The 72,089-nt window shown below is 34.5% G+C and overlaps 1 protein-coding gene and 1 pseudogene across 1 annotated transcript; one reads left to right on the top strand and one right to left on the bottom strand.

Annotated features, from left to right (window-relative positions):
- Positions 1–29,680: 29,680 nt before the first annotated feature.
- On the bottom strand, positions 29,681–46,477 carry LOC149783641 (uncharacterized). Its single transcript, XM_089932880.1, has 4 exons — positions 46,391–46,477; positions 45,774–46,039; positions 45,400–45,548; positions 29,681–29,763 (listed from the first exon to the last, which is right to left on the bottom strand). The coding sequence occupies exons 1-4, from the start codon at positions 46,475–46,477 to the stop codon at positions 29,681–29,683; spliced, it is 585 nt and encodes a 194-aa protein (XP_089789006.1).
- Positions 46,478–49,313: 2,836 nt separating this feature from the next.
- LOC149783640 (uncharacterized) lies at positions 49,314–51,062 on the top strand (annotated as a pseudogene).
- Positions 51,063–72,089: the final 21,027 nt, after the last annotated feature.

Raw genomic sequence — 72,089 nt, 5'->3', positions numbered from 1 at the left:
GTGGCCGAGTGGTCTAAAGCGCTCTTCGTTACGGATCACTGCCATCTCACCTCTGTCTGCGGCGGTTCGAGTCTAAGATTCAGCCAATGTGGGCATGTGAGAAAGCTTGCCAGTAGCTTCTCGTGGGTCGGTGGTTCTTTCCGGGGTTTTCCTGGTTCTTCCTCCACCATTAATACTGGCCGCCATGTATAGCCTATCGTGCTGAAAAATGGCGTTAAACCCCACAACAACAACAACAACAAAGGTCATATGTTACATGGCTGTGCAGTAAGTAACATATTGCTAGGTTATATGTTACATTGCCACTCAGTAAGTAACCTGTTACTAGGTTACATGTTACATGGCCACACAGTAAAAAACATGCTACCAGGTTATATGTTACATGTCCATTCATTAAGTAACATGTGACCTGGTTATGTTTTCAGCATCTACATGCATATGTAAGTCATGTTTTATAGACTGATTTGAAATGATTATTGGTATGTTAAAAGTTTTATAACAATTTTTGTACATCGTATGATTTGATTTGATTTCACATGCTTTGAATATTGCTATATGAATGGTCATTGTAAATAAAATATCAATATCTGTATATTTTAGATTGTGAGAAAACTATTGTTGAATTTGGAAAAGCAAGATTGCCACTGAAATTTTAAATTTTTCATATTTATTTCTGTCAGTTTTTTTTGTTGCTTTTGTCTGTGGATTCTCTAGAGGTACTACCAGTAAATAAATTCTGGTCAAATTCTTAATGTTAGTTAACATGGTTTTGAGAAAATCTATGAATTCTGTCTTAATGTGAGTTGACATTAACAAGAGTATGAGGCAACCAATCAGTTCTATCTTACTGTTAGTTAACATCAAGATGGTTTTGAGACAGCCAGTAAATTCCATCTTAATGTGATTTAAAATCAACAAAGTTTTGAGGCATTACTTAATGTTGTGTACTGCAGCCTGAGTATAATAAAGATTTTGTCATTTCCATTGTCCCAATAGACCATGCAAAGTGTTTTAGCCAGACAGCAAGGGGTTGTCATTGAAAGACTTCCTATGATGCCTAGTTGGTCCTAACTGAAACTTATGCTGATCAATATGATGTCCAGTATAACAGCCATCTCGATACCGCTCCGGTGGCCTAGTGGTTAGAGCATCCACCTCGGATGCGGGAGGTCGTGGGTTCGATGCCCGGTCGAGTCATACCAAAGACTTAAAAATGGTACTAACAGCTGCCTCGCATGGTGCTCAGCATTAAGAGGTTAGTGTTAGGACTGGTCGGCCTGGTGTCAGGATAATGTGACTGGGTGGTACATCATGCTACATGTCTGCGGCATGATGCCCCAGTGCTAGACATCACTATAAACTTTCACACTGCAGATATTGAAGCGATATGACTGAAAAAATGTTAAAGCTATGTTAAAAATCCAAATCACACACACACAAACAGCCATCTTGAAAATATTGTTATCCCTGCTCCACATCAGTGGGTGGTCATATCAAAATGATTTTTACCATAAATCTTATTGAGATGTCTAGTTGGTCCTAATAAAAATGGTGTTGATGCAAAAGCTAACACGAAAACAGCAGCAGCCATCTTGAAATCTTGTTATTGCTACTCATCCTGAATAGACTCCTAAGATATGTCAGCATAGGGTGTTCACTAGGAGACTTCTGATGATGCCTCATTGGTCCTTGTATGACCATGATGATATTGGGCATCCAATATGGCACCTATTTTGACAATCCTGATATCACTGATTTTCTTGAATGGAGGGTCAGGTTTTAACTGCAAGAATTCTTATTGTGTCTAGTTGATATTAGTTGAAAATTGTTCACATCACACACCTAGTATATCCACCAGAGCAGCCATCTTGAAAATTGTATCACTACTCCCAGAATGAATGTCATCAATATTGTGTTTTAAGCAGAATTTTTTAATGATGTCATCTTTGGTCCCAAGTGAAGATGGTGCTAATTGGACATCCAGTATGGCTTGGAAATCTTGTTATCACTGCTCCTCCTTAAATGAATGTTTTTACTGAACCTAAGTACAAAATGGTGCCAGTCCTTTATCAAATATCTGTGATGATGGCCATCCTGCAAATTGTTTTATTTCAGCTTCCGAATGCATGGTCATACAGGCATGGGGTTTAAACTAAAATGCTTCTTCTAGTTTGTCCTAAATAAAAACTGTACTGACATGGCCACCACAGCAGTTCATATGAAAATCTTGGCTCAGGAAGATCAGAGATGGTTTTAATGTTCACCATTTCCAAAAGAAGAAATGGTCTTGCATTTCTGGAAATTCTTATCAGACAGAGTGTCAGTTCCTTTTGAGAGACTCTTGTTGTTTGGTTAGATTGCTATATTAAACTGATGGTGTGTTTTCCATTTAGTGGTTTAAGTATGCATACATTCAGACTCTTCAGTTGTTTCTGCATTGGCATGGATCACTTGCTTACATTAGTTATGAGAATTAAACTTAAAATGCATGCATGGTATTTAACATGTAAATGGCAAGGGTTGCTTGGAATTATTAATTTTATATTTTACAAAGCCAAAAGCTCCTATGTTCACTTCAAAATTGCAGTCATATACAGAAAACAGCTACAGCTCTCTCTTTCCTGAATATTTAAACATAATGTTAGCTCATCTGATAATTTGTGAAGTTATGTTGCATCCATGTTGTCTGTCAAATATCATCCTTCAATAGTTGCTTGTTAACTTTATAAAGGCTTTATTTCAGAAATCATTTTCAAAATTTAATGTCAATTTGATGTTAACAAAATCCCAGATGCAAAAACGAACATGTTATTGAGCCATCTGGCATTTATTTAGCCCTTTAATGTGTGATGTATGCACATGTTAATGAACCATTCTGACATCTTTTAGCATTTTATAAACTACATGCAGTATTTTTATCATGTCTTCAGACATGTTATATACACTTAAGATATCTAGATCTTGAATAAGCTTGTATTTGAGTGACATCAGTGTATATTAATGAAGCCTTCTAGCACCTGATTAATCAAGATTATTGCCACTAAGAGTTTGATGAAAAGTTTGTTGAGATTATTCTTTAAAGATGATTCATTACATAATAATGTGGTATTCGTCTCACTAATTAACCTTTTCCCACTTTAAATGTTTCATTTTTTCCTTTTAATATTTGGTGTATGCTTAAATATGTTTTTATTTTACTTTGTCATCTGTATCATCATCTGCATAACTCTGACTATGCATGACCAGACCCTGTATTCTTCAACTATTTTTGATATAATAATAGAGCTCATTCACAAAGTCCATATATCTGAGAAAAAAATTTCAAATCTTAAAACTTTCTGTACAAACATGCTGAACTTTTTGACGCTGTGGAGGTACTACAACTAGCAGATCTGTTCTGGTATGATTTGAGCTTGATCTTGAATTTCATGGTACAGATATTGCAAGAAAACTGTGTCAGTATGTTTGTTACAGAATACATTGTCACATTATGGTTCATAACATAATGCAGTGTCCCAGTATTTTTGATACAGTATACAGTGTAATAGCATGTTGATACAACATGAAGGTCACATCATGGTTGTTACAGAATACAGTGTAACATCATGGTTGATACAGAATACAGTGTAACATCATGGTTGATACAGAATACATTATATTACAGAATGGTTGATACCAAATACATTCATAATATTTCTGATACAGAATAGTGTCACAGTAAGGTTGATACAGAATAATGTGTAACATTATTGTTGATACAGAATAAAGTGTAACAGCATGGTTAATACAGAATAAAGATGCACCATATGGTTGATAAAAAATATTGGCTCAGTATAATTGATACAGAATACACTGTCACAATATTGTTGATACAGAATGCTGTGTCTCAGTATGGTTGATACGAATACAGTGTCACAGTATGGTTGATACTAAATACAGTGTCACAGTAATTTTGATACAAAATGCAGTGTCACAGTATACCAACTGTATACGCGTCACTCTTATTTTAAATCAGCTTATTTTCAAGATAACTGAGAAGTATAAGAAATTAGGTTGATACAGAATGCAGTATAACAGTATGGATGATACAGAATATAGTGTCACAGTATGGTTGATAGACCCTTTAGCTATGATGGAGACTGTTCATAGAATTTTAATATGATTATATAATATGATTATATATGACACACGTTCTTACTCAGGATATGAAGAGTTTCTGATTGAATGATTTTTTAACCATATTGGAATATCTTTGGCATAGTTTTTTCTATTTGCTGCATCAAATAAATAATCATGCACTCAATGCTGATGTGTTCTTTATGTGTGCATTTTGCATTATATTCACCCCCAAGACATTGTTTTTAAAACGAAATGCTATTATTGGATCATCTTTCTCTCTTCTCTCTCTCTCTCTCTCTCTCTCTGTCTCTGTCTCACTATTTATATATAATATCATTACAGGATAGAGAATTTTTATTCGTACTCTACCAGGTGTATCTGTTACGGATGAATGTATATACCAGGAAGTTTGTAGCATCATTTTTGGGTGATGAGTGCATGGTCAGGATGATATAGAGATTGGTATATGCAGGCGAGGAGATGGGTGCAATAAACCAAAGACCCAGGTTTGAACCTCTATAGAGTATAAATTAAAATTCTCTAACCTTTATGATAATGTTTTTTATTCATATTTCAAATTATGCAAATATTATCAAGCATTCTCCTGTAGGACCCAGGGATGGGCCTTTCCTTTCTGTTTGATATATATATATATATATATATATATATATATATATATATATATATATATATATATATATATATAATTTATGTTAACTGTGTGAGTAATTAGGTAACCATTTATATTTTGACAAATACCCAACCATGATCATTTCAAACTTGTAATTCCAATTTCAATTTTCCTCCATTTCAAAAGAGCATTTTTCATCAACAGAGCATTTAATTATTAGCCTCTTTATACTGCGCTATTATATATAACCATATCTTAGCTTGTCCAATGGTCATCGCCACTTTGAGTTCAACATTATGTGTGTAATGTTTCTTATACATTTTTCAATAACAACATATCTCCCTACCAATTATATAAACATGCAAGACGCATTTCGTCCTGAGGGGTCAAAATTGGTATGTGAATGACCAATGGCAGGCAGACATTGTTGATATTCCAACATTAAAATACAATACTCCATAGAAAAAGATTTCAAGAGCTATTTAATACATAAATAAATATTGAACAAGACAAATTCCGTAAAGATAATGTTTGATGAAGGAACCGTTTTTGGTAAAGATGAGTTACTTTTTATCTTTGAATGTTTCAAAGATGTTGTATCATGGGATCATATAAATTGATTTAAATTGCAGTCAAAGGAAAGTTGATTTTTCTTTACTGGTATAATGGAACATAGCTTTGGACCAGTAAGTGACCATTTCTTCATACACCATACTTACTGAATACGCAAACTCTACTTCCAAGCAAATTTCAGGGCAATTTTCACAGAAGAACTACTTAAATACATTCAATTTTATATGTAAAGTTCACCATTTTACAGTACCTTCAAACTCAATATTTACAAGTATTTTTCTCTCATTCTCTGTCATGTGTGGTGTTAACTGTAAATACGAGCTTCATATGAGAACTCACTGTCAAACAAATTGTCCAAAATATTCATGTCAATCTCAGCTAACTCCAATTAATTTGCGGTAGATACCGTGGCATACTCAAAAACTCTGTCGCTACAAATGGTGCTCCTCATTTTACCCTCCAGCAATATCGCCATTTTCACCCAACATTAAAATTACAAACGTGCGTTGACATTTTTTAACAGGTTGATATGCATATGAATAAATTAGTCCCGATGGTGTATAGGTGGACTATTTTTGAATAATTCACGTTGTAAACAGCGGAAAGAACGAGCTGAATCAAGCGTCAGAACGTCGAGATCATCAGGAAAGAAACATGGGGTTAAGATTTCTTCAAACGTGGGCATTTTTAACCATGCCCTGAATCTTGATATCACCCCTGAGACTTTCTTTCTCTGAATCTGTAAAAGTTAAATAAAATATTTCAGCAGCAAATTACTCTCTCTCACTCTCTCTCTCTCTCTCTCTCTCTCTCTCTCTCTCTCTCTCATCTGTAAAAGTTAAATAAAATATTTCAGCAGCAAATTACTCTCTCTCTCTCTCTCTCTCTCTCTCTCTCTCTCTCTCTCTCAAATGAAACTCCAAACTCCAGACAAAATCCGTAAAAATGGATTGATCAACGCTGCAGTCGTTTCTAGGGCAGTTGTTCTGATGATTGCTGGTAGATAATCTGTTACATGCAGTATTCTGCCATAAGAAGCATAAGATTTCTTTGCACAATATACTTTTTTATCATTGTGAGTGCAATACGCTATTAAGATTTTTATCTTTGATTGGTATATTTTCGGATATATAATTGAAATCCAAAACTTTTTTCAGTATTTATCTGTCCTGGATAACATTATTGTTCTCTAGGCCAAAGAACAAATCCTTGGGCAGTTTCTCTCACATTTAAATCAACATTTTCAGGTTGGTTGAGAAATCAGTTGTACTTGTTGAAAAATGCTGAGGTTTATCTTTAATCCTCTCTTTTTCATCAGCTGTCAGAACTCGGCAGGTAATTTTATCCAAAATGGGCTCTATCAATTCCTTTACGATGTTGATTAATTCTGATGCTTCTACACTGTCTATGAAACTGATGGACTCTTTTACATAATACACTGCTACTCCTACTGTGAAGTATTTCTCTTGAATAACATAAGCTGTTGCGTATTTACTAGTAAAGTGTGTATCATTCAGATCATTAGCGATTGCTTCAACTTCTTTCTTTATTGCGTTAACAAAATCAGCGTTTGCTTAATCATTGAGAAAACTTTTATATTTGTTATATTTGTTAAATGATGGATCATCTGTATTAACTAGTTTTACATGATCTTGTCTAGTTAGTGTTGGTATTTGAATAGTGGTCCACAAATCAACAAAATTATCTGAATTTCTCGCATTTGTGATTTTATGATAATCTTCATAAAGATCTACATAATTGATTACTAATTGTCACGTTATAAGTACGGAACAATAGCCAGATTGCAACATGTATATGCTAGACCCTGAGGTTAATTATTCGCTTCATAAATGTTTCGAGTGTGCGCCGACATCAAAAGGTCGGGAGGAAGCCAGTTGTGTATAGCATGGCCATAGGAACTTGTTACTGGCGCCCTATTCTGCTGAAGGTGAGTCACATGTAAGTGGCATAAATTGCCGGTTTGGGCTCAAAAGAGCATCAAGTGAGGGTCGTAAATCCACCCTTGACAGACTGCCGAGGAGGAGGCAATGTCTGCTAATTATGTAGACCACGGGTGATTCGACATCCACTCGGAATTGAGCAAGGCGTGGCCACCATTGGAATCGCAAGTTTTAATCTAGTATTTTGAAACAAAACGTCAGTAGTCGCTAAACCATCTTGCGGGAATTACATAAGGAAGTTCTAAGCTACTCCGAAGTCATTCGAAATTGGCGGGAAACATTGTTATTCTGGGAATTACAAAGGAGCTTCGGAAAGGTCAGTGACTTATTTGCTCGATTGTCTCAATCTATTACGGCAAGGTAGTTGTACTTTAATTATGTGCAGTATGTATACTTCATTACTAGAATCGTTAGTACGTAGAATTACCATTTGTAGGGTTTGATTCATTTGTAGTGTTTGATCTACACACATATTTTGAGATATGAGCAATATTTATGTAAAGAATTAATATTGTTATTCGCTATTTGGTTAATTCCTGGTAACCTCGTGCATTTATTCATGTGATATTCTAGATTTGCAAATGTTGAGTTGAATTATAACTTTGTATAATGGTTGCAGTGTGCAACATTAGTTACTATGAGTATTTGACTATTTGTGTATACTTTGTAGGAGTATAATGTGTAAGGATATATCAGCGCATGAATATGTGGATATCTGTGTGCACTTTGTAGAAGTGTAATGTTCAGAAATGCGTCTGATTATGTGATATTGTTCTGTATAATAAGATTGATAATCTATATATACCGATGTGATGAAATATATTGATATATGCATGATAAGCAGTTGATAACGTGTATACCATACCAGAAAGTATGGGTATTTCGATGTGCACGAATGCGTGACCAAAGAAGGTGATGGCTTATCTAATGATAGAATGTTGCTTAGTGTGAGGCTAGATAGCTAGAGGTAAATACTAATGTCTTTGTGTGTGTTCGGACAGGAAGCTTTTAGGGACCGGAGGAACTGAGGAGACAGAGAAGGGAAATACCCTGGTACAGTTGGTCTCGAGCCTCTGGGAGACAAGAAAAGGAGAGAACGGAAGTGGAGGAAGTGAAGGGTGAAGGACGTGGTTGTTGGACTGAAGGTGTACTGGATACCGGTCAAGAAATACTACAGATTAAGAGATGAGTAGAAACACAGGACAGAAGGAAAATCTGTCACACTAAGTCAGATGATGAAATAGGCCGTCACTTGGTCGAGTGAAAGACGAGTGATAGGGTTTTGAATATTGAATTTCATTTGAAGAAGGATTATCTGTAATTGAATGGCATTAAATTGTTGTTTATTTTAATTTCACCTTTTGTGTATTCAGTAATTTAACTGTCGGCATCGCTGACTGGGGGGGGGGGGGGGGGCTCGGAGCTTTGCATCTCTATCACTACTTCAACTTCTAACAAAAACGAGCCAGGGTGGGTCTTCTGTAATAATTAAAGATAATACTGGGAGTACCCAACCCCAACCTAAGGTATTCAACGAGAGCCCCTTTATAGTGGGAGTTCTTGACACTAATTTGACTTGAATTGGTGAGTAAATACTGTTATTGTTAAACAAATAGTTGTACAACAGTTATATGCGTAAAAATGTGTTGTAATAAACTCGATTAACAACTATTGAGTTATGTAATTCAGGTACGTACTGTTCATAAACTATATTTGTTCCTCGATGTTTTATTGCTCATTGAAGCCTGGATTTTCACTCAGAAAGAACTTGAATATATTAAAATACAATGAATTTTCATCATTTATTTTTCCTTTTCTTCTTCAGAAACATCTCCATGAATATCAAAAATACTTGTCTGCTCAACGTTTCTGACATTAGCTATACCAGGTTTGTCAATGTGTTTATCAATTTTAACTCTGTAATTAACAGTAAATTATGTGCTAACTGAATCGATGAAATCCTAAAACCTTTCTTTTTTCATCCAAAAACAACAAATCATTTGGTTCGATTCCATCAACAACGTTTTTGTCTTCTTCAGTTAAATCTTCACACTATAAATCATGATGGAAATTTGTAGAGTTTGGAAGATATTCATCTAGCACAGCAAACCCTTGTTATGGAATTCCAAGATAAGTTGGATTAGTTTGTTGATAAATCATTGGGAACTATATCTTATCATTTTATCCCTCAAGTCTGCCGCTGACTCTACCCCGCAATGTAAATTTGTAGATTGCAACAGCTACTGGACACTCTACCTAGAACCAAAAATTATAGGCTTGTGTATTAGTTTCATTTACTATTGTTACTGGTGAGTACCACGCACAAGCAAAGTATGGGTTATAGCCGTTATAAAATGATAAAGTGCTGGTAATAAACTCAGTTCTATTTGTTGAGTCGCTCATTAACGATGGACTATGACCAACACTATTCGTTGTTCTCTTCACAAGACCAGCATATGCTAAATCCACATAAGCGTTCGTCAGGTCTTCAGAAACTGTTGATACAGCATTAGATTTTATTTTTTTTTTTTATTTTTTTTTTTTTTTGCTCACATAACAAGATCACCGGTCATAGTACCACCTGTTTTACCTAGTGCTTATATTGTCACATAACCAACACTTGCTGCATAAGTATTATCACCAGATAGTGATTGTGATAAACCTATTTTCACTTTACTGTACATGTTTATTGATCCTGCCATTCTGAATCCACCCAGTGGAGCGTACTTTACTAATTCTGATTTTACGTGAACATAGTTAACTGCATCAGTATCACTTGGAGGAAAATGACTTATAAATTAGTTACCTTGCCACTAGTAACAATTACCATAATGCATCATTTGATGCAGCAGCTGATCGTGAAACAGTACAAAAAATAAAAGAAAAACAAGGCGCAGTGAATCGCTAAACTTGAAAAGAAAGCTGCTGTTACATCAGCTGAATTAGCACAAATACAAGAGCATCTGAAACCAGCTGAACCATATGAAATAGAATTTGAATATAAAGATATATCAACGATTTATGAACTGAACAATTTAGGTTTTGATAATATCATTACAGAGGAAAGAGTCCTTAAATTTGTTGAGTGATCAACTTACTAAACACAAACACTAAATCCTCGAATCATCTGGGAATGAAATTAAGGAGACGAATATTAATGGATTTGTTAAAGAAAATGACAAATTAGCCAATTTTTATTTGAGTTTAATATTTGACAGCTTTGTCGATGATATTAAATTATCTCCTAGTAAAATGGTTGATTACACAGTTTATACAATGTCTATTATGGGATCAGAGGCTACAAAAGTGAGCTCGGAAAAAAGAATTATCAGAAAAAACAAGATACACTAGAAATGTAGTTGATGTTATCACAACAAACTTTGATTATCTCATGAAAAGAGTTAAGAATGATCTAAATAAAATAGTGGTGAGAAATACTGTTATGATATTCTTTATCAATCAGTAGGTGATGTCGTTGATCGTTTGAAGTTATTGATTTGCTAAGAAAGCCTGGAACACAGCATCTGAAATTTATAGTGAGATATCAGATACGCTTAATTATCTAAAATCAAATGATAACCTGACACAAGCTGAATACAACATTTTATACAACGATCAATTATAATGAATAATCCCAGAAATCTTGTGTAAACTTAGTGAACAACAGAAACTGCTGGAAAAAGCTTTGTCATCAGCGAAATTGGGTCAGAGTGAAATAGAACAGGATCTTGAAAAGCTGTTAAAACCAGCCACATCAGATCTTCTCGGATAAAAATCATCTGAGTCAACGTTAGAACCAGCACAACAAATAGCAATCAGACAAAAAGGAGTAGATGGACTTCCTGGTGATGGAACAAATCAGATTAAAACTGAAGTTGACAAACTCAAGGCCGATGTTAGTGATATCAACAATTTCATCAATAGGTTACTAACATCAGATTCACAACGTGAAATGTATGCTGAAGAACCTGGACAAAGGACTATCACTAAAATCGCTATCAAAAATCTCAGTCCTATTAAGATAGTCGACGTCATAGATTTCAGTGCTGATGAATTAAAGATCATAGGAATCGAACATTTTCATAAAGAGGACTTGGAGGAATTAGAACAACTATTGGCCAAACTAGTCAATCAAATAGAACAATCTTTTTTGACACCGTTCAAAAAGGAGACGACGACTCAATAAAAAGATAACTTTTGTCTGACACTATTTAAAGCGTATTTATGAAGTACACAAGTGAACTCGATGACCTAATCAGATAAGATGTAATTGTCTTTGAGTATGATGGTATTCAAATGTAACAGTATTACCAAAATAACTTAGACAAACTTTAGCAAGATACGTTTAGGCGATTTACTAGTAAGTATGCAACATAAGGTCGTGGTATAAACATTTAACAGTCACTTGATGAGCTAGTCAGTAGATTAACTTCGTTGATATCATCCTGTGGTGATACCAATGAGATATTTGAGATACCAGATCATTCAAGAAAGAACGGTATCATAACAACAAGTGAATATAAGATACTACACAAAGATTTAGCTTGATTTTGTCAAGCTGTAATTATAATGAATTGAACAACATTACTCTTTGGTTCAAAACACACTAGAACAGTTAAAAATATTCTGTTACGTCCACACCACCGTTACAACTTGAACCATCAGAGAGATATGAAATTGGATTAATTACAACTACAATGTGGTCCTCTATATTCATTGTTAAAACAGGAGTCAACGACAACTTTCGTTATTCAGCTGATGAATGCACATCATTTTTAATACCACAAGGCAAGGAGCTTACAACGTTACTGATCTTAATACAACAATAAAACAGTTGATATCAATAACTGGTTGTGATGGCAAACATTTTCTGCCTGAGCCAAGCTATTCCACATTTCGAGCTAAAATAACATTGGAAAACATTGATTTTTCTAGTATTAACAGAATAGGTACACTGCTAGATTTTAATCGAGCACAATATGGTTCGACTACAATCACAAAAGTCACTCATACGAGGGCGAAAAGGCTGTTGATATCACTAAGATTAGTGCTATCTTGATAAACTGCTCGACAACTGAGGGCTCTTTAACATCAGTAGGTAATCGAGGTCAACCAATCTACTCATTTTCATCAAATATTAAACCTGGATCACTTCTACAGATTCAACCAAGACAAATGCTATATTACTCAATTAACTTTGAAAAGTCATCAAAATGATACTAACTGATCAATCTGGTAGAATAACTAATCTTAACAACAAACAAGTAACATATTATCTACACCTAAGGAAAGTAAGTTCACTTTGTGACTGACAAAAAATAATGAGAATTCTTAGAATCTATAGAAAAAAGATAATTGGTGGATTTGGAGGTAGCATGTTCACATGCTGTATTGCGGCAATACCAGGAATAGCTTGTAAAGTTTCGCCAACTGCAGTCGATGCCACAGAAGCGTTTGCCACTGGTTCAGCATCAGCAGCAAGAACAGCTGTTGGTCAGAAGATTGCTGATAAGATCAAAGGTCAACCAGCTCCCGTAGTTGTACAAAAAGCACCAACAGTTGCTGAGATTAGGGAAGTTGTGAATGAAGTTGCCCCAACAAAAGAAACAGCAGCTGCAATGATAAAAACAACAAACAATTATTGTCTTCTCAAGGCGAAGAAATTCTGCGAAAACTCAAGCAAACAACAACATCAGCTGAGAGACCAGCTCCAAAGTTTAAATTTCATGTAAACAACAAAATTAATGTCAACAAATTATTACTTAGATCTCAGCAAAATCGATGACTTTGACGATTTAACAACATCATTTGAGTATATCGATTACCTTAATGATAACACAAACGATCCTAATCAACTCGGACAAAGAACAATCAATACGAGAGACGAAAAAATTCATCTGCTGCCTCACAAGTCATTTCTCAAGGTAAGAGGATATATTAGATAAATACCTGCACCACCATTAGCAGCTGCTCTATATCCAGCTGGATCTGTTGTAATACTACAAAATAATGGATGGTGTATTTTCAAAAGCGCTCGTTATCAGATTGCCAATCAGACAATATAGGATATTTATGAGTGTTTATCAACAGCAAGTACGATATTAAATTTGATTTCGTTCAGTGATGATTACTCAAGAAGTGCAGCAAATAACATGTTCTTGGTGATGGTGGATGGTGTGTGAATGAGTTTTTTCCTCTCAGAAACCCAATTGCTCACGGAGCTGATGTTGAAACTGACCTAGTACTAGTAAGAAAGTATCTTAGTGGCATCAACCCTCAGTTGGGTATAGCAGCACCTGGAGCTGCTGCAGATGCTAATACGGTTAGAGCATCACTAACAACAGTTTGTAATGCTTTCAGTATCACACCACCTGGGACAGGAGATGATGGATTGGCACTGCTTGATAAAGGAAATAAAAAAATACCGATCTGGAGAGTCAGAACAAACTTACACAACTCAGGATTTGTGAAAAGGAGAGCATTTACTGATGGTGTACAAACATTGCAATGTTCTTGCCGCTGTCTTCCGTATTTGGGTTTTGTCGTGATGTTAGCACAGTGTTCAGAGGTGTGAAACACACAGGGATTCTAAATCGAGCTGAACCAGCAGATTACATGCACAGAGCAGCTGCTATTGATAATGGAGAATTTATAACAACTCACATATCACTCTGGATGCCTAAAGTAGTTCCATCAATCACAAAAGAACTTGAGTTAATATCAACGGTCGAGACATTCAGCAAAAAAATCTGCTTTTCTCAGAACAAAGTTTGCTACAAGCAAATGCCAATTGCCACAACACATAGGTGGAGAATAACAAGTGCACCAAATGAACAATTACCACGACATATTTTTATAGTGTTTAAGACAGGAGTAAATACACAAGAAGAAAACAAAACGATATTTCAAAATCTTGATCTTAGGAGGATTTAAGCAACGATTAATTCACGAAGATACCCAGATAGAGAACTCGAATGTGATTTTAGACCAGCAACGTTGAATGTTTTTAGAGCTTACACAATGTTACTTACGTCAATACAAAGTACCAAGATATTGGTGATGGAGCGTAAATATCACTTAATGAGTTTGCAACAAATTATCTGATTTGTCATTTTGATGTTAGTAAATATAGCTAGAGAACATCAAATATACCCGCTGAGATAGAAATAAATTTTGTTCCTGGTACTAATCCAGCTGTTGCTTTTCATGCTTATAAACTTATTACGTCAGATAGATGCATAACACTAGACGCAGTAAAAGAAAAGATGACAGTATAAAACTAACTTAGTTTGGTAAGATTAAATTTTGAGTAGCTTAATAATAAAATTGTCTATTTTTGTGGCGGTGTAAATTTAAGTGATCGTCAGATAAGAAAGTTAGCTAATGCAATATCAAATAGAAAAGGAATCTCATTGAGGATTAACCCTAAATGAACAAAAGGAAAAGCTGCTACTTTAATGTTAACAAAGAGTCAGCGAGGTAAATTAGCAAAAGGATCGTCATTTATTTTAAATATATCTGCATCTCAGATGATTGAAATGAACAAAACAGGAGGATTCTTTGGACCAGCAATATCAACTTTTCTGAGCAGTGTCGTATCAAAATTATTACCAGTATTTGGTACATTAGTTATAGCAGCTGCATCAGAAGCAACACAAAAAGCGGTGTCAGACGGTGGGTCTCTCACAGGGACACTTGGGTCAGTGATACGTACATACACTAGAGCCAAGGCACGAAAATCTCTTGGTGGTATTGAAATAAAGAACAGTTTGTATAAACCAGTTAAATAAAATGACAAAGAAGGCGAAGACAACAAATCAAAAGAAAGCGAAGAGATCTAAGAGGAAAACAAGTAACAACATCAGTGGAGACTTCATTGGACTACTGTTGGCGGGAATAGCGGGAAGGCTACTTCTAAATCTACTGGGAATAGGACGAGGTCTGACACTACCTGGAACAGTACTACGAATGTAAAAGATGCTCCATCACTGACAGATTTTGATATTGAGAAAAAGCTGAGTAAGGTTTCATCGGTGTGTTTAGTAAATACCAATTAGCAAAACGAAGACAACATGGTTCAAGTTGTGTCATTAACACACAAGATTATAATAATGGATCTGGAACACACTGAGTTGCACTATATAAAAACAACTACATATATTATTTCGGGTTACCGCCATGTGATAAAATAAAAGTTTATTTTCGCGACACAACAAACTACTCACCAAATCAACTACAACCACTTGAAACAGCAGCTTTTGGTTATTACTGTGTTAGCTTTATCAAATACATGAGGAAAACCAAACAAATATTGATTCCACAACACATACAGATCCTTTACCGTCAATCAGCAATAATCGCATTACAATTTTATCTAAAACATTAACATAACACTGCTAACATATTGTTTGAAGTGTAAGAAGTTTACTGAAAATGCTATTCCTAAGGAAATAACAACAAAAACAATCTAAAATGATGAAGAGCATCTGTGAAGATTGTGGTAGAAGGAAAAGCGTTTATAAAAAATGAATTAACAACACAACCAAATTAATTTGCGAAGATACCAACGTATCTGCATGCTGCTGTCATTGACTTAAAGTTGATTTGCTCATTTGCCATGCTAAAACAGATCTAGCTCTATTGTCATGTTTCCTGTGTTCCCTCCTTTCATGATGATGCGAATAAGAAAGTTACTGGCAAGCTTAATGATGAGACAGATCTAGCAGCAGTTGAGAATTATATTGGTTTGAGGTCTAAAATGTATTGTTTGTTGCTTACTAATCAAAATCTTCTTAAAAAGATAGGGGGATTCGACTCTGCCTAAAAAACTTCAGTCAACAAGAAATCACCAGTAGTAATATAAAAGGGAGATTCCACTTCATCTCCTTGGCCTAGTTTATAATCAAGTCAATTTTCATAGATATATTTAGAATAGTGATTACATTTTTAGTTTGGTTTAGTTGATGATATTATAAAAAATAATTAATTTGTAGTTCTTTAAAATTAATACAGCAATATAAAAATGATTTTGTACGTGTTTTGAGAGTGGACTGGTACAAAATCTAAAATGAGTACAAAAAGACGAAAAATTAGTAAATATTTAGACTGGGCCGAGGGGATGGAGCCGAATCTCCCATTTACATTAATACTACATCAAGTCTTCAGTGCATAAACTGACATCTCTACATTTTTTAAACCATCCCCAAAGAACTAAATTCCTAGAAAAGACTGCTGATAGTTACGACAAATATGTTGTGGACTGTTAATGCCACAGTGTTTTGATGGATGATGATGATGATGATGATGAGTATGATAATAATTATGATGAAATTAGACTTTTGAGAGCATCGTAATATGTACGAGTATGTCAACCATCCATAATAAATAAATAAATATACGTATAGAAGGAGTGAGATGATGAATAGATATATATTGTAATATGACAATGTGAATAATCCTGGTATGTTAGAATGAATGAATGAAATGATAAATAAATAAATATTGTATTTTTTGTTTAAAGTTGTGAAAGTCAATGCATCCAAAATTTAAGTGATACAACAATTGAATACAACCATTGAATGTTGTGGAAAATCTTTAGATATTTAGAGTGATTATTTGCTTATGGTTTGTCACTTGTACAAATTATTATCTTCAGCAAATGTTCCGTGTTCACTGTAGATTTTGGGTGTGAACTCCGCATCATTGTACTTTGTATGCTAATTAGTATTATCTATGGTGCTGACATTATGTTAATTTGAGTTATATACAACATGTAAACTAAGCTAGTGAATGTGAAATTTGGGTCATGTAACCTTTTATTGTAAGGGTGTCATGTTAATAGCTGTGAATGCAATCATCAAACTGGGTGATTTTACAATGTACATAGATTTGGAATTAGGCTTAAGGTTGATATCGTGCCAGTGACATGTTTAAAGTGTTTGTTTACTTATTGTTTATCACTTGTACTAATTTGAATTACTGCCAGCTTATGTTACATGTTTACTTCAGATTTTGCTGTTGCACTCAACATCATTTTATTCTGTATGCTAATTATGCACTGCTCACATGTAAAAATGCCAGTTATATGATATTCATGCCAGAAATTTTGTTTGTATTGCCTACATTTTAGTTCACAAGGCCATTGACCAAGCATTATTATGGCATCTGTCTTATGTAATATGGCCTGCAACAATTCCTTATATACCCCTAGATTTCACTTGTGAACAAATTTTTTATTAAATTTGAAAAGTAACTCTGTATCAATAAGATCTTCAAGGAATTAGATACGATCAAAGTTAAATAATCAGAACAAATAATGAAACTTTGATTTACATCTTTATATCACAAGACCTCAGACAAGTTTAATAACCAGAAAAATCTACAAATATGACTCAGGTGATCATGGCCTGATTGACTGATATTGTAAATACAATGAGTCTTTACTTTTGTACAGGTAATAATTGAACTTTGAATGAGGTAATCAAGGTTTTATCAGCTGATATTGCAAATACTTTAGTAACTTTACTTATAAAGATGTAATGATTAAACTTTGGATAGTGATCTAGGTTTGATGGACTGACATTATGAATACACTAGAAACCTTACTTATGAATATGTATAATGATGAAACTTTCGATAAGGTGATCAGTGTTTGATTGGCAGACATTGTGAATACAGTAAAGACTTCACTTATGAAATAGTAATGATGCATGGCTTCATTTGTGAACAGATAATGACAAAAATGTGACTTGTGGCTTTATATCTACAAGACTTCAGATCAGTTCAATCTCCAGTACAATATGTACTTATTAATTAGATGAGCTCATTTTCTATTGGCTGAATAAAGGAATTCACGTTTGGCTTTATTTATCAAGTCTTTGTTCAGATCTGACATGGTGTTGTTTTATATGAACAAGCTATTGGACAAATTTGATGAGTAAAATTTTGCAAATAAATGGTGTGGTATTGACACTTGAGGTTTTATTCATAAACAGATTTTGATGACTCATGCCATATATTGACAAGAACAATTAAGATTTTGATTGGCCAAATCCACATTGATATTTTTTAAATCTATGCAAATTGCAGGGGTGAACATGTGTCTGATTGAGTCATACTGTGAACACACTTAAAATTCTGGTTATAAACCGATTTTGATTAAGCTTGCAATATATTGAAGAACTTGTCTTTCAGGAGCACTCCTTCTGCTGGATATCCATTCAGTCATTATCTTCCTTAAGATCACAGACAGGGTGTGGAACCAGGAACATCCAAACTTACAAATGAGGTGATCTGGGATCTACCCATGCAGAGCAGACTTCTAACCATTATGATTTTACAGTAAGGATTACGATAACGATTCTTAAATTATTTATGTAAGTTACGATAGCACAACATATGAAAATATGAGTGTTGCATTTATATCTGGATATTGGCTTGTGCAGGTTTTTCCAGATCCAGGTTTTAAACACTGGAGTTGTCCAGAGAGCCAAATTCAGCATAAAAGGTGCTATCTCAGGTTCTTTAATTCTACACATGTTCATGCAAGGTGTTCATGTGATAAAGCTTTTGGTTTTGGTTATAGCATATGGATATCCTATCCACTGAACGAAATGACATTGACGGTGGAAGGAAAAAATGGCTTCTTCCAAAATCCAGATGATACATTGTAAAATATAGATAGTCATCCACATAACAAACACAAAATGAAGGTGATGAGAAAAATCTACCTCACAAGTCTCAATGGCAGGAAACTATAAAACTAAATAATACTGAGATTCTCTTGGTCATGTCTTGAAACGCAGCAATTACATTATTGAACATCATATCACGACAATTTTGAGTATTGCCCATGACAAAAAGAGATGACTGCCACCACCATGTCACATATTATCATTTATCCATTCAAAGAACTAATATGAATTGAAAGTGTGCAGTTATATAAAAGAAAAATTCATACATGACAGAGAGAAAGTGTACACCCACCAGTGTCAGCATGCACGCAGACAAAAGCATGTACGTATGTATAGCCTCACTGTATCTCAGCCATTCTTCCTTCCTAGAACATAGGCAGCTTTGAAGATCTAGTTGGTTTGATAGTACATACACCTTGGGAGGCCAATGGAGCTAACTTTGCACATGTACATTTGTCATATATTTTAGTGAACGTTTTGCATTTAGTTAGTTAAATTATTGGGTATTTGGAATGTAGAATTAAATATGATTATTCATGATAAGTTTCATGACAATTAATTGCGTATTTGGATTGGCTATTCTCTAGAGACTATTTTATGTGCGAATAAGGATAGGTATTAGATGAGTTGACTAATGTTGCATCATCTGTCAATTTACATGTCACCAATCAGTTATGACTGTTCATGTCATCGTACATAGGCATTTTTAAATCGCTAACATTCATTATTTGTACTGTGATGCTGAGTATGACTATTATTTCATCTGCTGAAAACAATATTGACTTGAAAAAGTACAAGTTTATAACAGTCCAACATAGACTTACAAGGAAACATGGCATTGCTCAATTTGCAGAAATTTTCATGTTTTTAAACTAAATATACCATTAACATTAGTATGATGTATTTCTGGACTTAAGGCATATTTGTTAAAAAGGTTAATGGTTTCATCTTTCTTTTCCTAGTATTGGTCTAGTTTTTCTTTTTTTTTTTATATTAGATGTTATTTTTCATTTTTCATCGGTCATTTACAGCACAATTAATATAGCCAGTTTTCAGCGTCCAGCATTTCATTGGTATTTCTCTAATTATTGTCTGCATCATTTTTTAGAATTCTCACTTTCTTACAAACCTAAGTATATTCTTCCTATTAGAGGTTATAGGCAATTTAAAGTTTTCTTTCATTATACAGTATGGAATGATAAATACGAACAGTTGACCATTTCTACCCTTTATATTACGTGCTAAATGATGCACAAAACAATCATGTCTCTTTGTGACGTAGTAAGTATAGTGATATAGACCAGATCCAACAGACTGCATTTGCATCATTGGTTCTTTCCTGCTGTTTTGCCTTATGTCAGTAGTACTGCCCTTCACTGACTTGTACAAAGTATATATATATATATATATATATATATATATATATATATATATATATATATATATATATATATGTTAATATATTTTCATAATTTATTATATGCAATTGAACTTTTTCTGTTATTTGGCTATACTTTGTCAATGTCATCGCTCATAAGGGACTTGTATATAGCACCATATACCGGTATATTTTTGTAATATGCATATGGCTTATAATTCTGCTGTTTTAGTTTAATACCCTTCATTGACTTGTACATATTTTTCCACATTTTTATTTTTAAGAATGTTATGTTTGATCTAATTATGTTTAGTAGATTTATTTATAATAATAACCTACTTATATTTGTTTAAACAGCCGTGAACTGTGAAGTAGTGATGCATTTTATATATCACTTACATACTGTCTGATTTTTGTCAATCCTCCCTTGACAAAACTCAACATAGTGATTACTTTGGGTGGCCATGTGTGTATCCTTCTGTACATCTGCATATCCATAAATTCATCCATACCCTAGACTACCCCAGTGTCTAAAGGTATTTAATATTACCAGTGTTTGAAGCCCAGTTCATCACAGTCATTTTGCTTGGAATGTGGATGTTTCTTGTTATGTACAACACCATTTTGCCAAACAACACTAGGTTGTTTGGATATACAGTCATTGGTCTCATTATTGCAGGTCGTTCGTTCGATCCCAGGCCGAGTCATACCAGAGACTTACAAAAATGGTACTAACAGCTGCCTCGCTTGGCGTTCAGCATTAAGAGGTTTAGTGTTAGTACTGGTCGGCCTGGTGTGAGGATAATGTGACTGGGTGGGACATCATGCTACATGTCTGCGGCAACATGACCCAGTGCTAGACATCACAATAAACTGGCACATTGCAGACATCGTAGCGATATGACTGAAAAATTGTTAAAGCTACGTTAACAATCAAAATTACATCACATCACACGTCTCATTATTGTTCTTTTTGCCCCCCCCCCCCACTTCAGCTGTTCAAGTATGTAAACTTATGTTGATACTCATTGGCTTAGTTTTATTTTCCACTGTTTGTTCTGCTAAATCACTTTGCAGTGTTATGGCCCCTAATTGTTCAATGTACCCACATTTGTGTCCACATAATAATCTGCTTATTATAATTATTATTGGATTTAAATAACATTTTATTTTCAGCTCTATATTTATTTTTAAAAAAATGATTAAGTAGGATTTGATATAAACTTCATATATCATTGTTCAATATGTTTCTTGCTGCTCAATGTTGGATATGCATTCTAAATAAAGTTTTGTACTGATAAGTTCTTGGGTTCCGTTGTCATCAGTAGTGTCTTCCTTTGCAGATTTACCTTAACTCACTGTCATCATTGTCAGTGTCCACTGTCATCTGTAATGTCTTCCTTTACCAATTTACCTTAACTCATTTACTACATCTCTATAGTCAGTGTCCCGTGTCATCAGTAGTGTGTACATTTACATGTACCTTAACTCATTTAATATATCACCATTGGCAGTATTGTGTCTCATAAGTAGCACATTCTCTTGCAGGTGTACTTTAACTCATTTATAACTCATTGCTTACTTCTTTATTGAACTGCATTAACATTTTATTTGCATTTCTATATTTATAAAAACATTATGTAGGATTCAGTATTAGCTTCCCATATAATTGGATGCAGTTTTGCACTGATACGTCCTTGGGTTCCATTGTCAATGTCCAGAGTCTACAATAGTGTGTACCTTAACTCATTTATATTTCTTTATGCCAGAATGCTGTTCTTCTCAATTTCCAATAAAAAAGGGAGGACATCAAATCTTGGAATTCGCTCTTTTATTTGTACAATCAGACATTTGTACAATCAGACTTATTTGTACAATCAGACTCTTTAATTTGTACAATCAGACATTTGTACAATCAGACTCTTATTTGTACAATCAGATATTTGTACAATCAGACTCTTTTATTTGTACAATCAGACATTATACTAGGTTATAAAAATATTTTCTCTGATTGTATGTAAATAAAAAACATGTTGCGTTCTGAAGCAGGTGAAAAACATTAATTTCACTCTGGTCTGTTGTTTTATCACATAATTTTTGTTTATTTAATGGTATTTTGGTCTCATTGATAAGTAAATTCCAACCAGTTTTATGTATCAGTAAGTAAAATGATCCTAGGTTCATATAGTGTATCCTTGCATGTTTTATAGACTGTCCTTAAACGTTGTTTATGTTCATGTAGAAGATTGCAGTTATGTGGTGGTCTTTTCAATGACAGATTTTTGTCTGAGTCACATATATAGGTCTAACCCTTGTTAGCATTATGTGAATACTTGCTTGTTGGTGGGCTGTCTGATATTATATGTATATAACTTGGATAGCTTTCCTTAAAAATTTTCTTTAGAAAGGAAAGTGTTATGTGGATTTGCAAAGCCAATGCAGTGACAAAAGCCAAATTATTATTATTAGTTTATTTAGATAAACAATATTGGAGGGACCGACAACATTAACAAGTGTTTGAGTCAGCTGAAACATTCTTTACACAATATTGAGTTAACCTACTGTATTTGAGTGACCTATAGTCTCTTTTAATTTTATATATCAATAAATGTTTATGAAATCTGCGTTGTCATTTTGTATCACAAAAATCATCAGACATGTTTCATGACAAGTGAAATTTGGGCATAATTATGAATTAATATGCACTCTGATAGATTCTTTATATTATTAGAGTTTATGAATATCCATATTTACAATTGCAAAATAGAATTTTTATTTGCGTGTAAATATAAATAGTGAAACATTATAAACTTTGTAGACCTATTTGTCATTCACTTACCATGTAAATACATGTAAACTGCTATATACATGTGTAAATAATGAAGTATTATAAACGTTATATACATAGATTACCATGGTCTTTGTCATGTGCTTACAAATTCATGAAACTTGATGTTTACGATGGGGTTTTTTTTGTATCCTTTGTAATCTCATAAATTTAGTAAAGCAGGCAAATTAGATATGATTTGCTTGCTACATAGCTCATTGCAAGCAGCACAATTTCAATAGGATTATATATTTACATGTATATAAAATGCCACAGGTTGATCCTGTGGTAGTACTGTCACAAGTCCACTGTGACTTCTATTCCATGTAAGTAGACCAATATGTAGTAGGAACATTAGTTTGGTTGTATAAGCTTGGATTAGCTGGCTTCTTCCTAAACTTATTTTGTTCTCATCTGCATAAAAAATTACCCTGTAATTTTACCTGCATCATTTGCATAAAAAAAGACTCTATACTTTTACCTGCATCATTTCCATAAGAAAAGACCCTAGACTTTTACCTGCATCATTTGCATAAAAAATGACCCTAGACTTTTACCTGCATCATTTGCATTATAATTGACATATAATTTTACCTGCATTAATTTTGCAATGACAGTTATGAGAGACAGACTGGTTATCAGTGCCTTTCAACTGCACACAATTATTTTTCGAGGGTGTGAACTATTTGTTGAAGCAAGTAAAACACAAATCTTCAGTTTGTACTTCAAATTTACCTATATTTCAATTTATATATGTATTTGTTAAAATTGACATTCAGTTTGTACTATCTGATTTATTTTGGTTTGGTAAAAAGTCTATAAATTTACCAGCCAAAAGAGTGTGTTTCACACTTTTATTCTTCAGGATGAAGGTTTAGGCTGCTTTGATTAGTTGTAAGCCTAGGGAACATACCTTTGATTTATAATAACTGAAGGAAATAATAATGATGATGATTTTCAATGGAAATGCTTAGTAATAAAATGATAAAGAAACGGAAAGCATAACCATCATACTATCAGTTTTTATTTGCTTAAACGAATTTTTTCAATATTATGAGGTTTATACAAGAAATGAAACAAAATCAACCCAAATGTGTGTATAACACATGTAGTCATTTTACCTTGCATCAGATTGATACCAATATTGAGAATGTTTAATCAGTTTATTAAATTTTGTCAGTTTATTAATTTTTAAGGTATTTCTGTTTTTTATGAGCATTATTTATTGCTTATCGGTTTTAATATTACTTATACGATGAAATGCAATGAATATATGTGAAACATTATTGCCATTTTATTTCAAAATCGTATAAATGTTTCACCACTTTCTGCCACCAAACATAAGGTTGTGTTTAAGGAAATTATTATATTGTGTTTCTGTCCATCCATTATTCCATCTGTCAGTTAACAATTTCATTTCAATAACTACCGCTGAAATTGTCCACCATCCAGTTATCAAACTTTGATGGCTGACACTTTGGGTCAAGATGAAACCCTATCAGTTTTAGGGTCAAAAGCTAAGGTCAGGGTCACTGTGACTAAAAAAAGAGAAATAGTTTCCAAACAATAACTCAAGCTCTACATTTACCTAGCTATCTTACATTTGGATTAAGGAAAATACATTTTGATTTTAGGCTTCAAGGTCAAGGTCAACGTATTTTAAAGATGACTGTACAATATCTCCAAATCTACACTATTTACAGTTACCAAACCGTATGGATTGCGTGCACTTGGGTAAGAAAAAATCTTAAAAATATTTGAATGAAAATATCAAAGGTCATTGTCACTGAGACGGAGAGAATAAAAACGGTTTTAACAACATAGTCATCATTTCTATTTCACAGATTTATAACAAATGTTGTGGATGACTTGCACTTGGGAAAAAGAAGGTGATCAATTTGTCACAATTTCAGTGAACAAGATTACTGTGACATAAACAAGAAATATGGTTTCTGTATAAACTGTGTCTTTATCAGCATGGAAGACGTATAGGTTGCTGCATTTGTATGGGAAAATATGAACGAGTTTTTCGGATAAAAATACTGCACGACTTTGGGAGTGAAGTTTATCCATCTGACAAAACGAGTTCATATTTCCCCATACAAATGCAGTAACCTTTTCATTATATGCTCATTTTCTTATTCTACCTAAGGCTTAATTATATATAAAAAAATACACTAAACGAAACAAACTAACTGAATGTATGCCGTATTCCAAACTAAATACACAAGTGCATATTCATCATTACACAACAACACTATTATTAATGCGCACTTAATTCCGCCCAGATAAATTTGAACTTAGTCACGTGCTAGACATAATTTTCGAAGGAAAATAGCATTTTGGTCTACTTAAAATTTAAATTTGGAGTCATATTGTGAATGAATGTGCATTGCAACAACTGTTCCATTTGATCTGGAATAAATAGATTTTGGTATTTTGGTCGTTTCTACAACATTTCGCGTTTATGGACTGGATGTATGTGCAAATTCTACATGAAGTACAATGGATTTCAGCGGCGACATATCAGCGTGTTGACATCTACAAGTGTGCTACTGTTCTGCCATTGAATGTTTGTAATCATGATGTGGGAAAAATATGGAGTCCTTCAATTTCAATTGTCAAAAAGATGCTATGGAATATAATATTTATTTCATTTTGAGTGCAGTAAGGAGAACGTAATTGCACTTGGAATATAATCAAAATTACAGTACAATTTCGAAATGCGTAATCAAGATTGAGAACCCATGACATGGCTCATCTAATTCGCATTTGCAGAACTAAGAATGTACATTTTGAGGAAATTCAGGATGTAAAATTAAGTATATTTTTGTCATATTTATTGCCAGCTAAAGGAGACTATTTATGAATTGTAACTTGCATGTTATTTTATGAATTTTATGAAATCTGGTGTCTTTCGCCAAAATCCGAAACATTGTATAAAAAGTTAGCGTGGAATGTAGCAATGTAGCTGGTATGTGGCAGTCCACGAAACATCTGCTTTAGTTCATTCAGAAACAAATTTAATCAACCAAAACGTAAAGCATCTGCTACATGAGTGTACATGATTTGTTTGCAAAGTAGTTCCTAATACACTATTGGGCACACGTGTCCTACATATGAGTTCAATATGAAGGTGTGCAATATCGTACAATATGGCACGATTCTGACAATATAAAGTTAACGGAGAAATAAAATGAGCACATAATAATATTAAAAGAATGACAAGCGTATATTGTTTGGTATTCTTGTCTTAGAGAGAAGCTACAGTGGCTGCAAGGTTAGAGTGCTAGACACATGTCTGAAAGGAGGCTGGTTTGAATCTTGCTATTAAATCAGTCTGATTCGACTACCTTGATGTACCTATGCGCAAAACACTTTACTCAAAAAATGTATTGACGCTAATTAGCCTTTATCTGTTGCTGCAATAGGAAACATCAAAACTAATCTAAGCCAGAACTGTCTAGTTTTACATGTGTATTTCTGGTTACGATGTAAGGTATAGTAATTGATGGAAATAGTGTAATTGTTTCTTTGTGTGTCCATTTCTCAGGCTTGAATTTGTACAGGGAGCCATTTTGCCATTAGTTTGATCATTGTTTTAAATTGTGAAATGACATTTTATATAAAATATATTTTTTTAAAGATGAAATCATCAAATCAGTTTTCATAATAAAATATTTCAATTTGTTCATTTATATTTTTATTCTAATTTTAAATATAATATTTTTAATATCATAAAATATAATACTGTACAATTTGTAACTAGTTTTTTAATTTCAAGCTATTCATCAACTGCCTATTCAATCAAGGCAAAGAGTAATGAGTTTTTATTAACAATTATTTAAAAAATTACTAATAAACTAACAATCATTATTTGTTTTACACAGGAGCAACATAAAAATATGCTTTCAAGCAAACCATAAAACAAACATTACACAATTACCTTTTTTACTTTCAAATTGTAAGACTATTTAAGTCTTTTTGAAGATGGTCTAATTCAGAGACTGTGAAATATCATTAACCATATAGATAATATTTTATGCGAAAATGATAAACAACTGGTTAATTTTAGTTTTGAGCAAAAATCAATCCTATGCTGCTATATTGTCTTGATTTTATAAAGTGTGGAATATCATTATCAGTGTGGATAAATTAAATGCAAACAATGATAAATAGTCAGTTAATTGAAGTTTCACACAAAATTGGATCATGGTCTACCATGGAGTGTCTTTATAATGTACTTGACAATTATGGGTCATGTTAAATAATGGACAAGTTTGTTATATTTGCTCAATGAATTTTAATTTTATGTTTTGACATAAATGCAGATTTGTATAGTGAACAATTTGACAAACTTTCTGATGCCAAGATTCTATTGTTAAATGCAGAAAGTTTTTTTGAGTATCAATATTGTTTTGCTAAGGTCAACAAATAAGATTTTCCACTATGTGAATTTCATTAATAAGTTTTGGATCAGAATAACAAAGTTTACCTGAGCGTACACCTAAAGCAGGGTCTTCCTAGAGGGACAAGAAGGAACAGATAGAAAGATACACACTAGCACACACACTCATTACAGGGTGAATAATAATAATAATAATAATAATAATAATAATAACAACAATAATAATAATCAACACAATAATAATAATAATAATAATAATGATATTAAAGAAAATTGAGACTGAAGAAAATGACAGGAAAGAAGCTGATGCGCAGTATTTTTAACAATGCTTTTGTATTAGAGTTATTTTTGTTGAACATCAGTGGTGGCAAAAATAAGAGGAAGGTGTGGCAACATTATATACATGCCTGCAAAGTGAGTAACTACTATTCTACCTTGTGTTACATGTTGCAACCTGAATGTAATACAGGCTTTGTCATTAATGTAGAAATGAAAGCTATTCAATAATAAGTTTCTTTGCATAAAAACTACTAATATAATTTAGCAGAATGCTTGTTGATAATTATTTTATTAGCTCTTTGTATATCATTAATTATTTGCTCTATATTGTTTTTTATGACATTATCCTAGCATTTGCTTAGGCATATCATTTCATGCTTACCATGTTTATTTATTAGATGGTTGATTGTCTATCAGCTGACTAACCATTATCCTTACTCCTCCTAAATTACTTCATTCTAATATTCCAAATAAAATTGTGCCACTCTGACATCCAGTGTGGCTTTCAGAGCAGCCAACTTGAAAATCTTGTTATCTACTCTTCCCTGAATGAATGCTCATATCAAAATGGTGCTTTCACTAAAAGACATCAAAGTGATGCCTAGTTAGACTTGAATTAAATACGACAACCACCAAATCAGTAGCGCAAGAGGTTAATGAAAAGCTATGGAGTTGCGTTCATGCAAGACTTTACCAATATTAAGAGAATCGTCGATATAGCCAATACATCTTTAACTAAACTCACACTAATTTCGTCGAAGAGAATCGTCGATATAGCCAATACAATTTTTACTAAACTCACACTAATTTCGTCGACAACGCATTTTAAGGATCGTTTGATTATGTTAGCACAGTGCAGGAAAGTAATAATGACACGTTTAAAACTTATGGAAATAAGCAATGACTATACAACGACTGCAAAACATGCTTTTTCTAGGCGTTTTCAAGAAAGACAATATGTTACAGAAGTTACTACGTTTTTCTTCAATGAATAACGCAAAAACAAATAAATTGGTATCGATGTTTCATTTGCCTACATTTACTGGAGAACACATTGTTATGTTTGTAGTTTTAAATAGTATACAAAACGTTTTCCACTTTAAAATCAATAGAAACTACAAATTTGATTAGCACTGAAATCTAGAGATGTCTGGTATATGGTGATGAAGAAAATATTCAAAACAATGAGCTTCTCTTTCATCCTCCCAGGATTATACTTGAATCATGAACATAACGGCTGCAATTCACGATTTTTCAAGGGTGACTCGAAGATGTTAGGAAGTAGAAAAGGAAATAGGTAAAACTTTCAGAGTTTTTAAACTCTATGCCCATATAGTTGCTATACATAAAATATGAATTGAAATAAAAGTATTTTTATACATTCAGAAACGAAAATGTTTGTAAATTAGACACAGGGTAATGTTATATCATGTATGAATGTCAGATACGGTGTCAGCGATTCTTTCATCACCAATCGTCAATATGTATGTATGTATGTATGTATGTATGTATGTATGTATGTAAAATCTTTTGTAAATTTTAAACTTTTGTTACTTTTTTAATGTTTTAATCTATATTTGTTTCTTTATATTAATAATTTTAATCTTTATAATTCCTTTTTTATTTACTTTTGTCTTTGTGTGCAATTATCTTTTAGAATTCGTTTTTTTTTTTCCATTTTGGGAAGGTAAATTTTAAATGTGAATGTGCAAACGTTTAAACATAATTGTCAGTGCATTATATGCGCAGGTTTTAAACTTTTAAGTGCACATGTGCGCTACAGTGATGGGATATCTTTACTAGGCATGATGTTATATCTCTGAATACACATTGACTGGATCTTTTTCACTGACGCCAGAGTGCCATTTATAAGCCACTTTGAGGCTAATGACCACTGACAAGGAGGGAACAACAAATATAATACATTGCACATATAGTATTTAAATCAGTTGAAAGGTCAAAATACTCAAACATTCATACACATAAATATATGAAACATTTTTGTTCGATCTATACGTGACTAGAAAAGACGAACCATATATGGTATAACCTTTCGTCACTATTTTGTTTCTTTTGGTAATATTGGTCCTGACAGTGTGATGCCAACTTGGCTGTTACCAAGCTATAACTGAATAATAGCTACTTCTGTGGAAATATTTAAGACGGTAGTAAATAGTAAAGATTGCATATAACGTTTGTTTCGTGACTGAGAAATGGTATAACCAATTGCTTTATTTTTCGTTGTCCGTATGTAAATATGTGTAGAAAAGAGTTTATACTGGTATATATACTGTCAGAATTCAGATGTAATGATAATAGATCTTTCAAGAAACAACACTGATTTGTAGAAATACGTGATATACTGAAGAAAAAGGGATAAACCAGTAAGTATCAACATATATGACCATGTTTCAGTAGTTGAATCATAAAAATCAATTTTATATGAAAATGTCTTTGTTCATAACTTAATGAATAACTAATTATAGTTTTTTTTAAATTGTTGGGATTGAACGATATGGAAAATAATCATCTGGGTACTATAAATCTGAAAATACTTACTCAAATATTTCTGTCGAATCCATATTTTGATGGGAATTTCCCTTTTATCTCACCTCCGCCAAACGACAGTTCATTTTTAAACAAAGACTTTAAAGCGATAACGAACCACATTCGACTCCCTTAATACTTGTAACAAATAGATAAACATTCCTCTATTCAAACTATAAGGTAATACATTTTCAGCTTCTTGTATATATATATGTTAGCCTTAATACCATTACTCAGTCACGCATCATGCACCGGTTGCTGCTTCTACTGGAACCTACCCATTGTGCAGTAAGCTGGTTTCGCTTGTTTCTCTAATGCATGGATAGAACGCCTGAAAATACTGTTGTGTTTTTTAATACTTTCAATGCAAAAACTGTTAATTGTATAAAGAGGTGGATTTCGAGTATAAAGCTGTATGTTTGGAAGACGGTCTTACAAATAGTATTTTATCCTTCTGCCAGTAGAATCACAATAAAGCTAAGTGAGCACTAATTAAAGGTAGCCAAGACAATCTTTTCCTGGTAGATCACGTGCTTCACTTTCTTCACAATGTTTATTGTTTTCGATAGAAGTGTGGTAAGTGGACGACATTCCTAATGTTAGGGGGTATACCTAGGGATATCTATTAGTAATTTACTAGTCTTTCAAAAACTCGAAAGTAAATTGCCGCGTTTCACCAACAGGATGGAAGTTTGCTCCGGCAAATTAAAATTTGTCTCGACATGTCCCGAAGGACAATTCTGAAATTAGAGAGGAATCAAGCGGCGGATTATCGGGCATTTTGTTCTCACTGGCCAGCATTGTTTATCTGGCTTCGGAGTCTCGGGTAATTAGAACATCATTATTTAGCAAATATTCACATGTGTACCAAATATATCTACCGCTATAATCAATTAAACATTGTAACAAAAGAAAGATATAACAAACCTTTATATATACATATTTATTAGGAATTCGGCCGTGGATTTTACAGTCTGACGTTAGCAGAGATAAAACACAAATCAAAAGTTACGGCCTATTATATTTTATTAGAGGTTGAGCGGCAAATCAATGCATGAAAAAATATGCCCTGACAAGGTAATTACAGTAACGTGCTTTGCTCATAAAGACTCGAAGGTTATAATACATGCTGATTGGTCCGTACAGGATTCAAACATGCACCCTTCTGGTTTCAAGAACGGAAATCTACCCACTTGGACACTGTGATTGGAAATTTGTGTTTAGAGACGCGTGAAATCTATTTTGATTTGAAACGTCATTTTTTATATATAGTTTAGACTGAAATATTCACAAGCACAGTATATCCTGTCTTGATCCTGGTACATTACATGAAAGCAACGAGCACTTGCATACATTCTTTGTAGTATATATTTTAGGTAAAAACAAGCATTAGAATGTACCATATCCTTCATTGTCAAGAGATTGTACAAGGTAATAGCTACGAGAAGTTGTACACATTTTCTGAAGTTTGAGTTAAATTAATTGCTAGTGTACACCATACCCTGCTATGCCCAGGGTCTGTACAAGTTGAGAGATCGAAAGATTAATCGAAAGTCAGGTTTAATACTTCGCCGGTAATTCATTATTGAGAAAAAATATAGGGTTACAACTTTTGTGTTTGAAGATTTAAGAACAGCAATAGTAATATGAGTTCACTGTCGCAAATTCAGTCTTTTTGGCAACGCTTGAGACAAAGCTTGGTAAAGCGGATAGCTATGACAGGAAACCAGGATTAACGTCATCGAATCCTAAACAAGAACAGTAAATTGTATCCCCACCCCACTCTCGTTTTAGTACATACTTTGCAACGCTGAGTTGCAATCAGTTCACAATATAGCGGATTTTACTGCCGGACATTTGGCTTTCGACACATAGATATCATTATTAAGAAACTCAATGTTGTTGGTTAGGATACAGATAAGATTATTTAAAAATCGGTTTAGCATTAATGAATCGAAGTCAGTTGGTTTAGCAAACTTGTATTCCATTACAAATCGATTTGGTAAGCACTATCTGCTACGAAAAAACCTTACCTGTGATTATTTACATTCTTTATGGACAATTTATTTTGCTGTAATTTCCAAACTATTTGCTAATCAACCATCCCATATGTTCATAACCTGTTGGAACTATTTAATTCGTTTAAAGAAGTATGTTCCATATATTTAACACTTTGCATGTAGATTATGCAGAGAATAAAATATAAATCCAAGATAACCATAGCATTTAAAGAAAGGGATAAGTCAATATGACCATCACACCTAAAGAAAGGGCTTAGTCAAGATAACCATTGCACTTAAAAAAGGGCTAAGTCAAAATAATCATCACACGTAAAGAAAGTGCTAAGTCAATATAAACTTTGCACTTGAAAAAAGGGCTAAGTCAATATAACCATCACACTTGAAGAAAGGGCTAAGTCAAGATAACCATCGCACTTGAAGAAAGGGCTAAGTCAATATAACCATCACACTTGAAGAAAGGGCTAAGTCAATATAACCATCCCACTTAAAGAAAGGGCTAAGTCAAGATAACCATCGCACTGGAAGAAAGGGCTAAGTCAAGATAACCATCACACTGAAAGAAAGGGCTAAGTCAAGATAACCATCCCACTTAAAGAAAGGGCTAAGTCAAGATAACCATCACACTGAAAGAAAGGGCTAAGTCAAGATAACCATCACACTTGAAGAAAGGGCTAAGTCAATATAACCATCACACTTGAAGAAAGGGCTAAGTCAATATAACCATCACACTGAAAGAAAGGGCTAAGTCAAGATAACCATCCCACTTAAAGAAAGGGCTAAGTCAAGATAACCATCACACTTGAAGAAAGGGCTAAATCAAAACAACCATCCCACTTAAAGAAAGGGCTAAGTCAATATAACCATCACACTTAAAGAAAGGGCTAAGTCAAGATAACCATCGCACTTGAAGAAAGGGCTAAGTCATTATAACCATCCCACTTAAAGAAAGGGCTAAGTCAAGATAACCATCACACTTGAAGAAAGGGCTAAGTCAATATAACCATCACACTTGAAGAAAGGGCTAAGTCAAGATAACCATCACACTGAAAGAAAGGGCTAAGTCAAGATAACCATCACACTTAAAGAAAGGGCTAAGTCAATATAACCATCACACTGAAAGAAAGGGCTAAGTCAAGATAACCATCGCACTTGAAGAAAGGGCTAAGTCAAGATAACCATCACACTTAAAGAAAGGGCTAAGTCAATATAACCATCACACTTGAAGAAAGGGCTAAGTCAATATAACCATCCCACTTAAAGAAAGGGCTAAGTCAAGATAGCCATCGCACTTGAAGAAAGGGCTAAGTCAATATAACCATCACACTGAAAGAAAGGGCTAAGTCAAGATAACCATCCCACTTAAATAAAGGGCTAAGTCAAGATAACCATCACACTTGAAGAAAGGGCTAAAACAAAACAACCATCCCACTTAAAGAAAGGGCTAAGTCAATATAACCATCACACTTAAAGAAAGGGCTAAGTCAAGATAACCATCGCACTTGAAGAAAGGGCTAAGTCAATATAACCATCCCACTTAAAGAAAGGGCTAAGTCAAGATAACCATGACACTTGAAGAAAGGGCCAAATCAATATAACAATCACATTTAAAGAAAGGGCCAAGTCAGGATAATCGTTCTGCTTAAAAAAGACAAATACAGTCTAATAATTATAAATAAATCCCCACCTGGAAGTTAACTAGCTGCTTAATACAGACTTTCATCTACAGTAAGTTTGTAGTGACCTCGAAAATGTAAATGAATTGTAAAGGTGATTTTAAATAGAAGTGACCTTTTTACGGACGTATTACTGTAGTTTAGACTACCACAAAGCTATCAGTTGTAACATAATGGTCTTGACATCTTCAGTATGTTAGGACACCGCCATTCGATTATGGTTTTGTAAGATCCATGTCTTTGTGATAAACAACGAGTAAATCAAACTGGAAACTAGAACGCTTAAAAAGGATTAAAAGATACACGTTATATCCCAACGTGTAAAGGAAATTCATTATTATTATTATGCATTTATATTCTTGCACGGTATGTTTATACTTTGATGTTAAAGCAACATCAGATATTTATTCAAACTATCGTGCCATTGTTTTAAACATTAGATCCCTCATTCCTACAGTTATCGTCGCTCTCTTTTTCAAACCTAAGACTTAAATGAACTGGATTTCTTGTATAATTTATTTAATTTTTGGTACTTTAGTTTTTTTTTATTATTAATTCATCACTGTAAAAAGGATCCTTTTTCAACAAAACATAGAACGATAAAGATTACACGACCCGCATTGTTTATCAGGTATATCCTGTTTGCGTTCTATTTCATCAGCTTCAACAATTCGAGAAGATATAGCACGAAAACATACATTTTGTAAGACTGTTAGCGTTTCAGCATAGGTACGACAAAACTGCATGCATGAGGATAACCTATTATCTCGTTTTGAATAAATAATCTCGCCAGACACGCTCTTTTACTGTTACGGAATATATGATATAATATATAGGTTTCTAACATGCGTTCTGCAAAAATAGTCCTTCCATTCCATGGACAATTTAACACATAACACGTTGCTTGATTTACTGAATACTGAGTGATTACATTAGATGATCGTTCGTTCTTCCTAAGATTCCTTGTCGTTTACCCCTTGGTCCTATTCTAGACATTTTGTATCACGAGTTTCAGTTTTCAATTATCTCTATGTTTAATTTAACATTGCCTTTGTGTAAAGTTTGAGTTCAGGTAAGTCACGTGTTTAGTTTTAATGATACACCTATTAACCAAGATATCGACTATAAAGAGAAGCAGATATGATTTGTGGTGGCCTATCTAATCCCTTCAGTTACGAAAACTTTGATAATAGCAGCTAAAGGGAACAGCATATTCGATATTTTAGCGAACAAAGAGAATTCAGATTTTTTATTGATCCCAAAGCTCTTGTTTCAGAGAACAATTCCATGATTTACCTCACCACCGATGGATGTTGTTTGACAGCGATGAATTGTTGAAGACCATCCACAACCCCTTTCATTGCTTTCTAGGGTTCAAGAAATATTAGCTATACTCAATATTGTCGACGTATGTATGTATGTATGTATGTATGTAAATTGGTCCAAACTCGAAAACTCGATATTCGTAAAACTGCATTTATGCAGAATGGTAGTCGACTCTTTGTTGATTATTAAATCATATTACTAACAAATAAATGAGGTTCTCTGAGTTGTATATATATATATATATATATATATATATATATATATATATATATATATATATATATATATATAAATTTTGTTTCTATATTACCTTTATCGTTAAGGAATTTTTTTACGAATGTCTTTCACGTAAATTATTTAATAAGAGAGAAGTGGAGTGGTATCTATAAAACGTAACATTAGCATAATGTGTCTGTACAAGCCGCTCCAGAAATGATAGATAACACAAAGAACTATTCGGGCAGATAACACGGATAATTACTGGGCAACTCATTCTGCAGCTAGTAATGTTTGTCGGTTTGAGATTTACTGAAGTGCCCAAAGGGTACACTCATAATCTAAGATTTGTAGAATATTGTAATATAGTTTAGTAATATTTTCAGAAGCATATTGGACGAATTTTAATACCTGCAGTCCACTGACTTAGAACAAAATGTAATTAAATATGGATGTCCCAATTAAGACTGCTATTTAGAGTATACAGAAACAACTTCAATGTCACTCTAGATAAATCCCGTGTTCGAATTGATCACAGTGGATCAATTATCATTCTAGTTGTTGTTATAGTTTTATGTGCATTTTAATTTGTGTACACTGCTTTTAAACAGACTGAACATTGGTCTTCAGATGAATTATCCGTTCTAAGAGAAAACAAACGTAATATGTTCTCTTTCATTCCTTGATAAGACAGTTTGTTTGCTTGAGCCCAGTCCTATAATTTTGCCAATCGTTGATTAGGTGAAAGAAGTCACCTCATTTATTAGTTAGTTTTGCATCATTCGTTTACTATCGTTTGAATCTTTCAAATCTTTTTGGATCATGTTTATTAAGGATGGATAAACAAATCCCGAGACCAAACTTTTGACACATTGTTTGGATCGAATGATACAAATGATGTGTTCTCGAACGCGAAGGACAGCTCTTATATAAATAAATCGTTATCAGAATGACTGAACGTTTCTTATGAGGAATTGTCTATGGTTGATGATTTTATTTCGCTACTTACAGACCAGTTAGAGGTCACTTAGACTTAAGGTGGGCGATAATATTTTTGGACATGTCTTATGGATGAATAGTGTATATGTGACCAATGAAAGGAGATATGCACTAAATTACCCTTTTGGGTTTATTAGTAAGTTGAGTTAGGTTATGAGGGAGAATTATGTTCTCTCAATTTTTATGACTCTGATTCAAGAGAGCTTGTTTGTATAATATATTCCATATTAGGTTTGGGAAGCGTGGGACGTTAATTTCAGCATAAAAATTACCAATTAAAAGCCATAGGAGAAAGGGAGATAATTGTTGTGCTAATCAGAAATATATTTACCTCTATATAGGTTAATAATGCCAGGTACACGATTAAACATTTTATTAAAAAAACACAATTTTATTGATTTAATAGGTAAAGAATTCAATAAATTTTGTAAAAAAGCAACCAAGATGTATTTAAACCTGTACTCTCCGTAGTGGAGTATTTAAAATCACATTTGAAACTATATTTTTCAGAGTTCAGTCTACGACGATTACGAAATTAGGTTTGCCGCTAGTATTTAACAATGCCACATTATTCCTCTCGGCGGGTTCTTTAGATAAGAATACACCGCATTTAAGAGACCATATACATCCATGTTGAAGAAGAGTCTCATGGCATAACGTCAATTATATCCCCATGATAATATCTACTATAGAAGGTCATTTGGAAATCGATAGCTTCTTGTTGTCAGTTTATTTATTCTTTCTTGTGCTGTATTAACCGGTTTATAAACTTCGTGATATATCTGAACAGCAAAAGGCACTAAACAGGGCAATTTGGTTTGAAATTACTTTCTTCCACAAATGACTGCTCGTTTAAACACATTACTAATTGATATATTGAATAATGGGTGACTTCTTTAAGGGGTATTCAGTTGATTATTCCGAAGAGTGGATAGGTAGTTATTAGCCATTATCATACCAATTGCTGTTGTTAAGAAACATAGGGCAGGTTTTAGATTCCTGGGGTTACTGATCCAGTGATAGACACTTTATGTCGCGAGGTATTGTTCTCGAAAAACTTTTTGTGTGGAAGTTTCATAATTATCTGTTGTATATTTTAACTATTTAAATTGGACAGTCGAGCAGAGAGGAGTGCAGGTAAGTTGTCACGTGTTTATTTGAAAGTCTTTTTAAACACTAATTTACCGAGAATTTAACGAGAGAGAGAGAGAGAGAGAGAGAGAATACCATTCGTCGTGATCTTTATAGGCCTTTCTGTCATTTTTTAAAATTTTGATACTATATACTAGTAGTTAAAGGGAACTAAAAATTTAGTTAAAAAAGAATTAAAATATTATGTCAGTCTCATACTGAAAGCGACCTTGTAGTATTATTTAATACTCTGTCTGCCATTATAAATGGCATAGCCAAATTTACAATCTTTTTTTCTGCTGCAGACTGTCTTTTATCCTGAACCTCCTGCCTATGTACGCTCTTTTGCACATGGATCCTACAACGTAAAGAGGTGGTGGCCAGGGATGGGGAGAGGGAGGGTAGACCCACAATGTACTGGAGATTTCTTAGCGTAACAGTTAACGCATGTACACACTGGTGGAGGGTCATTCCCGCAAAAGAATGTACCAGACATTTCTGTGAAAGTTAAAAGGATAAATCAGTAAGCATGTCTATTTTAAGATGGTATTAAATTTAGATTTACAGGCATCGTTATTGATGCGGTCCCTTTCAGTCTCCATCACTGAGAGGACCTTCTAGTCCGAAAGATTGAGAGCTTTTTATGTGTTTAAGTTTTCTCCCATAGCCTGTTGTTGTGTGTTTGTAAAAAGTAAACTGAAATTAGGGTTTGGTGCACCGGCTAACCTAGTGTATCATAAGCTCATAATCCCGGGCTGGTTTAAGAGCATTTGGGATCCTTGCCAAGGATCTATATTGTTCAATGTGTGCTATGTATGTATTGCTATATTGTACAGTATCCATGTTTTTCTGTGTGGACTGGCTTAAAAGTCAAATCATATTATTGAAGATGTATTTATGTTCTTAAATAAGATACTATCTGATGAAAATAAAAATAAATTCAGCTAGGGGGTCCAGTGCAAGCATTTGGTGATGGCAGGTGTCTCTTTTGTCCAGCCGCTTCTACCACAGCGGCTGATTGCTTCTTGCCCATGCCTTGTTTTCCTTATATATTTTTCTGTTGTGTTTAACGTAAGGAGAAGAAGAAAGAAAAGAAAAAGAAAAAAAAAATATTCATGTTGTATTTATGCATTTAGTGCGTATATTTTCGCTACCTCTAAGTTTTTGGTATTGTGTTTGTGTATCCCCGTATTCGTGGTTTCGTAATGTTCTTGTTGTTTTGTTTTTTTTGCCTTCCCTACTAATTCGAGTGAACCACGTAGTATAGGTATCACACCATGATGTGCTACTTAATCAGTTACGCCAAATTCCCTGTCCCATACGTCATTGCGTTATGCACTTAATATTGTTAATGTTATGTTAGTACCCATGAGGTAGCAAGTTAGTATATTATGATGTTAATTTTTAATATTTTAGGGTTGCTGGACAGCAACTCATTTCCGCCTGATAAAAGGGGAAGGGAGAGGAGTGGGAAGGGGTCAGGAGGGGGAGGGTTACTCAATTCTCGATGGGGTGTACTCTCCTTGGAGCTTGGAGAGACTTGCCGAATTTTGTAGTCCCTCCTTTCAGGCTCTAACTGGAAGAGACTATAGGGCCTTCCCAGAACCCTCTTACGTCAGACAAGGAAGGTGATCCGTAGATGATCAATTTTGTTTATTCTAGTAACTTAAAACTGTATGCTTGATGGGATCATGTGACTCTTAAAACATACCTAATCATTTGGTTTTCATTATTGATGTTATATAATCAACTAAATCATTATATATATTGCTGTCAGTAATGTCATTTGTAAGCAACATGTATTTTTTGCGTCAATACCCCAAATATATCCCTTATTGCACCAGTAATTCCATAATGGTCAATTGCTGTTAGCGGACAATGCAGTATTATATGGTATTTAGAATCAGTGAATTGACCACAAAAATGGCAAGGCGGAATCATATGTATAAAATGTTATTTATAAGGCCATCTTGCCTGTGATCCAAAAGTCATGTAAACGAACATCATGCTTTGTTTGGACGCAGATGAGATAGCCTCCCGTTTCTTCCATATTCCATTCCAAATCAGATTCGGATTACTAATCTCAACAGAAAATTCCAAATTTGTATTAGTATCTTTATTAATTAAATAATATATCTTTCAATCATGCAAATCCTCCAGTATTTTTTTATTCATAAAGCTCTCACTTGTTGCTTGATTAAATTTGGCGGAAGTCGTGTGTGATTTCCACGCCAATTTCCAATTAATAAAATTTCTGTCTTATCGTGGCTGCAGAACCTGAAGCTTTTCCAAATTGATAAAATTTGTTTTGCAAATGCTTAAATGCCTTTGCGTCAATATTTCTGGATAAGCTATTCGGTTCTTGGGGAACATGGCAACTATTTGGCTACTTGCTATTGGTAACACCTGTTATGGGAGTGCCTAGTCATACGATTGGGTAGGTGAAATCTCTTATTTCCTGGTGACGCCCATTTATTTGTTAATCTTATACATAACATAATCGCGTCTCTTTCCATATCTTGTAATAACCTCAGCTCTAGTCGCTACATAATATGCCTTAATTACATATTGCTCAGCCTCCGCGTTTCAAGCCCGTTTTTTTAAATAGATTTCTACTTCCAATCACTTTCCAACTTTCTGGACGCAAACAAGCTAAAGTGCATGTCAACGTGGTCATGTAGGCGTATCTACCTATTTTAAATTAAATGTTAATCTCTTCTTCTAAAATGTAGTGTTTATATATGTTTAACTTGTAACGGTGTACACCGTCTTATACGTTCTTTTTTGCACTTCAATAAGTAGTCAACATAGTTTATTGGGGGTGGGGCTGTGTTGATGATTCTAACCACGTGTCACGTCTACTGAAAAGGGTATTAGGTGATCAGAAATATTAGGAAAGACCGTGAGGTCTAGAAAGTAAAACGCCAGATAGAGAGGAGGAAAGAAAGATAACTCATTTTCGTAAAACCGTTCCGGTGGCCTAGTGGTTAGAGCGTCCACCTCGGATGAGAGAGGTCGTGGGTTCTATCCCCGGGCCGAGTCATACCAAAGACTTACAAAAATGGTACTAACAGCTGCCTCGCTTGGCGCTCAGCATTAAGAGGTTAGTGCTAGGACTGGTCCGCCTTGTCACGGAATGGTGTAAAGGTTGTTAATTAAATACATGTACTCGGGTTTCGTTTCTTTTCGCTGTATAACGATGCCCGAGGGTGATTATATCAGGGTCTATTGTATTTCGAAATCGTGAGTACGATTCGTCCTGTGCCACACGTGCAAGGTGCCTTTGATAAAGAATAACGAAAATTCTAAAGGTATAAATACGTTACTACATGTAAAGGACCTTTACAATACTAATGGTTTTGTCAGCAAGCGGCCTGCTAAAAGGATTCGCACAACTCCAGCTGTAGGGGTAGGTAATGTTTTGGGTTTTAAGTGATAACTAGTGTATTACCATATTTGCCTTTGCATGTTTGTTATAGTTTTCTTTACATACCATAATGCGTGCATTTTTTATTCTTGTTGCGACGTAGTGCAGGACTTATATTGGTAATGTAAAGCTACATTTTTTAAAAGAATTGTTTACTATTGTCTTATCAAGCAGGGTTAGGTTTACTATTGAACCTCTGTTTTGTAATTGCCATAATAATATAATCTTTTTAACTTACCATGTATAACGTCCTTACGTTATGTCTGTATCAAGGTTAGTACACTGTATCGGGTATATTTTCAGCTGAGTTTTTGATGGTAGGAATATCCGGGGTGTCCGGTGTTGTCAGAGGGTAGAAACGTCCGTGTGTCCGGAGCGTTTAAGGTGCCGGAGCGTCTAATGTCTAGCGTCCGGAATGTCAAGAGTGACTAAGGTGACCCAGCTGCAGAGCCGTCAAAGGACCAGGGGGTCCGGAGGGTCTAATATTTCAAGTGTCCGGAGGGTCTAATATTTCAAGTGATCATAGTCCGGAGTCTATATTAATTGTGAAATTGATTCGGAGGAGCTGTGGAGCGGATATGGTGCACGGGTGACGGAGTGCATCTCCACACATGTATTTTTAGCTGTATGCTAATTTTGGGTTAGTAAGACCCAGTGTATTATTCAGGACTGGAAGGATAGATTGTATATCCGTTCTTGTTTAGTGACATAATTTCGCTACCTGAGCGAATACATTTTTTTAACTATGTGCAAACGCTTACATTGTTTACTATTTGAGTGAACTATAGTCATCTTTCCATTACTGAATCATTTGTGAAATCATTTATCCTGTATTTTAGGGTTACTGAACTAAATTTATTTGTATATTTTTTCCATTTTTAAAACTGTGCGTTTTTTTATGTTAAATAGATCCAATATTTGGATTATAAATACGCACACATCTTCATAATCCACTACTCATATAAATCGCCATATTAAACCATATATCTGTGTCGTCAAAACGTGTTCTGTTGTTAATCCGAGATATCCCACCCGGTTATCTTGTTACACGCCTGATGTCAGGACAATGTGACTGGGTGGGATATCGTGCCACATGTCTGCGGCATGATGCCCCAGTGATAGACATCACAATAAACTGCCACACTGCAGACATCGTAGCGATATGACTGAAAAATTGTTAAAAGCTACGTTAAAAATCCAAATCACACACACACACACACACACACACATTTTCGTAAAGTGACGTTGCTCCTTAGTAAAAAAAAATAAGAGGGAAATATTAGGCTCTGGGTAGTACGAATTCCTTTCAATATGCGCAGACAACAGCGAGTGTGACATTCAGTCGGTTTGTACTGGATTTACACATCTAAGTTTACGTCGTCCGTAAATGATGACGTACTTTAACATTAATTTTTCCATATATATTTCTTTTGCTGTGTGTTTAATGACCTTTCAAGGAATAATGATGTTTGAGAATGAAAACAGTGAATAATGTCCATTTAAAGGTATGTGCAATCAAATTCTGAAAGTTCACACCCACTACTGAAATATTCGGTAATGAATGTCTACAGGCCCTATATGATTTATACATCTTTTTCTTAGGTCTGAAACGTCTGTTTTCTAAGACTATATATTTCGTTGAAGAACAGGACTCTTTTACTTGACCTATCGATTCACATAATGTAAAACCTGTCATAACGTCACCTGAGTTCAGCAGTCACCTGATGACAACGACCATTCTGATCTCTTTTTGGCAAATTTCCTATATAAATGTATTTTAATCAGCGGTCACCTCCATGTGCTCAGCTGTCAGCAGCCACACGTTTCTTAACCAAGAAGCCGCTTTACTCTCCTTCCGAGTTCACTGGAGCGTATCAGCAGTGACATCTCCAAGTATGCAAATTAAACTGCTTTTTCAAAGATTACAATTACATTGACATACACAATAATACTTTTACTTCATGACCATTTATTTACTATATTTACATAAACAAACAAGATTATTTTTAATACACAATTTTTCATGTATACTTTAAGAAATAACGATTTTAGCATAAATCTTTTATTAACTAAATTTTAAACAAATGATTGTTTTTATGTTTTTATAACATGAAAGTATAATCTTATTGGGGGAGAAATTGTACTAACCCTGTTTATAGAAACTCTATAAAATAAAACCTTCAAATGAAAATCTGGGCAATTCCGAAATTTTAGATAAACCCGAAATTTGTATAAATCAAAATATGGACAAATCCGAAATTCGGATAACTTAAAATCTGGACAAGTCCGAATTTTTTATAAATCAAAATCCGGACAATTCCGACTTTTGGTATTGTAATAACATAACACTTTTTGAGATGGCTTTTCCCTGAATAAAATTAGACATGACTGATACAAATTTGGATTTAGAATTTTGAAATTTTGGTCCGAAAAGAGACAGACTGTTCTGACTTCAATGATGTCAGTCCCTCGTCTGCAACTATGGGCATTTATTTATACTCTCTGTACCCTAGTCTGGTTCCCTGTTTGTTATGCTCCGTGCGTTGCACTCCGCTATATTAGTATAAATCAAATATGGACAAATCCGAAATTAGTATAGCGGAGTGCAACGCAGGGAGCATACTAAGCAGGGAACCAGACTATCTGTACCCTTGGAGAATCTCGGATGTTTACACAGATATAAACAACGGGGACACACGAGGATCTCCGATTCGGGTTAGAAACGGGAACGCTACCACCTCGCGCTCAGCAACATAGAATGCTGTGAACAATGGAGCCATTGCAAACCTAGCGGAAGACGTTCCGGGAGGCAGTATTTGATTAAAATACAATGTAAACAAGTAAGGCAACATAAGATATCGTCATCTAGTAATATATAAGTATATAACAGTTGCTTGAAACATAGTGACGAGTTGAAGTAAGTCTAGTCCTACATGTAAGACATAGCACATTTTGATTTTGTTGAGGTGCTATGTCTTACTGTCCAAATAACGGCCTTGTATAGTGTGTTCCGATGTCGTTGACATCGGAATGAGTAATCAAAGTTTCAGGAACATCTCACACATTTGGCAGCCTATATCGACATTTTTCCACTAATTTATTTGTAATTAATATACTTACTGTGCTGTCTTTATCCTGGTGGAATGAAAATATGACACTAGCAAATGGATGCATTTTCACGTTCCGTTGACATACATTTGAATTTGTTGCAATGCGACGGTAGTCGAGGTATGCCGAAGTATGTTCAAGTAGGTTCAAGTCGGAATATGTTTTTTGAACGAAACGAAACGTTGCTTGATGTTCAAATAGTCACTATAGAAATAACCATACCGAATCCGTATTCCTCTTGAAGAAAGGTATTGTGTGTCGTTAAACACGTATTTGTTTCTTCTATTTATATATTTATGATAGACAGTTAAATATATAGGTATGTAGGTAGATAAATAATTAAATAAATAACTTGTATACATATGGAAGTACTCCACTTGAGAAGTATTTGCACGTGACTATTTTGCGTCTTTTCTCTCTAACTGATGGCATGTTTAATACGTGCAAATGCATCTGTGTAGATTTTCTGATTGTAACTGAGTAAGACCGAGTCAGTGAAACAAATGAACGTTGTTCATGTTTTATAAATGGAATGATCTTTCTTCTTTCACAAGAATGATCAGATATGGAAGTAATGTTTTCGGTGGTATAATCGAGAATGCTACCGTGTTTTCTTAAAGAATTTTCAAACGTGGAAAAAAGGGCTGTGATAAAAATGATACTTGGACAAATGAAACGACTGGTCAGGATAAAATGATTACGATTCATTTTGGAGCGCTTTATATAGACCCACTTTCACTAATTGAAAACATATTCTGAGTTTTAATATCCATTGACATAAAATAATCACTCTCTTGATAGGAAATTACGCACAGAGAAATTAGTGCGCTCAAAACATGGGCATTTTTCAATACACACGCAACAGCATTTACATGAACTACATTGACACAGTACATCCTCACATCCTTTGCATATTGGAACTGGCTCATTTGCATCTATTTGTGCTAGAGACAGATGTTGCAAGATTTGCTTTCTAATGCACTTCCTTTCGACATTGGTGACTATTGTCGCGATATCTTTGCTTGTTGTTTTCATGGAAGTTGTAAATTTGTTATGCAAAATAACACTAATGCCATTTCTACCATCCCTAGCACAACGTCCCGCTTCCTGCCAGTAAGTAACAACCGATTTCGGACACCCAAAATGCAGGACAAGATCAACATCTCGCATATCCATACCCATACCTAATGCAACCGTTGCAGCAATGCAACGAATGCTGCCATCCTTCCGTCTAAAATTATCAAGAATTCGTTCCTTGGATAATTGATGGGTACTTCTGTGAAACATTTCTATTAGTAGATGTTGTGAATCTTCCTTTTGATCGATATAGGCATACGGACCAAGATAGTCTTTCATAGTGACAAACACTTTGGCCACAGTGTCAATACTTCTGCAATAAATGATTGCTTTCTTTTATCGAGCCCCCTTTTCTTTTATATGCTCCAAAAGCCACAACAGGTTTTCCCTGTGATCACGATTCTCCATTTTAATGATTTCAATGAATATGTTGGGACGATCGGGAGATTTGAACAGAATCTGTGTATCATCTTCATGGAGTTGTAGAAAGTTTAAGATATCTGTTTTGACCTTCGCCGTACTTGTTGCAGTAAGTGCCATAACGGGCACTTTCAGTATGCTTCTTAATTCTCCCAATCGCCTTAATTCTTCTCCCCACTCAGAAATACAATGGGCTTCATCAATAGCAAGCAGAATGCATTTCACCTGACAAACAGTTGAACAAAATACATCTTTCCAATACGCTTTCAAGCAAGCTTCTGGAGAGCAAAAGACAAACTGATATTTTCCGTTTCTGATACCTGACAAATAAATGAAAACGGGAATCACGATTTTTGATAATATATGAAATGACATAAAAATCCTTTTCAATTAACCTGTTTCTTTACGTCAGTTATCATTCTTATTGTAAGTATATATGTCAAATTACAACAATGTCAACATAATGAACATTAATACATTTCTTTGTATTATGTATTTAATGACAAGTTATGCATTTGATTAGAAAAGTATACTGATATCCAACACAAAAGATAAAGTAAAGTTTAAATAGCTTACCTGTAACCACATTTTTGTCCATGTTTCCAATGCTTTCAATTCTGCAGCAAGAAAAATTCCACTGCTGAAGAGATGCAATATGTTCATCTACTAGCGATGTCAGTGGCGAAATAACCAGTGTGATAGGGTCATCTTTTTCCTTTATCATAGTAGGTATTACTGTACATAGAGTTTTTCCAAATCCAGTCGGAAGAAGTCCAAGAACGTTCTTGTGACTTAATACGGTCGTTGCAATTAACAGCTGTTCATCTTTAATGTCCATATACATATTCCGAGCCATCTTTAAATCGTCAAACTTTGCCTTCAACACGTGTGGATCCACTGTATGCGCGCGCTCTTTTATTTTGTCTCGTTCTGAATTCACTCCGCGGTTGGAAAAGTTACAATGTGTCGTCTGTAGCTTATGAAATTGTTGAAATAAAAAGGACATGGATACGTGCTGTAACTGTTTGAAAAGAAACCTGATGACAGAGGATACTATAGATTTTCGCTGGAGAACACCCTTACAAACAAAATTGAAAATGCTCGCGAGGCTGTTGTGAAGATAACTGGCTCCAAATTCACCCCAGTGTCATCAAAACGCAGAGGAAACTTTTTGTGCACTAAGTGTTGGAGCTCACTAAATGAGACTGTAAAATACCAAAATTCTTTAAAGGAATTTTGGGGTAGGACAGATTCTTATTCCTATATTGGGAAGAAAAGAGAACAGTGCGGACCGTCTGTTGCAAAGATACCGCGTTATACCAGTACACCTGTAAAAGTAAGTATATACAGAATATTCCATTCGGTTATCATATTGGCATAATTGCCAACTGTCAAAATTTTAGTTCAAAGTTGATAAATATAATTATATTTCTAACATTAAAAATTCATTTGTGACAGATACGTGTTTTTTTTTTCTAAAAGAAAATGGAAAACATGCTATTAATATTATTAAAGTAGTAAAAAAAAAAGATTTTTCAGAGAGTTCCGTACATGGTTTCTTAGGTAAATTAACTATTGACGAAATTTACATGTGTACCTGTACAGTAAATAAGTACCGTGATAGTTAACAAAGGAAACAAATGCTTCTGTAAAGTTATATAATTCTGCCTACTTCTAACAAAGCCAGCATACATTACAATGTTGATTATCAGGACTTTTGCGCGACCAAGATAATGCACGTTTTACTGTATTTTGTATTGATTTTTTGAGATATTCTCCACATTAACTTATATTTTACATACTAAAAGAGGAACATACTCAGCTGGTGATATTATAAGGGTCACGTTGACAGTTAAGTTCCCTTCTATTTCCGTCTGTCCTTCAACAGTTAGATTTTTTGCAGCATAATTGATGCAAAATGCAGCTTGGATTACAACTTGATGTGTTGGTTATTGAGAAGAAAATCATTATTGAAACTGTCATTAGAGGATCTTGATATGAAATAAAACAAGGCACTGATCACTCTGTAATAAGTATAATGAATAATTATGAATTGTAACCACTCCCACCCCGCCCCTAGACATAATGCAAAAAGATATAACAGAAATAATACAAACTTTTATTTTTGAAAATGAAATCTATACAGTCTGTGAAATTATGTTTATTGACTTAAATTACAGTGTGTGACGGCAACTCGTAAAACCCTTTTCCAATCGACCGCTAATGCACCCAGATCAAGAAAATGGGATCCCATAGTCACAGCCATACGAGCTAAACAGTATAGCAGGGCCATAAGAGGATTGTACAATGCTACGCCAGGAACTAAAAGAGCTTTTGTCAAGTTTGTTTCACAAATGGTACAACAAGAAGTTAAACAAGTTCTCAAGCACGAATCTCCATTTTGTAAAGAGGCTACAATTCCCAATATAAGCAGTTTTTCGTGGGATTTCACTCTCAACGGATTAGAACAACAAGCACCCATACTGTATGCAGCATTAAGAAATGCAGTAAAATTAAAGGCCACAGATGAAACACTTCAGAAGAAAGACGGTTCATCACTAAAACCATACATAGGCACAGCTATAGCATGCCTTCTTTATGCAAGGGCCCCTAGAAAGGCAAATTTTCTCCAGAAAGTATTTTCCTTACAATTTTGGCGGGGTGGTTTGAAAACGGAAACGATAAGACAGATGTCACATACAGGTGTTTGTCTAGGATACAAAGGGACACTGAGTGCAGTTGATAGAATAACAAAGGAATTTGATAGTGCACAATACAATGCAAAAGTACAATTGAAAAAGAGCTTTCAGACAACCATACCGACAGAATATTGGGAAAAACAGAGGAAGATCTGAGTGTATCCATTGCAATGTCGGTGACAATTCCAAATATTGATGAAGAGATCAATCCACCTTCAGACTCTGATGAATGTGGAAATGAAGATTCAGCAGAAGGCGCATATAGTCGCAGTGACCACGAAAGTATGGATTACGAAGTGGAACAGGAGGATGAAGAGGCTGAAGAGAAGGAGACAGAAGAAGAGGAATACGAAGAAGATGATGATTTCGAACGATTAGACCTAACGGAGAATGAAGAAGATGTAACTGATGGAGCAGAAGATAAAATTGAAGAGGAATACCATCCGCAGGATGATAAAGAAAGTGCATCAACTGTATGGAACGATGAGCTTCATCCTGGATTTACAGCATGCTGGGACAACGTAGGAAAAAAGGTATCAACACGCCATCCAACGCCAGATACATCCAACACTTACATTAATATGGCGCTTGCATATATAGCTGTAAACCGTGTCCCTGCGACCCATCTCGATTGGAAATTAAGAACTAAAACCTCAGATTTGGACATGCGATCTTTCCTGCCCACGGAGGAAGACTTCCATGAATTACGACAACGAATGATTGTATTGGTTGAGAGAATCATCACTCGCCATCTTGACTGGTTCAATCAGTTCTTCCGTGATTGCTCTATACCACATTTGTTACACGAACATTCAAAGGAATCAAGTGAGCGGAGTGTCATGATAAATCTAGGCGCGTTTCAAGAAGAACCATCATCTACCCAGGGTGCAATAGCCATTTATGAACATTTACAAAAATATGTACCTTCTGTAGATGGCCAGCCATACACAACAATAGTTTATGGCAATGGTCTAAGTTGTGAGCGTGGCAATGACGCATAACGGGCACGAACAAATGGATTGAACCCATGGGAGCGCTTAGAAGGACTGGAACCTTCACCACAAGAGTTTCACAAAGAAATGCTACTTTTGCAAGATCACTATGACGAATTTTACAAGGGCTCAAGTGCAACAGACAGAGGAACTCTTGCTCATTTAAAAAATGTTTTTAATTTCCGCCAAGTTAAGTCTGATATAAGTGACAACTTTGCCCATGCCTGGGAACTGATGTGCCTTGTAACGGAAGGTTTGGTTTTACTCCTTGCCATAGATCAGCTGAATATGCAGGACAAATACAGTCGACCCCCCGAAGCCCCTTTGTCAATCGAAGATGCAGATTTTGATGAAAGGAAATGTTACTTACAAAAGGTCAGCGATAACATAGTACGCAATGCTTGGCATAAATTGGACACAGAAGCACTTCTGAAACCAGATGATACTGCTTCAGTAGGATTTTGCTGTGATGAAGAGAAAGACAATGACTTTATTGGCTGTGAACTAAGGGGAAACTGTCTGAATGGAGAGTGGTTTCATTACTCGTGTGTGAACGTTGATAGGGATAATATACCCACAGAATGGTATTGTAGTGAAGGCTGTAGACAGAAGATCCAACGAACAACCCAACATTACAATTACTGTTCATGCCATACCGATCCTGGTGCTGATGAGCCCATGATAGGATGTAATGCTGAAAAAAAATGTTTAGGTAAAGAATGGTATCATCTTGTTTGTCTCGGAATGACTGTTGACGAAGTGCCAAAAGGGAAATGGTACTGCTCGTAATGCAAAGGAAAGTATCCAAAGATCAAGACTCAACATACCAGCAAAGCAGGCAGAAAAAACAGGGAAAATGATGTCAAAGAAAGAGGAAGATCATTTACCGGAGGACGACCACGTTTACAATTACTCATTGGAGATGTTATGGAGTGGTCTTAATCTTCTTTATAGACACGATGCTGTGCGAGAAGCGGATGGCGAGGCTATGTTGTCCCACTGGCGCCTGGATATAATACATTTCTTCGCAAAGAGACACCCCAAATACTTGATTCTCGCACATCGCCTGATTGCTGCCACAAATGGCTGGTTACCTGAAAAACTACGGCATGAAATTACATGGAACAGGACAGTCAATTATAGAGGGGGTATTGGTAGAAACCTTCCATGGACCTCATGAATGAAGTCCTGAACAGGCTATTTAAGGATCAATTGCAAGGAGCTAAAGGTCGATACACTGAAAATACAATTAGTAGGTGCAGTCAAATTGTAGGTCCTTTGGGAGAATCGCTTGATGTGCTGTTTGAGGATAAGTTGGTAGAAAATGAGATTTTCAGGCACCGAAGGAAGAGTCCGAACAGGGACGGCAATGTTGAGAAGATGGTTCGCTTTCTGGTGGGGGAGAATCTTTTAACTTTTGTGCCTGGCAGGCAGTACAGAGCTTTTCCGTATTATAAGCACAATGTAAATCCAAGACATCCTGCTAAATTCATTCCCAAACTCAAGGAACTGTCAAAACGACTAGATAGAGCCAGAACTATCGTTATAAATAATTAACATAAAATGTATTTTGTCATCGCGTTCTTGTTTCTAAGGAAGCTTTCGAGGCCATATTTACTTTTGTGGTGCCTCTGTACAGGAATATGCGTGAATACTTATAATGAAGAGAGAGTGACAAGTCTAATTTAGTTAACATTTGACTTTTTACTGCATAGCAGTACGAATAATTTATCTACCGCCAAAGCAAGTGGAGTAAAGTGTCCTGCATACGCTACTGCATATCCAGCAAGATTCATTGTTAGGATTCAAACCCGAACACGCTCGCTGCTTATATCGAGTGGAACATAAACATTAAAAAAAATTGTATTTTTCACATGTGTGAAACCCTAAAGAGAGCAATACTTCACTGAAACGCAGTATTCGCAGAATGTACATTCTTAACAGTGGCATACTATATTTGTAACTATTAAATTTTTTCAGCTCGAAATAATGTCCACGTGTTCGTATTCATGAGTAATAACACGACAAGCATAACACATAAGTCATTGTGTATGTAACTGCGAAAGAGGCAGGGTATTATCTATATATGCGAATGACATCATTTATAAAAAAAATTATTTCCTGAAGGTCAGGTTTATTTTTATATAAACCGTTTTTCTCAAGATATATTGCCTTTGATTTGATCAGTTGATCTTTGTGTTCAGCAATGCAAATACCAGGGAAGCTAGTTTTGTGGACTCCATTTATCTGGAAACCTTGTTATCCGGGCACAATTCAACGGGAAGGAATTCCTAAACGTTAATTTGCTCCGCTAATTCAGAAATCGGCGATCCAAATTTTGAAATCAAAATCGGGAAGCAAAGCGTAAAATTAATATAAAACTTGATCTTGACAATCCTGAAAGAATCTGTTCAAAAATAATAAAATTCGAGGAATCGTACATGAACGTAGAATCACTATGATAACACAACTTCCCTACGCAAATTTGGCGGTGTGTCAATGTACATGTATCAATCTCTTATTATTAAAATTATACTCAAACGTTAAAGTTATAACTTTATCACGCTCGTGTACGAAAAGCTTTAAAAATTCGTTTAACCTCGTTAATCCAGACAACTTCATTCCATGTGAATATGTTCGGAACAATGAGTTTTCCGTATAATTAAATTCAGGAGTTTTATTTTAAGCTGCCATCATACCATATACATGTATTTCCTACTTTATATTCAAAAATGTTTGAAATAAAATATTGAATTAGAATTGTATTTGGTTCCCATTTTTATAGAGGATGGTATTTGTTAGTACTTGCCCCCACCCACCCCCACCCCCCGATTTATGGTATTTTGGTAAAACAACAAATCTTTATGATGTCTGGTATCTCTACTCGTCTATGCTTACTTTGTCGGCAATTTAATATAAACAGTACAAAAATACAAACTGATATCTCAAGCTTTATATAGGAAACTGTTTAAAAAGTAAACTAACAAAAATCAGCAACTTTTTATATCATATTTCACAACTGCTGTATCTGCAAATAAACCTATACTTTACGTTGTTAATCATTTTGAAATGAATCCCTGTGCTATCCAAAATTAAATCGATCAACTTTATTTGTACAGCCCATCCACAAACTTTGTTATATATATTTGTAAAACAACAAAGAGAATTAATGACACTTGAGTTATTGAAGCATATGTCATGTCAAAGGTGTAGGCGATTTTATCCCAATGTATTTATTTACTAAAACAATTGTCAGCGAGTAGCAAAAACATACATTGTTTATACAATCGCTGGTTACAATGTGGTCACGCACTTTGAAGTTTTTTTATCCCCCACGCAAATAGTCACGTGATCAAGTAATGAATGTTTTGAGTCAATTTGATCTGTCATTCATTTCATTTGATTCCATGCTGGTTCCAGTACTATCTGCTGTAGTTCATTCTCTCAGCTGAAGCACAAGTACACTATTTATTGTTTCAGCATAACAAACAAATGTAATTTTTATTACGACTCTGAGGAACAAAATGGAAACATAAGTAAGTATATGAATATTGATATGTATTGCCAAGTATGTGATAATCACAACAATTTTACATCTTAGTCTCCTGTCAGTAGTTTTAAAAACACTACACAGCGCTGTTCGTTTGGCAATAAGACCCTGACGCCAACAACACAAATATCAGCGTCGGGTCTTACAGGTAGACTAAAGTAAGTCGGCCTATTCTGCACATCGGGTAATTCTGTGCAACGATACGTCATTTCTGTAAACATTTGATCACGTGCTATTTTGGGTCAAAAATCCATTTTGTATCCAGAAAGAAGAATCGTACATTAACTAAGAAAAGTGATATTCATAAAGTGTACAAAAATATCCCAAATTTAGACTCAAAATGCACATAAAAATGTGATTTCTAAATGGCAACGTAAAGACCCACTCCATGACCTTCTTAAACCGGTAACCCAGAAAATTCGATTTACTATGCATCTTTTAGAATCATACAAATAAATACATTGTATAAAAGATGGAAATGTGTACCTTAAAACCAAAGCTATTTTAATCCAAGTTTCCAATTTTGCACGAAGTTGTCCCACATGTACAAAACCGTCTGCTACCCAACGTGTCGTCTACTTGCCGTTACAACATAAATTCTCAACAAATTACCCGGCGTATAGTCTGTTTCTAAATTCTCTAGTAATTTTTCCCCATCAACAAGACGTTGTAAACACATTACTTCCTATTCATTGTTATTTCTCTTAATGTAATAGCTGATTTTTCATAAAATGTTGAATTTACATTCTTTTTTACAAGATCAGGTTAGTTTGCTTAATATCTCTTGCCATTTATTGTCAGTTTTACGTTGAATTTTGGAAAACTAGCTATAAACCTGACATAATTACTGGACTGAACTAGTGACAAAAACAGTCCAAAGTAATGTATTTCATTTCTATAGCCCAATGGAAAAACATTACATCTTTTCAAAGCTGTACGCAGAATAGGCTGCCATATCGTGAGTCAGGAAAACATGGGGGTGGTTTCCCCTGTGCCCAAAGTTAATATTATTTTGAACAGAATATTCTGGTGACAATTGCCTTTTTCCAAATGGTAAGCATTGCTGCATTTTATTTTTGTCAATCGGTCAAATTCGGTATGCGTTTTGTTTAAATATTGGAGATGGAAACCTTAAGTGCACAGAAGTGCCCGACAGCATTGCATATAACTGATTTCCTCATTAGACCTTTCATAGGTACTGGGCTGGTTAACCTCAAAGGTCACATGTCTAAATTTGTCTTTTCCTGTTTTGTAAGTAGGTGCACAGGTATACAGTGATATCACAATAATTTCCATGTTGTGATCAGGATCTAACACCCCAGAGGATATAATACACTATAAGAGAACATTTTACTTGCACATCATAGTTCAATCATTCATGCTTAGTAATTGCATACGTGGTTATGTTGTGAGAATCTTACATGTTTTTAATTGAAGCCTTAGGGTACAAAATTCCTGTGAGTAATTTCTCGACACTCATCAGTTATATGTATCTGTTATTATACATGTGATTCACACCACATAGGAGTTTACAGTGGATGTATGTAATGACACCTCTACCAATACTATCCCCACATCCAAATACATGATTGATATTCCATTTTATGTATATAGGACTATATCCATATCCAGGTGTATATTTGGAATTGTATACAATTCACAAAGGACTTATAATCCCTACATCCATGTGTATGATTAACCTTCCATTTTGTACACATAGGACTATCCACACACCCAGGTGTGTGAATGTAATTCAGTACAACATAGTACTATCCCCACGTACAGGTGTATGACTGAAATTCCATTCTATACACATAGGACTATTGTTGACTCAAGTATAATTTGTATAGGTTAATTCATTCAAGGAGGAGTTAAATACTTTGAACAGGTATCTTGGTTTTCATTGAAACTGTTGATACAAAAAAGTGAATTTGTCATAATGAGCTATTGATGGCTCACTGTAAAATATCCCTTCAAGGTCACTTAAGGCCCCATAACGGAACATTCAGCAGAAATATTGTGTGCATTAAAGGTAAAAGTTTTGTAGCTACGTTTGCTTCACCAAACCCTTGCCCGTCCCGAGAAAATGTTTTAAAGCCATAACGGTTCAGTAAAAGATCACATTTTTACATTTTGTAAATTTTATCATGAACTCATTACAAGGACACCAAAAGAATTTGTAGACATTTGCACCCAACACATGGAATTTTATAGTATAGACAATTACATTATTTTAATAAAGAAATTTTCACCTCATGATATTGAGCGAAAAATCATACACAGCAGGTAGGCAGATAGATAAATTAAAATGTAGACTTTGCGGCATGTACAGAGACATATGCTGTGGTATCTGGGGTTTAAAGCATGACAAATGCAGTGGATTCACTTAATATCAATTATTTTAATTCTATATTGTCAATATTTGGTTCACTGAAATAAACTATAAACCTATTACTGTCAGAGTATAAACAAACAACTTACCACAACAATTTTCAATACATATCAGATATACAGTAGCCATATCTGAAAAATGGAAAAAGAGGTATAGAAAGAATGAAGTAAAAATAAGGGGAGAATCATAGTCGGATATATAAAATTGGAACGATTAGTTAATAGATTTATATAACATCTCTGATTATTCATTTACCTGAACATTGTTGAAGTAATGAAATCAAAAGTTCATTTATAAATAAAGTGCTTATGACTTTAATTTCCTTAAATTATCAGAAATGAAATATTTAATAATATATTGATCAATAATAGAACAGGTTCACCCAAATTGGGACAGACTAAGACTATGTTGTGCGATTTGAAAGGGCTTTGGGATATGATACAGTGAGACCTTGCTGTATGATATGACAAACTGAGAGTATGCTTTGAGAATACAACAGATTGAAACCATGCTGTGGGATATGACTGACATAACATTTTAATTGATACAACAGTCTGAGGCCATTTTATGGGACATGAGGGACTAAGACCATACTATGGGATTTGACAGATTCTTGCTGCAGTTGATTCTGATCTATATACAAAATATTTCAATTTAAGTACATAAAACATAATATCAGCTAATATGCGTACTCTCTGTATTATCTGAGACATGCTTTAATAGCTCCTAATTTCCAAGCTGATGGGTCATTTGACATACTGGCACAGAAAACAATATGAGACATTTCCCCCAACAATGATTAGTGTTAATTAAACCATAAATCGTCTATAGTATACTGTGCCCTTGAGCTGCAGTCGGTGTTTAGAGGCCTTGTTACGTTACTGAGGTAGAGGTGTCTTTGATTCATGACAGCGAATATGTTGATGAATCCAAGTGGGAGAAAAACCAAGTCCGTACCGCTGCCCAACTCTATTACACAGTTTTATGCCATGGGCTCCAACGGACATTATCCTTCTAGACCTGTGAGGCAGCAAATGGTAGCTAATAGATTGTGACTTCATAAATCCATCAAGCAAGATACGTATCAGTTTAAAAGTTATATTTTACCTCTCTCTACTTACGTTTATACTAATGATGGTACTTAACTGTTTACATTTAAATTTTGACTGCAATAGCATACAGTGGGTCCACTTTAACAAAGATAAACCCATCTGTAAAGACAAGGTGTTCCTATAGAAGGAGAGGCCACTTATTAAGACAAGAAAATGGTAAAAATATATATTGTTTTGGTATTGTACAAGATGACCTTTATAGAGGATTGGGTGAAGGTGTAGGGGCACTGTTTAATGAGTCGTTGTCCATCAAGATGTATAAACAAATCTATGACTCGAAAAGTGTATCAAGGCAACAAAAATTTGGTCATTCAGTGAAAGTGGGAATATTGATTTTGAATATTTCATTATCTTTTTTAGGTCAAGGATTTCTTTGCATCAGTTAAGTAGCTTCTGCTAGAAAAAATGGCAGTATGTTCTCCTGGTCAGGATGTTAAAGATCCAGGCTACAGAAATTGGCTGAAGGTGGGACAGGCCCTGTTGTACATGAAGCGGGCTCTACATTCTTTTGTCAGAAATGAGGTCAACCTGATACACACATACCTGATAAATAGAATATATGGTGGTACAACTGTTCTGTATCCTCAATGTACATCATGTAAGGCTAGTGATATTAGACAAAACAAATACACATATACCTGGGGATTCACTAAGGTCCCTTGCCCAGCGCTATGCCATGATTGGTTGAGAGAGCTGCTTAATCTATTTGACAATCCACGGTCAGATAGAATCTGCTGGAGCAATTGTGATGTGACCTCCTGGGCATACAATGCTTGGGAGTGTGCTAAAGCCTTTATGCCCAGGGGCCAGAAACCAACAAACACAGACCCCAATGAGAGTGATGCCCAGGCACTGCTAACACTGATGGCAAATTGTAAACATTTTCATAGCCGACTTTCACCTCAGGGACTTCAGCAGACACGCAAGGTAAGTTTGAAAAGTGGAAATAATGATGTCATACTAGATTATCAATTCATTACTATTTCACATGATAATTTGGACAAATTTTGATTTTATATATTAACATGCCTAAGTCCCATACAGAAATTTCTCATGGATTCTCAATGGAAGAGATATGGACTGAAAAACAGACAATTTATTCCATATCAGTTCCATAAGTACTTCACAGCAAGTGAAAATTCCATATGGAATAAAGTTGTAACTTTAATCCATAAGCACTTTTTTCCATATGGAAAGCAGGCTCATGTATTATAGCATCATGGAAAATACTCTCTGAAGAATTAGTAACCTAAACTATCTGATTCAAATAGAAATATTGGTGGGAGTTAGATTACATGTATATGTCAGTGTAGCTGATGTGGAAGGATGAATATATACTCATAAATTTGAAGAAACACATGTATGTCAGTTTTCTTTAATTTATTTCCACAGATGTTTAAGAACAATGACATGACCAAAAAAGTAGAGAAAATGTAAACATGATTAGAAAATTAATATCTGGTAGTACAAGCATAGATGAATCTTTGGACTTTGAAAATTTGGTGCAAGGTGGATTTTGGGCTTGATCTGATGTTTGTTCTGAAAAGTAATTTTGTTGGCTTCCTATTAAAATATGCTCTACAAAAATCATACCCTAGTGAAAATGTGACTTAAATTTCAGCAAAATCAATGAACATTTCTTGACATTCACTCAAATGTCCTTTTCTCACTAAAATTATGGTATTTTAGGAGATTTTACCAAACTTTCTGAAAATATCAGTGAAATTTTGTGCTTGAAATTTCACTGACTCTGCCAACATTTCTGAAAATATCAGTGGGAATTTGTGATTGAAATTTCACTGAGAGTTTGTCAAAAATTCTAAAAATATAGTGATATTTTGTGATTGTAATATCACTGACATTTTAGTAAAAAATATCAATAAGATATAATAACATTTATTTTTTGTTTCTTGTACTATTTGAATGATTTTCAGCAACATTTATATTCCATGTTTCTGATAGCTGAAATTTTAATGTTTATTTTGGGAACAATAACTTCTTTCCACATCTTTCTGTATTATATTTCTTTATCAAATTTTGTTATTGTTGTTGTTGTATTTTTTTAAACTTAAACTGGATTTAACTGCCCTCAAACAAGTTTTCTTGTTTTCTGTTTTAAATCAGAATTTCGCTTTTCTCCTGACCTGTATCTGATTTTCCTCGATATGGACCCTTTTTTAATATCGTTTTCGAAGCTTTTTAAAAAAATAATGCTCTATCCGGTCCCATTCCGCAACGAGCTTTCTAATAAGTATTTGTTCCCTTTATTATTTAAATGATGATCGTTGTAAAGAGCTTTCTGATTGGTCAAAATTTTGTACTTGCCCAATGAATCGTTGCGTAACGGAAACTGATGGGAATGCTAAACATGGCGATTCAAGCGGGATACGAGTTTAAATAATCATTTGGAAAATGTGCGGCAATGAGAATAGCTTGAATGCAAAGTCGATGGCAACATAATTGGTCAGTCTGTATGAAAGTACAATGCCGCCAATGGCGCGAACAAAGCAAACTTATTCTTATACTCCTTGTTGAAAAGTACAGTGTGTTGTTAGAATGGCACGAACAAAGCAAACTGGAACCAAGAAGATCGTTGGATAGTTTCACTTTGGAGTGTAAGAGAATTTTGTATTGATTTTTCTATTCATTCATTCTTATTTTTTCATCGTTTTCATTCTATATATTTATATTTCTTTTTTTCTTTTTTTTAAACAAGTTTCATTTTGCTTTAGTTTCTATATCGTTAGAGACTATTCACATATATTTTTGTGCCTTTTTACAATTTGTTGCTTCATTTTGCTTCAATTTGCTCTAGTTTCTATATCGTTAGAGACTATTCACTTACATTTTTGTGCTTTTTGATCCTAGATTTCCCTGATAAAGTAGATCTGTATAGCAAAATATTACTTTTTGCACAATAATATATACATGTTAAAGGGTATTGACCTCCTAATATACGAGACAAATGATGAAAAGACTTCTACATTGCTTATCGTGGTGTGCAACCAACCGAGTGAAAATCGCTTGTATTATCGGATTATCATGGAAACCGAACCAGAGAACATAGCAAGTCAGCCCAAGGGTGCAAGACTAAGCTCCTATTTCAAGACCCAGGTACATGATGGTCAACTATTTGCACATCATCCCCAGGGATGTCAGATTTTGAACTTTGGGAAGGGAACAACAATACCCCGACAGGAAGAAATCCTTGCAGTCCTTAATACTATCATTGATATTGGAAGGATTGAAGAGCTACAAAATGCGGGGTGTAACAAGTTCTGTCTATACCCACGCCTACACGACACCATGCTCTCGGAGGTAGGAAGTATAGAGGTCAAGGGAGTGCAAGCACAAGTGAGAGAGGCCCCTCCTTTCACAAGACAACTTGAAAACAGATTGATAGAAGTACACGTAGTAGGACTACCTTTAGAAATTGAGACAGCGGAAATAATACGAAAAGTTGAAATCAAGTTCAAGGTCCGGGTCAAAACACACAAAATGGCGACAGTTTGGGGCTTTGGGCCCATCAAATCTGCAAGTAGTATCCTACTTATGCCAAGAGAGGAGGCAAAAAAACTACCTGTCTTTTTCTATGTGATGGGTTTCAGACTTAAGACGTGGTATAAGGGGAGCGAAAATGACAGAAAATACCCACTATGTAGTCAGACAGGGCAGGCCCCGAAAGACTGTAGAAACACACAGATAGTCAAACAAACAGCACCAGAGACTTATGCCAACAGAGTAGCAGCAAATAACCAGGTGCCTGTAATGATGGGTGATATAGAAAATCTGATACGGCAAGTAAGAATGGAAGGGGCAAATGAAACACAGGAAATAAGGACAGAAGAGACGGATACAGAAGAGACGAGAAGAGCCCAGTGGGAGTATTATCTAAGCCCAAATAAAACAGGAGGAATAATGAAAACATCAGCAAAAGAGGCAATAAGCACGGCAAATAGATTTGGCCCATTACAGGAGGAAGGATCGCAAACAGAAGACGAGGAAGAAGAGGGAGAAGGGGAAGAGGATGAGAAGACAAACATATCTTGGCTAGCCCCCCTAACGTGCTCTACACCCCTCCCAAGCAAGAAAATAAAAAAGAGAAAAGCGAAATTCCCATCACCAACATCGCAGGAAGAAACCTTGGAAGAGCCAAATGATGATACACCACAAAGGAAAAGTGCGGCAAAAACAATTTTAAAAAAAGCAGAAAGGAGAAAAACAAGAAGAGGGGACCGAAAGTAAAGAGGGAAATGAAAGCAGAAATGATAGCGAAGACGAGAGCTTTGAGACTGGTACCGAATTTGAAAGTTCAGTAAATGAGACGAGACATACCACGGTGACACAATTTGGAAAGGACACAGATACCGAAATGGACACAGAAGATATGACGGACCCAACAACTAACACTGAAAATTCAAAGACACCGACTGAAAATACCTCTGAGGGGGACCCAGTCCTCCCCCCCCCCAAAAAAAAATCTAAATAAATCATTGTTTTACAATATCCATTTAATATATTAAAACAGTAAAATTTGCATTACAGTTTAAATGCAACCAGAAGCGGCAACCTGGAAAATAGACAAAAATGGAAGGAAAAAACTTCGTGTTTTGTCTACAACTATTAATGATATTAATAAGGAAAAAAATTTGAAACTAAGTAACTTAACAAACTATGACATACTCTTAATACAGGAATCACATAATGGATTCTTAAAAGAGTTAACAAAATTATGTGAAGAAAAGTTAGATAGAATTTTAATTCTAAACTATTACATAGGAAAAGATATAAGGGGCGGGGGTAGCTGTAATAATTAAAAACAAAATAAGATACAAATGGGAAAGGAAGGAAGAGGAAACCTTTTTCAAAGGAAGACTTTTACATATAGTAATTGGCGATTTACACTTAGTCAATGTATATATTCCTGCAAATAAATATCAAAAGCAGCAATTTTTAGAAAAATTATCAAAATACATAGAAAATGTTTGCATGGAAAATCTTATATTGGGTGGGGATTTTAACTGGGTGGGTGACGAAATAGAAAGGAGGGGCCCTTTAACAACGAATGATCTCAGATTTAAACCGGAAATGGATTTTTTTTTTAATAAACCACAAAATAATAGACATATATAGAAAATTAAATATGTTGAGAAAAGACTATACATATGAATATAAGGTAGGAGAAGGAAGTCGATTAGATAGATTTTTTGGAACACATTTTGAACAAAATATATACAAAGATGCAGGAATTATAGATTTTAAGATATGTGACCACAACATTTTTTTAGACTTAGAAATAAAATTTAAAAATAGTTTTAGAGCAACCAGATTTCAATACAGAAGTTAAAGAGGAAATAAATTTTTTTGTAAACAATGGAAATGTTTACATCATTCAAGAATGGGATAACTTAAAGATTTTTTTTATTTTTAAAAAGCGATAAAGTATTCACAAATGAGAATTAGAATGGAAAAAGAAATAATTCTAGATCTACTTAAAACTAACTTAACTGAGGAAATAGATGAAATTCTAAAAAAGAAATTATATAAAATACTAGAAGAGGAAAAACAAAGGAAGGAAATTAAGGCGTGTAAATTCACACAAGTTTATAAAAAAGCAGAAGGCTTATCTAAAAGAGAAGAACTAAGGAGGGGAGGGGAGAAAACTATGGATACTCTTAGATTAAGTGAAAATGGAAGTAGCTCCAAAAAAGGAAATTCTAAACTATATAAAAGATTATGATAGTGATTTGTATAAATCTCAAGCTATAGAGGACAAAGAGATTGATGAATATTTAAAAGGAATAGAATGCGAGATGATATCATCAGAACATAAAGATTAATGTGATGATTTCATCTCGATAAATGAAATTACAAATGCCATAAAAAATCTAGCAAAAGGAAAATCACCAGGTAGAGATGGGCTCACTGCAGAATTCTACTTTAACTTCTGTGGTGAGTTGTCGCCTATACTAGAATTGTTGTATAACAACATATTACTGAAAAACAACAAGATGACCAGCAGCATGAGGGAGGGAATAATTACTCTAATATACAAGAGGAAGGGGGATAGAGAGGATATTAAAAATTGGAGACCCATCTCCCTCCTTAATACAGACTACAAAATTCTAAGTAAGATTTTAGCAGAACGAGTTAAAAAAGGCATGGGGAAAATAATTAATATAAATCAAACATGTGGAGCTAAAGGGCGAGATATCCAAAACAATATCCTAAGTATTAGAACAATTATTGAATTCATAAACATTTCTGGCCAGAAAGGTGCCATGGTACTTCTGGACCAGGAAAAAGCCTTCGACAGACTAGAGCACAACTATATACAAAAAGTATTACAAAAATTTGGATTTGGAGGCAACTTCTAAAAATGGACCAAAATCCTGTACAATGGAATAACTTCAAGTGTACAGGTGAATGGCGCCAATACAGGAAAATTTAAAATCCAAAGATCGGTGAGGCAAGGCTGCCCCTTATCTATGCTATTATACGTAATAGCAATAGAAATTCTAAGTATAAAACTACGACTAAATAAACAGATTGAGGGCATCAAAGTTCCAAATATAAGAGAAGAAGTAAAAATGCTTCAACATGCAAATGATTGCACCAACTTCATTAGGGATTCCAATTCCTTCAAACACCTTATAAAGAAATTTGAAAACTTTGGTAAGGCTTCAGGATCCCGAATAAATCATGAAAAAAAACAGAGATTCTAAAAATAGGGAACTGGAGGGGAAATCACTCTGGATTACCCCAAATCAAATCAAGGAAAGGGTCAAAGCTTTAGGGATATACTTTGGCCAAAATGAAGAAAAGGAAAACCATAATCAAATAAAAAGTCAAATAAATGAAAATGTGAACATCTGGGCGCTTACGCCACTATGTCTTATGGAATGGGCCGAGGTGGCCAAGACGTATATGTACGCAAATATAATCTATACCACAAAATCTATAGAGTTTAAAAATGATACTCTAAAAACTTTAGACAATCAAATTATAAATTATAAATTACATCTGGGAATTTAAAACTCACTATATAAAAAAGGAAATAATATATAAGGGAAAGGAAAGGGGGAGTTTAGCAATTACTAACCCGGTACTACTTAAACATACTAACATTATTAAATAGATTTAAAATGTTAAAACCAAACCCTCACAAACTATGGGAGGTTCTCTACATTTATTGGTTCGGCTTCTCTATGAGGCATAGAAAAGACATCTATCAAAATAATAAGTTAACTAGACTATTGGAAACACCGCGGAAATTTAAAGAAATTAAGGAAATTCTAATCAAATATAGGGACAAAAGAGAACTATGGGAACTAGATAGGAAAAATACAAATACATGGATGAGGGAAGAACTAGCAAATAAAATAAAGAGTCAAGTAGAAATAAAAAACGTACACGTAAATTGGAAGAGGGCGTGGAGAAACTGGGTCCAACTAGGCTCACTTAAGATACAAAGCCTCTGCTTCAAATACATGCATAATGTATGGTTGACAGGAGAAGTCGCAGTGAGGCAGCATATGGTCAGAGTACCACCGAAATGCCCACTGTGTAAGAAATCCACTTTTAGTAAAACTCATACCATGTTATACTGCGAAAACAGAATGACCAAATGACAACAATTAATAAACGATATTAAAAGTAAAGATACCTACAGGACACAAAACATACTACATTTAGACAGGAACATTGACAAAAAGACTTTATATCAGATTACAAATTACATAATTGACTCTATAACAGCATGTGGACAGGTTATAAAAATTGGACGTGACTAAACTGATAGACTCTCTGCTAAGCATTTCTTTCATAAGAATGCAATTTAAGAAAAAAGGGAAGGACAGGGATCTATATTGAGCAAGTACTATCGATGACACCATCGGACTATACCACAAGGCGCCACACGAATGAATATCTATTTTAAAGCATTGTCCCTGACAATGAAAAAATTCAAAGTTTGTGATAGCTGGCTGAATTACAATGCGAAGTGTTTAACAGCTATTAGTATTTCGGCTTTTAAAAGTTATGTCCCCCCTTTGGTGAATAAACTTAAATTTATTTTGATGTTTACAAAAGTGACAAAATTTATGAAAATAAACAATTTGTGATTTAATTAATGATTTGTTATTTTCCAAAGAAAGGTAATTCAGAAAAGATATAGGTATTTATTGTAATAAATGCTAGTTAATAATGAGTATTGTCTAAAGTTAAATGAGAGAGCACAATCTAGAATTTGAAAAATTCATGATGCAGCTTAGTTCAGGTTAAGACGATAATTTGTCATGAGTTAGATCATAACATGATAAAGCTTGTATTGCACTAATGCATGTGTTTAACAAATATGATAATACAGAGCAGAGCATGAATTTAAGGTGTCAAAACTATACAAGCAAGAAAGATAATATAATTTCCTATAGCACTACTAGTGCATTATGTACCATTAATTTAATTTATCCTAGACTAAAATGCATGGTGTGGCCCCAAGATTTGGAGAAAGGGGGCCACAGTGTTCCCTGCTGATTGAATCCTATGCATAAAACTGGATTATATATTTCATGCTATTAGTTAGAAAACATTACGGTTGAACATTGTACCTTGATAAGATAATCTGTGGGAAATGTAATCAATGTTAATGAGTTAATTGCTTGCAGGTTAATTTGCACTTAAAAATCTTTACTGAAATTTTTCTGTTGGATATAATGCTTGTACAGTTTGAAACTGTAATGCAGCAACAAATACTTACTGGACATCATTTTACCATGTAAGTACAGTAATAAGAACCTTGTCCTGGTATAAAGACTAATATTATACATGACGGCATAGTTACGTTTGCAAAAACCAAAATGATGTCATAATTTAAAGATGGATTTAAGAAAAAGAAGTATATTCTCTATAGTGGCAGAATTCTATTTATAAATAAACTACTTTGCTAACAACTTTCTCTCTCTCTCTCTCTCTCTCTCTCTCTCTCTCTCTCTTCGTTTATGTATTATCAGTGTAGTTTACAATTGAGATTGCGATAAGTGGATATGGCATTATCTTCTGCACATGATGTTTGTTGTATAATGGAGAAAACCATATATATATAAATGTTACTTTTGGCAGGTCCAATGTATGTTATTTTCAGATATAAGTTTTTACAAAAGAATTGTTCCCTTCATGCTCACAAAGCTTTTATTTAGTGAAAAGCATTCAAGGTAACAGCACACTATCTCTTTTTTATATAAACTGTTCATTGTACAACTAATGTGGTGAACTGGAGAAAAATATTCTCTTTCATGCAAGGTGATTTTAGTACTAGTGGTCAAAGATGGTAATTGTCTATCGTCTGTCCATTATCTTAAGTTTGTTGTCAGAAGAAAAACAACAACTTCGAATCCCCGTTTTAGCATATTTCATTACAACAACTGAAAAAAGTCCACGTAAATTCTGATTTCAAGTCAAGTATACAAGTTATAATAATGACACAAATACTTATATCTTGTTTTTGTTTTGTTGCTTAATGGATTTACATTGTTGTGGGATGAACTTTATGATAATTGCAATTATTCTATATTGAAGCATTCATCTTTACTCTCATTTAGTATCTTTTGTCTTGTTTAATTACATCTGATTGATCGAATCTAATGGAAGATGGAGGATAAGAACAAATAACTTACAAAGCATATAAAGTTCCATACACAATAATTCATATATGTTCTGTAAATCAATAGTAGCTTTACTATTTTTAATTTTTACTCATAGTAACCATCTTTTCCTTTACATGCTTGGAAATAGGGACTTAATAACTGTTTTAGTTGCTATTTTTAGATGCCCATAATAACTTATGGCGGGCATATCAAATAGAAACTAATGAAAAGATGATGAAATCTCTTTACTGCCCTTATACCTCTACAGTGCTTGACAGGTATGCATAACATGGAAAGTATTTATGATTTGTGTCCATCCATCCATCTTTTATCTGTTTTGAATTGTGCATGAACCATAGTTACCAAACTTTACTGATGATATTTACATGGTTTCATATGTGGCAAGGAAGAAACCTACATGTATTAATTTGGGGATCACAAGCTTTAAGGTCGATGTTGATGTGACGTAAAGAAGAAAACGTTTTTTCCCCAACAACTCAAGTTGTCCACCATTTTCAGTAAGAACCTTTGTGGATTACATGAAATTGGATTAAGGAAGAACCCTTTTTGATTCTGCGAACAAACGTACGAGGCCATGGTAAAATAAACTTGTTTCTGCCCTTAAATTTAGTTTAAGACCGGATAATTAGATCATAATAATCTTGTCAATAATCTCGAAAAGACTATTAAACACATGGTGCATATATAATGTACTGTTCATTCTACACTTATTTTTATTAATAGAGGACCATAAAATGCATGGTTGGCATGTAATGTACTGTTCATGGTTATCTTGTTTTAATTTGTTAGTTAATATCACTTCTGATGTTCATAATTGAAGGACAGTTCATCTTACAATTAGGTATCAGATGTGAGGAACACCATTGTGCATGCTCCCCAGATGAAGCTGACTGATACAGAAATGAGGAATTTCATAAAGGAAATCATAGATTTACTTGAAGATCCTGTCCATCTTCATTCTCTACCAGAATGTATAGCTGCAGTGTCTGACATCAAACAGGTATAGCACTTGATAAATGCATGGTTTGGTTTGTTTTCTTGTCTAAATAGAGAACTTTCACATTGTTAAATCTGCTGATCATTTTTTGTGCAAGAAGATATGAACAGCACGGCACATCACATTTAAGGAACCTATGAATGAATGAAATGAAAGAATAAATGAATGTTTATTTGAAAAGTAAACACATTTGAAAACAAAAAGAGTTAAAAACAACATTAAGAACATTTTTAAACTTGCAACTGTGAGTTAGAATAATAGGTTGACGTCTCTCCTGGAAGAATATAAAATATGTTTATGCTTCACTTGCATTGACTGAAGTAAATAATGTTTCATCATGTTGGTAATATAAAGAATGTATTCAGAACAAAATGACTGGAAGAACGTAGTAGAATCCAATGACGTATGAGAAGATACTGGCCAGAGTTCTCACAAACCCACACTGGCCTAGCCAGAGACTCGAAGCCACTGGGACAAAATATGTGATGGCAGTGATCGATAGTGCTTTAGACCTCTCTGCCACCTAGGTCACCTCAGATTTGCATAGTATACAGAATTGTGGCATCAGCCCACCCATGGAATGTTACTAATCCTTGACACAAAATTTGTATGTTCAAGCACCTAAATGTCCCAATAAGTATTCCTTTGAGTTCTGACCATTTTTAACAAGAGAACCTATCCTTTTTTTCTTCTTAACTCCTACTGCTCTTGAAGTGAGTCAGGTAGGACTTAAATAGCTTTCTAATTACCATGAGGAACCACTGCAGCTTTCAGTGTATTGTGCATTTTCCATTGCTAATTGCATTAGATCTCATAAGCTTGGTCAACATGATTAAGAAAGTATTAAAGAGAGCCAAGGGAGCTGTTTAGAGGATCAGTGTAAGTTAATCAAGAAAAGCCTGAACCAGAATAACAGTTAAATGGCATACCAGCTAGTTAGGGACCTGATGACATAGGAAAATGGCCTATCACGATCAAGGACAAGGCAGGTAACAGTCGCACAGAACATTGATATATTCTTAACAGACAGAAGGAATACTGTTCAGAGCTTTACCACCAGGAGACTTCCGGAGGCCTAAGAGAGGGAATCTGATGCCAGAACATCTGAACAATCAGCCTCATCAGTTACCCAAGCTATGTTATGCTTAAGCTGATCCGCAACAAACCCCAAACACAGCATGTTGCTGAAGAACAGGCGGGTTTCAAAGCAGGAGGTAACGCAATAGAACAGATCTTCAAGCTTAGAATCGTCTCTGAAAAGTATCCACAGCACTAATTTTATCTCTATCATGTCTCCTTTGACTTCAAGAAGTGTTTTGACCAGTTATGCCATGCAGCCTTTTGGGCAAACATAAAGATGTACAACATAAACACAAAGCTAGCACCAATGAAACCTGTATGACAAGGCGACCAGTACAATTATCGTCAGTGGTAACATGGAAGATTGGTTCAGATTCAAAGTTGGAGTCTGATTGGGCTCCCTTCTCTCATACACTCTCTACAACATCTAGCCAGCTAGGATCATATCCAATACCTTGGAAGACCATGAAGGCAGTGTCGATGTTGGTGGTAGAACAATGGACAACCTGCTCTTTGTTGACGATATTGGTGGATTAGGAAAAAAAGTGAACGGACAAAATGTGGGCTCATTGACAAACTCCAAGTACCTATGTTCTGTCGCTTCTGACGAAGGTTCAAAGTTTGAGGTTCTGTCTAGGATTGCACAGACAACAGTTGCAATGGCCTGGCTGAAGTCAATATGGAAGAACAGCAACATCATGCTTGGGTTCAAGATGACGTTTGTGCACTTGTCTTCGTATTCGTGTATGCATGCAGTAGAAAGAAAGGTGCAATCAGACCATATAAAGATCAGTTCACAACCTTTGTGAAATGAAAACTGAGATGGTACGGTCACTTCTCTTGATCATCTGGCCTGTCAAAGACAATCCCACAGGGCAGAGAGAGAGAGCACACGGGGAAGACAGAAGAAGAGATGGGAAGATAACTTCAAAGAGTGGACAAGCATGGACTTTACAAAGTCCAAAAGCAAAGTGGAAAACAGGACAAAATGGACACATAATGTCATAAAGTCATCCGTGGCACTCCTACTGCTAGCTAGATTGTGGGAGGAATGAAATGAATTTTAAGAAAATGGTTAGTCATGAAATATCTGTTTTTGATTTTTATCTAGTTTAGGTTGGCATGATGTGCAATATTCACTGGTTGTATTTCACTCAATAACCTGGCACAAAGCCCATGCAATTCTATCATGATTTTTGACGAATGAACTTTTATCATTTCATTCCATGCTAAATGATATTATTTATTTTCACTTTCTACTCCTGTTGATTTTTCGGTTTCGCCCCACAAGAAATATGCCACCGTACTGCCATCTTACTCATTTACTTCAGCTCTGTTTTTCCTATCCTTCAGTGCATCACCCTCTTTGGTTTGTACAAAGTCCATTTTAGTATGAGAGGCATTACTCACTGCTTGTATTTCACTGAACACCCTGCTGCAAAGTTTGACAATGTAGATCTAGCTCATAGTCTGTTTCCACTGTGTTTTTCAACCCCATCCAACAGATATGGTGTGGCTCTTTAATGCTAATTTTTTGTACTCCGAAGACCTGCTCTTTCTTAAGTTTCAAAATATGGTAGCTTGATACACTAAAACTCCGATCCAATGAATTAAATGTTCTCATGTTTTTACAAATAAATCACACTTTACACTGAACCATTTGTAAAAGCAAGATTTGCGCTGGAATATACATTAGCAAGAAGCTTGGTAACTGCAACTTTTGTCCTGAATAAACCACATACATATTTACAAGTATATTTTTGCCATCAGGTCAGTGTTCTCATCAACCATGACACCATAGATTTGAGATTAGTTTATATCATCAGGCAAAGATCGATTTGCAACAAGACATGTACAGTTTTGAGTATCACTGATAGTGTCTCGGCTGATATTTCTGTATGAAATATCAATTCCATTAAAGCGTTGTAGATTTACCAACGCGTTAATTATATCAGAATGCAGGTCTTTTTTTGTAGTACAATAGACAGTCCTGAATACATAGATTTTAAGTATCCTGCTTTAATTTGATGTGATAAGTATCTTTCAAAACAGGCTGTGTTTGTTTTACTTTTTTGGTTTCTGCTTTCACGTGTCCAAATATGTGATTATGTGGTTTTGAGCTGCACTTTGTATGTTTCTTTATCCAGTACGACTCTATGGCTATAAACTAATTAACAGAAAGAAGAAAAACTTAAAAGTTTGTACAATAAAATTAACAGATACTTCAGACATTTCCAGTTATGAATATATTATATTTGATAAATAAATTTATTATGGTGCCCTCTGTTTTACTCTGCTAATTTACTGAAATATTTAAATGTACTGTAGTTATTTTTTGAATCAAGTGGTCGTTTGCTGCATCACAGTTTTGACATTTTGAGATGTTGTTTGCAGTGTTAACAGATGCCATATCATTAAGTCAGAGTATGAACTCATCACGTAGTTGCTTTCAAATTTTCATCATGATTCAGGTGATTGTGATCTAAAACTATTAGACTGGTATAAAAATTAACTCACACACACAAAACATTATTTGCATTCAATAATCTATACTAAAAGTTTAATGCAGCCGACCAATCCTCATTTGATTTGGATGATATACCTTAGACTATGACATAATCAGCCATCAAACGTACACAATACATTACCTTTATACAACATTTTGAGAAACAAATTTTCATATTGTGGCTTTTTACGATCTCTGTATTTCTGTGCATTTTTTTATCCTCTTATTATCGGTGCGTTTGTTCTCGATCATGTAAATGTAGACATTTTTATCAGTATCTGATTGAGTGGTAGATCTAAATGACATTTCAGCTGAAGGGTGTTTCATGACAGTCTAAAGCCTATTGAAAACTGATGTTATTTATGTCCTAAATCCCTTTCATATCTTAGAAGAAAGAAGTTAAACTCAAATTTTTGTTATGAGGTGTTTATTCACCTTAGTGAAAGGCTTCTATGGTTTCTTTAAATCTGTCATGAAGCACGTCAACAGGTCTTAGATAAATCTGTTTAGTCCATGCATTGATTTATGCATGACACTAACTCATAGTTGGATGCCATTAAAATGACTTGAAAATTGCTGTTATTAGTTTCACTGTTTTGAATAAAACCCTTGCATGCACATTTGTTGGCTCCTGTGGGAATGATATAGAATGATTTAGAAACGACTGCTGCAACCATTTTGAATATTCAGATCAGAACAAAATTAGTAGTCATGGATTAAAATATTTTGAATGCACTTAGATAATATCACAATTAAACATTTAGAATTCATAAATACAGGCAACATCATTAAGGATTTACCAATTTCCTCATGTACCTATAAGACAAATGTAGTGACAACTTGCACAAAACGACTCTGGAAGATATATCCACTAGAAATAATACAGGAATTGATGTTAAGCCATAAACAATACACGAAATGAATAGTAGTGAAATATGGTCTGTTTTGGTTGAATTGCCACCCTTTCCCAGGATGCTGAATCCTCAGTCAAAGCCTAATATTCTCTCATCCAATTAATATTTGGATGGTCAGAGAGAATGTAACTTGATCATGCCTGTCTGATTCCTTAGTCAAATCCATCATATAACATATATTCCTGCTTTTTCAAAAATAGTATTCTTATGTAGCAGGATGCTCAGTATGACTGTCCTATTTGTTGCCCATGGAAAGATGCAGTATGGAACTTGGAAGAAAGTCTCCATACTTAATCAAGGTAGGAAGAATGGTCACTTCCTTTTTGTCTAAGAACTATTGCCTCATTGCTAGGGGGGGGTCTGTGACG

The sequence above is a fragment of the Sinohyriopsis cumingii genome, chromosome 14 (genome assembly GCF_028554795.1).
Source record: "Sinohyriopsis cumingii isolate HCF-2022 chromosome 14, ASM2855479v2, whole genome shotgun sequence".
NCBI classification, from domain to species: domain Eukaryota; kingdom Metazoa; phylum Mollusca; class Bivalvia; order Unionida; family Unionidae; genus Sinohyriopsis; species Sinohyriopsis cumingii.
The sequence above is the reverse complement of the archived record's forward strand: the minus strand, read 5'-3'. Positions and strand labels throughout refer to the sequence as shown.

Coding starts and splice junctions, on each gene's coding strand:
- LOC149783641 (XM_089932880.1), bottom strand. CDS start 46,477: ATGAACATATTGCATCTCTTCAGCAGTGGAATTTTTCTTGCTGCAGAA. Junction 45,549..45,773: donor CGTGATCACAGGGAAAACCT/GTTGTGGCTTTT, acceptor TGATAATTTTAG/ACGGAAGGATGGCAGCATTC. Junction 29,764..45,399: donor GGGACGTTGTGCTAGGGATG/GTAGAAATGGCA, acceptor CCTCCTTGTCAG/TGGTCATTAGCCTCAAAGTG.